We start from the raw sequence: 63,618 nt of genomic DNA on the forward strand, positions 1-63,618 counted from the left end.
TTGAAGTCTGTTAGATAATAGATAGGCAGATTCAAACCAGTGCAGTGCAGTACATTTAACACATACAGCATGTTCTAATTGCTGTAATAAAATATTATGGTCAACAGTATTGGACTCTGCACTGAGGTCTAGCAGAACAAGCACAGAGATGAGAGCACTGTCAGAGGCCATAAAAAGAGCATTTGTGACCTTCACTAAAGCTGTTTCTGTGCTGTAATGAGCACGAGATCAAACCAAAACAGAAACATTCCCAACAGTGTGCTTCACAGTGTGTTTACATGTATATTCCTGATAAATTGATGTACACCCATATTCAATGAAGGGTGACAGGAAGTCGTCAGCGTATTCCAGTGGTTACTGGATGAGAGGCACTTCAACATAAGGTTATCCAAATCACATAATTCTTAAATTCTGGTTTTATGGATTTCCTTTGTATAGTTTATCAGTTCAGCTACAATTTATGATTATCCCAGCAAAATACACTCCTAGACATAGAATACAGAGTTCTTTCATTAGTGAATTCTGAAACAAATCACCTGGCCTTTAACAAGCCTTTTTCTAAGAGATAAAGAAGGGAAGATGGGAGTAAGGGAGTGATCTCTGTGGTATTTTCGACCTTGAGGTACCATCCTGTGATTCTTACACATTAATTCTTGGGTCACAGAGAAAGAGAAAAACAACTAGTAAATGGGCCTTATTGAGTAACAGTTTTCCTGTATAATATCACTACAAAACAATATCCTGTAAATGCTACCATGGTATCAAAATATCACAACATGTAGTATCTGAGAAATGTGGTTTGATAGACTGCTTCCTCTACTTAAAACTTTGCATCACAAGAGCAAAGTTCCACTTGCACTCCTATTTCTTGTTTTTATGCAGTGCCTCTTAGCTGATGTTTGGGTGAACTTTTTGTTTTAATGATTATTTATTTTCAAGTCTGCTTTAAGTCATCAAATGATAAGTAAGGAAAGAGCCATTGATTCCTTACTTCTCATTGTGTCTCTCTGCTTCTCTTTCACCTCACTCCCAACTACTGGTGGCATATGGTTGCTCCTCCCTGAGCCTGGTTCCTGGTTCTCACTATTGCAAAGTGCTTGTTCATAGGAAGGATGTTGTGACCTTGATGATCACTTTGGTACCCCTGATATGGAAATGTCAAAGCCTTTTTATTGGGGTTTTCATGACCAGTTTAGTCAACAGCAGGTTGAGTCATTACTTCTGGGTGATGGAGTCACAGCTGTTAGGTCAGCGTATTGTATCCTTAGTGGATCACAGAATGATACAATCACTGGTCTGATTGACAGTGATTGATTCTGTGATCAGTGCATTTCATGCCACACAGTTGTCCTTTTAATCTATCAGTTAAAGATGTATATGTGTTCCACTGGCAGCTCTGTAAACTGTGTGTTCAAATCGAGAAAAAGTACTGCCATAAGTAGTTTTTTTCCTACAGGAAGAGGAAGGATGTTTGATTACTTAACTGATGCTGTCAGTGATATGAACATGTTGTGAATCAGCACAATTTGTTCTTGGCCCTGACACAATTCTGGCAAAACCTATTTGAAATATTGGTGATGCATCAAAAAAATTTCCGTTGTTCAAAAAGTTACTCACTGCACTGGTTAGCTTGATAAGAGGCTAATATGTGCTACTCTTGGTTTAGTAAGCATACGATGATTCTAGTGGTCAAGACATTCAGACTGAATCTAGTATTGGCTGCAGCTGCTGTTCAGGGTCGTCTCCTCTTACAGAAATATGCCACCAAAGTCCATCCTTGTGAACTTTATCAAAACTGAGATTCTGTGACTTGAAATTGTTTTAAGAAAGAGGACAGCCATATCTAATAAACTGGGAAAGGGGTGAGTGTAGATTTTGTTCATGTTTCCAAAAACGTGTTCTTTCATGTTAGTACTGTAGAAAAACTCCATGGGGAGCAAATTCTGATGAGCATGCTGCATCAGCTGGGGGCTTAAACGTTACAGGATCTTCCACTTAAGACTGTTTGGTGTCTACTCTGACCAGTGCTTTACAGTAAAAGTCACATTTGCTCTTTTGGCATTTACTTATACGGTACACGCACATATAGCCAATTTAGAATAATCAGTTAACCGAACATGAACATATCTTTGTATTGTGGAGTGCCAATTGGAAACGCAAGCAAGCACAGGGACACCATGCAAATTCCACCCAGAAGTGTTCCTCCTCACACTGCACCTTCTCACCTTGTAGCAAGAGTATTAACTGATGCATAACTGTGCCAACACCAAACAATGACTCAGTTTGATATTGATGTTGAAGAAATTACATGAACAATTTCATGTTGTCTGAATAATACTTCCAGACAGCGATCTTTGAGAGTGATGTATTAGACGACAACCTTGAAGTGGTTAGCATCAAGTATTGAATCTTAATAAAGCTGTGACTTTCATGTAATGAAGCATTTTATCATTACAAAATTAATCTCTGGCTTCATTTTAAAGATTTATTGTCTACCACTTACAACTGCTGCTTCTCACTTTTGGGTTAAGTCACCTCAGTCACTGTGAGACAGTCATTCACTTTAGTGGTTTTAGTGTCAGTGAATGGAACTTCATAAATTAATGAGAGTCATAAAAATTACAAAAAAACTTTTTGTTCCTAAGATTTGCATGGGCACAAATCTAGCCAACCCATAGCTACTCCATACACAGACTCTCACCCGATTGGATTATTACTGATTTAAAATTAGGTCTTTTTTTCTGACAGTTTTTGTTGATGTTCACTTAGCTCAGACCTTCCCAAAGTGTGGGGCCCGCCCCCTAGGGGGGGCGCGGTATGAAAGGTAGGGGGGGGGGGGGGGACAAAACGCTTGGACACTGCTAGCACTGGGAAGCCACAGAAATGCAAAGCAGGAGATGAAGCATCGCTGAATATGTTTCCAAACCAACTTCATTCTAAGCCAAAGAATAGAAAATATGGTGAAGCATATCTTCCCTTTGGCTTCACCTGCACAAGTACCAAGGTAGGTCTCCCCTGCAGAATTGGTTTTCCCTGTGTCGGGAGCAGCGCTGGGCTCTTCAAATCACAGACAAACAGTATCCCACATTCTTGATTTTTAGTTCACAAACACTTGTTGTAATGACTAACTACTCCTGACATTTTGGAGATGTTAGCTCTTTATACAGTAAAGTTACAGTGGGATACAAATAATATCAGGCTGATCCTGCCACGATTTGTTCCCTCGGTTCAAATCACGGACAAACAGTATCCCACAGTTGTTTATGTTTTTAAACCCATTTTGCACAGAGAGGCATTTTTTGAAAAATGTATTGATAGCAATGTTGAATATTATTACACAGGGGGGGGGAAAAAACAACTACACATAAAATAATCACACGTGATGCCTCTGCCTTTCTAAATGGAGGGACAGTAACTGCATTTGTAAGCCTGTAAAACCTGAAGATAGAGTTTTCAAAAATACCCGCGTAGGTGTGGCGTAAAAGAGTTAGTAGTTTATTTTCTTATTACCTGTAATTTATTGAAGATTACTCGTATTTGCTTAATTGTTTACTAAATGTGTGAGGTGTGAAATAAACCGCAATGGAGCAAAATATGGGTGTGTGTGGTTGGAGGATGTGTTTGTGCGTGCGTGTGCGCGCGCGCGGGAGGGGGGGCGTGAACATTTTTCTTGTAGAGCTTACAAGACAATATCTATATTTGGAAAAAACTGTGAAACTTTATGATGTTTCTACATAAGTGTGACAAGTGCGACAACGGAAACAGCAAAGCTTAAACCACAACACACAGTGAGTCATACTGCTTATTTATGGCTTTTAAGGAGAGGTATTTTAAGTATCATTCATAAAAAAGGTGGGAGGTTTACAACCTCATTCCATGTACATGTCTAAATGAGTACTGATAAAGCTTAAGGTTTATAGGACGTGAAAATTTGCCACTTAATAATTAAGTAAGAGCATGGAGCATGTTCTACATGTCACAACACAAGCAGTGGCGTGTTTGAGCCAGTTTGTAGAAGTGAATGTTTGTAAGAGGTAGGCGTGGTTAACAGAACAGGAACTCCTAGTTTATAAATTGTCATTACAATGCTGGTCTGCTCTGTCACACTCAGTTTGCACTTGGACAATGACACGAAACCTCCTATTGTGGGTCCTCATCCTATATGCCTCTCTCGAGCTCTCCGGTAAGTCACTGGATACTTTTACATCCACCAGCACACTGGCTACTTAATAACTAAAACCTAGTTTTTTCCTACCTTCTGTTTATTCAAACCTCTACCGGTGGCAGGTTTCTTTTCCTCAAGTAGTCCCCTAAATCTCCTAGCCAAGGACGATGTATTTTGTCCGGAATTAAAGACACTATGCTTTAACTCTGGTCTGTTTCATGTTTCGTGCTCAGATGAATTTGCCTCTCAGCCCTTTGCATTTGTTTACTAGACATGTGATTATAAAGGGAACATTAAAACACAGTGGCTGTGTCTCACGCCTGTTGAAAACACTTTCTGTGCACACTCATTACAGTCAAATAACAGAAAGAGAAAGAATTACTGTAAACACACTGCTAGTTTTGTGACGCTCCCTCAGAGTTAAGTTATGGAAAACAACAAAGCCAACACCCTCTCAGGTGCTACTATGTACCAGGTTATCAGGTAACCGTGACTCAGAGTCACTTAATCATTTATTCCAGGCAGGTTTTGCAGACTGGGAAATACAATCTTGAGTCACAAATGTTCTTGGTGAAGCAAAGGACTTTAATTTTGTAAATGTTTCTCCACAAAGTGAGAAGAGAATTAAGCAAAAGGAAAAAAAGATGAAAATAATGATTAATTATTTAATTAAATATACTGCATCTGGTTCCTGGAGCAAGTTATGGTACAGAATGGTCAGAAATTTACAGAACTGGCTACTGGGTGGGAGTCTTAGTCAAGAAAAATGCTACACTGAGAATGATGATTTTATGAGAAAATCTGGAATGCAGAAATAATTCCCATAAAAAGGAACTAATAACATTTTCTAGCTTAAGTTGAAATCAACTTTTGTCCTACCTTCTGTTTATTCAAACCTCTACCAGTGGCAGATAGAGGTTTTTTTACAAATGTGATTATAATTTGAGAAGTTGCCCTTTGATTTAATCACGCTACTTCTGCAGGCTCTGTAAATCACACCTGGTTTTCACTTTGTTTTACGTCAATACCAGTAATAATTGAGTAAAAATCCCCACCTTGTGAATGTGATGTGGAACATTCTAAATACTGCATGGATTTGTGAGTTAGGGCAAAAAAAAATCATCTGATGTCAATTCTTTTTTTTGAGTTCAAGTGGACGTTTGTGTCAGGCTTCACAGAATTCCCTCCAGGCTCTCAACAAATAAATCTCCATTATGAGAAGCTTATATTCATGGTGCAGGATAACGCAAAGATGGTAGTAAAACCCTAAAACGGCCTCTTGGTAGCCTGGGGGGGGGGGGGGGGGGGATCAAAAAGCAACCTCTGCACCACCCATTACTGCAGGTTAGGTAGTATGTCAATATTTCTATGTGGACGATAAGAAACTATAGCTGTGAGCTTGAAAAAAAAAATGAATTCTGCCAACATTAGTCTCCTGCTAAAACCAGGCAAAGACCCTTTATTTCCCTCAAGCTATCGTCCAATATCCCTTATAAATGTAGACCTCAAAATAATCTGCAAAGCCCTCTCAAAAAGATTAGAGAAAATAACCCCCCTCTTAATTCATCCTGACCAAACTGGTTTCATAAAAGGTAGGCACTCATCAACAAACGCACGTAGATTACTTAATTTAATAGACTACTCATACAGTAAAAACACTGAAACCACAATATTATCTCTAGATGCAGAAAAAGCGTTTGACAGAGCTAACTGGAAATTTTTATTTGCAAATTTACACAAATTTGGTTTTGGAAACTCTTTCATAAACTGGCTAAGAATATTATATAATTCCCCAACAGCTTGTGTCAGAACAAATGACCAGACATCCTCCAGCTTCTGTTTCCTGAGGGGCACCAGACAGGGATGCCCACTTTCCCCTTCACTGTTTGCTCTTTTTATCTAACCATTAGCAGCAGCAATTAGGCTACAACAATTAAGGGCATAAAATGTAAGAAAGTAGAACATAAAATCAGTCTCTATGAGGATAATGTGTTACTTTTTCTCCAAAACTCACAAACCAACCTTTCTGAGGTAATTACTCTAATAAACTGGTTTTCAAGAGTTTCAGATTATTCAATTAACTGGTCAAAATCTACAGTCCTTCCATTAACTGCTCCTTCCATAATTCTTCTCCTGCCCCACTACAATCTGGAAATATTAAATATTTAGGTATTAAATTCAGAAATTTCAGACCTACCATTTATCAGCTCAAACATCAAAAGACATGAATGCTTTAAAAGTATTAACATCAGCTCTTCTCTGACAGCATGGTGGGAGTTTCTAAAAATAACAGAGTCTTCATTAATCCCATGCAGACGTACACCTATCTGGAACAATCCTGACATATTACAAAACAATAATATGATTAATCTTACAACACAAAATACTACATAGAGTGCACTATACAGGTCATCGGATGTTCTAGATGGGGTTTACATCTTCCAACAACTGCTCACACTATCAAGGCAATGCACCAGACAATTACATCCACGCTCTTTGGTTCTGTCCACCAGTGCAGAAGTTTTGGCGCAGGATATGTGAAGACTTATCAAAGTGTCTGAAATGAAAAATTCCAACCTCCCCTTTAGTATGCTTTGGGCATACTAGATGATGTCACTACAGAAACGAATACAGTCCACATGGTTTTTACTGCCCTATGCATCGCCAAGAAAACGGTCCTCATGAACTGGAAAAATAAAAATAATCTTAATTCAAGCCAATATAGAAACCATCTAATAGATCACATTAGTCTCGAGACAGCCTCTGCCACCACATTAGACAGCGGGGGTGGGGGGTCGTGGTTTGGTCCCGCCTTCGCCATTGTGGTTGATGTGGAGGTAGGGACAGGCTTAGGGCGTCTGGAGAATCCCTAGGGACGTTATCCCTGGAGGGCTTAACCCAGGGGTTGTGGTCATAACCTGGTTAGTGGCTCTGGTCGCTCTTAGAGGTTGTTCTCCTTGTGGCCGCGTACAGTAGGGCTGGAGGAGGGTCTGTGCTGGCGGACGTAGGTTACTGGCCTGGTAGCCTGGCTGCCCCTAAGTGGATCCGGGGCAGGCGTGGGGGCTTGGGGTTCGGGGGTGCTTCGCCTCCGTGCTAGGGCTCTGGCTGGGCCTTGGGGGCTTCGGTCCTCCTTGGTGTGTTGCCGAGGTTGTGGGCGGGTGGGTGCACGGGGGCTCAGCCCTGGCGCAGGGGGCCTCTGGCGCATCGGCCTAACTAGGGGGCTCTTCAACTGACAGGGAGTTTGTTCCATCCTTGTAGGAGTCCACTCTGCAGGTGGGGGAGAGTCATAGGAGAGGTGGAGAATAAACTTAACCTGGGTGTCTACTGTCTTGTACAGTCTGGGAGATGATTGAATGTTAGGGTGGGTACAGTTTCCTCTGCGGTGGGGTCGGGTGGGCTGCCCCGGGTCCTGTGGGGCTGGGCGGTCCTGCTGCCGTAGGCCCCGATCTGGATGGGCCTGGGCTCCCAGGCCCTCCAAAGGCCTATCTCCCCTCACCACACTCCCTACCGGTAACTGATGCCCTCAGGGGTCGGTGCGTTGGTGGTTCTTGGTGGTTCTTGGTGTCCGGGGCTGGGCGCTCAGGTATGTACCAGCTCACTCCCGGTGACTACTTGGCAGGGCCTGGTGCCTGTTGCTCGGTCAGGCCTCTTCCGGGGCAAAGGGGGCCCTCGGGCCTCCAGCCTCTGGGCCTGCGGCTCTGGCACAGCTGGCTGCCGGCAGAGCCGGCGGACACGCCACTGCAGTCCCCTCTGGCTTCTGCTCCGTGGCTACTGGGTGACCCCTCATCTGGGGCTCTCCTCAGCTCTTCCCAGGAAGGTGGCACGGATGCCCCTCTGGTGGTCCTCCTTGGGCTCTCGCACTCTGGGGCCTCTGGATGTCTGGAGCCTGGATCTCCTCCATGCCTGCTTCATGCCCTGGGGGACAGGGCTATGGCTCTCTACATCCTCTAGCAGACCATTACATGGGGAAACCTTTTGAATACAAGCGCGCTGATCCACACAGGTGTGCACACGGGTGTTCGCTGTTCATAGACATAAACTACACCTTTATTGGCTGCTATTTCCAAGCACATTGTGCGCTGTCGGTTCTGTTTGCTACACAACAACATTCAATATTTAGTATTTACTGCTGTTTACACTTAGCTAGATTGACGTGATGGTGTTGTGTTTAGTATGTTGCCCTTTTTTTTTTTTCTTGTTTTCTCTTCTTTTTCTCTCAACAGGTGATCCAGGACATTTTTTTTCTCTTCTTTCTCTTTTTAAGTGCCTTTTCTCACTGTCCCTCTCCCCTTCTGTTTTTCTTTTCCTTCATCTTTCTTTCTCCCTTTCCTATCCCTCAGTCATGTCTGTCCCGTCTGTAACAACTGAAAATAAAATAAATAATAACAACAAAGGTTGATCAAATGGACCAATACGGCAAGGCTGTGATGATCCATTTGGCAAAATAAATCCACTGGGTATCCTTGTTGGTCTTCAGACAACAATTCTGACGGCTAAAGAACCAGATGGGACAGGCAAAAAAAGTGGTTCACCTCTTTCTCCAGGGGACAAGATTGCGAAAGCATTCATGTGACTAACTTGGTATAAGGATATAAACTTTCTGTTTACAAAAGGCTTTGTTACCAGGAATGCGCTTAAAAACTCGAGAATGTAACTTTAATCAAATGTTTAAAGTCACGATGCTCACATGTTTGCATCATAAATGACATTTGGAATGGGATATCAAATTATGTAGTCAGGTTAGTTTTTTTGTTGTTGTTTTATTGGTTTGGTTCAAAATAAATAGATACATAAAACTTATAGAAAAGCAGGATGTAATCAGACGAGATTAGGTAGCACAAATATTGAAAGCAATGAGTTAAGCATTCGACTAATTACAAAATAGACCCTGTTGACACTAGCATCCAAAATTAATATCCTTCTTCTAATTACTCATATGTGATTCACTTCCACAGGAAGCCATGGTCCTGAATTTGAGGAGGGAAAGCACTATGAGGTGGTTCGACCGGTCAGACTTCACACAATCAGAAAAAGACACACAGAGGTTTCTTTTCTTTTCTATTTTAAATCCTGTGATGTCAAAAAAATCAGCTGCTGTTTTTCTCCTGATTATGGAAAATGAAAAAATAAAAATGAATGACTCAAAGCAAAATTTCCTGTTTTTTTGCCCACAGTACCACAGACCAGACACTCTTACGTATGCAATGACTGTGGGCGGACAAGACATAGAAATGCAACTTGAAAGAAATAAGTAAGTTTTTACTTCCCTAAACCTGTGTGTCTGTGCAGTGTGAGAAAATAAGTGGACAAATGGATATACAAGTAATGTAAAATAGCCTGTTTCAAAATAAGCAATTTTTTTTTTGAATAAACTGGAATTAGACTCACTCTTCACATCAAATAATGTTATGTTATTCTTTATCTTTCTGTATTTAGTGAATTACTTACCAAAGATTACACTGAGTCTTACTACCAAGAAGATGGGACTCGAGTCACCACAGTACCGAATGACATTGTAAGTGTTTGCATTCGTAGACAAACTTACCTCAAACTTACAGCTGTAAAATTGCACATTTTACTAGATTTAAAATGCTTCAAAGGCTTTTAAGGCTGTTAGTGAACGCTGGAGACATAAGCAGATGAAAAGAAAGTTACATGTTGTCATTTAATAACACAGTCACCATTTTCATGTCCTTGCCAGGATCACTGCTTCTATCATGGGAGGATTGTGAACGACAGTGAGTCATCTGTTAGCATCAGTACCTGTGATGGACTCAGGTGAGCGAATGTCTTTATCTTTGCTTTATTTAAACTGTCATGACATCTTTCCAAAGCGATACCCACCCATGCTGTATGTCATAATAATTCAAATAACCTCACAGTTTCATTCCTTTGTTGTATTAAGCCTTCATATGAGATGAATAGATTTCAGGCCACCTTGGTTCACCAGAAACAAGTTGTGCAAATACTCTCATTACTATTTAGATGTTAACCTTATCCTAACCCTCAACCAAACCTCACCTCACAGCGACTCTAACTTTAATTAAGCCAAAACATTACATTAACATTAACATGTATAATGATTAACATGATGTCAGCATGTTAAAGTTCAGGAAAACAAAAACAAAAGTGCTAAAAGCCACTAAAATCACACTTCAATAATAACAATCTTGAAGTGAAAACAACACAAGAGGAAGTTTGGCCCAATTAAGTCTTTAGATGACAGTGGATAGGTTCCTAAGTTGAGTCAGCCTCAAAGCAACATCTGAAAAATGAATGAACTAACCAGCATGATTTGGTTTAGGGGTTACTTCAGAACATCTGCTCAAAGGTACCTGATTGAGCCACTGTCCAGTGACGATGAGGGGGATCATGCAGTGACGACTTTTAATGAAAAGAACTTCACGCCTGCCGTGTGTGGGGTCACTAACACCAGCTGGAGTGACGACTATGAACCTCCAACAAGCCGCAGCCGCTCTAGATCAGGGGTAACACAATTAGTTTTGTCCTCTTCACCAGAGTTCCTCCAAGTCATGACCTCTGAAACCTTTTAGGTCTTCAAACTATCTAAGTTAAATGTGACAGAGTTTAAGTAGACATGCCCAAAAGTCTTCATTTGTGTTGTTCTTTTTCTCCAGGGTATTTCTATTGTACAGCAGCAGAAATACGTTGAGCTCGTCCTTGTTGCTGATAACCGCGCGGTAAAATTAATCTTCTTTTCTAACTTTTTCATTTTTTCCCCTTGGTTTGCAAAATTTGATTTTTATAAGATAAACTGCTGAGAAGCAGGATGAGAAATTTGTCTTGTGGTGTTTCAGTATGTGAAGATGAACAGGGATCAAAAGAAGATGAGACAGAGAATATTTGAGATTGTCAACTTTGTCAACATGGTGAGTCTGTTTTTTTGCAATTTCTGTAGATTCCATACCAATACAGACACACTGTACTACATACTGTTCTGCAGTAGCTGCTAGCAGTTGGAGTATAATGTTACATCCCCAATGTTGTCTTCTTCAGGTCTACAAACCTCTGAGGACCTTTATTGCTCTGGTGGGGTTGGAGATATGGACGAATGGTGACCTGATCTCTGTGAACCCCCCAGCAGGGGAAAATCTGGATGCTTTCATGAAGTGGAGAAACTCTGAGCTGGTGACAAGGATAAAACATGACAATGCACATCTTATAAGGTATGGATAGATTCTATAAGTAGAATCAGTCAGACTCAAATCATGTGGAGCAAAATGTCTCCTACTTTCAACAGTAACCGAGCAGGAAAGAGAAAACTCATTTCAGAAATCTGAGTTGTGAGTATCCATATTTTTTTCTCCCAGGTTAAACCGGCCTGACACATCAGCTTAAGAGGTTTTAAGCTTCCACATAACGCTTGTGTAACTTGTGTTTTATACACAAGATACAACCACAAGCAGATCCATTATTGAATCTTAAATAAGAATGTGCTTGAATGTTCACACCTCAACATTCAGGAAAATTCACAGTAGCTAATCTAATCTAATCTAATCTAGTAGTAGCTAGATTAGTGAGTAGATGGATGATATGAATCCTGTATATGAATTTAAGACTTTCTGATCTTCTCTTTCAGTGGTATCAACTTTGAAGGACCAACTGTGGGTCTTGCTTTCATCGGGACTCTCTGTTCTGGTCACTCTGTCGGCGTAGTACAGGTGAGGTGTTCATGCTTCCCAGATGATGTATCTCACTGACTTCATAACTTCTGCCCTTGCTTCATGCTGTGGTAAATGTGGATTTTGGAAACATGTTCCTAAATCCATTTAGTTCAGTCATTCCTTTGCCCCTCAAAAATCAACTTAATTGTTTATCTGATACTTTGATTAATGACCAAATACCAGAGAAAATAAATGACAGTTCCAACACTTTATCACTAACATGTAGTGACCACTTCCTGCTAAAAGAGAAAAACTAAGTTAAATTATGATCTAGAACTAGACTCGGTCTACAAAGTCTTCTTTGCACATTTGAGATGCACATATCTCCATAAGTGCAACGTGGAAAACTCATTCTTTGACTAATCATGAATTTTTCACAAAATCCTTTAAAACATTTTCCTCCTTTTTGCACTGCACTTGTAGACCACTACACTAACTCTGTCAATAGATCCATGCAGTCTGAAAGTCCCGACTGAATAGACTGAGAAAATGTTAAAACTGAGACAAACATGTGACATTATTGTGTTGCTCTCTCTTGCTGTTAGTAAATTTTTGCTGCTTTCTTGTGCTTCATTTTTTTCTTAGGATCACAGTGATGCAGCCATAGCAGTGGGAGCAACACTGGCTCATGAGATGGGCCACAACCTGGGCATGAACCACGATGACTCCAGTGGTTGTTTATGTTCTGACGATAGCTGCATCATGGCAGCAGCCCTCAGGTAAGAAAAGCTGACTTGAGACATCCTTCAAGTTGAATGCAGATTCTTTCTGTTAGCAAATAAATTCAGGCTATAACAAGTGACCGTAAATAAACATTTACAAGCCTTACAAACCTCACTAAATGTTTTGATCTTCATAACATGTTTCATTTGGTACAACAACATAATAACTGTGTGTATTGGGAGCAAAAAGGAGGTCAGCTGGTGCAGCTCTTAATCTCACATGGCTATAAGACTGAAGAACGTGTGTGAGCATGTTTGGTGCGTACGTGCTGTATATGTACCACCATACAGCTATTGTGCAGCCATGTCTCCCTAGTGTCAGACACTGATAAAGATAACACAAAAAAAGATAATAATACTAATAATGTGTTTGTTCCTCTTCAGCTGGAAAACTCCTCGAAGCTTCAGTAGCTGCAGCAGCAGCAACTATGAAAAGTACCTAACAAGCCGCAGCCCCAGCTGTCTGCTGGACAAACCAGACTACAAGAGTGTCGTGGCTCCCGCGGTCTGTGGAAACGGCTTCAGAGAGGAAGGAGAGCAGTGCGACTGTGGTTCGGTGCAGGTAAGTAAGCACATCAGCTGCTTAAAAGTTTTATTGTGTAGCAAGTTGATGATTGCATCTGGTGAATCTGGTGAGTTTTATTCATTCAAAAGCAAATCACAACAACAACTGTCTGAAGGGACTATATTTTGTAAGATAGAGGTCTTATAACAACACAGCGAAAACCCCAACAATCAAATAACTGCCTATGAGCAAACATTTGGCAACAGTGGGAGTGAAAACCCCTTTTTAACAGGAGGAAAGCCCTCAGCAGCCTAGGCCTATTGTAGCTCCACAAACTTCTATTTCTTTATGTCTTGCTGGCCTCTCACTTACAAAGACTAGTTTGATAAACAGTGTAGCAGTACAAATGTATTTATTACTATTATGCTATGATTCTGATCTGTGTCTGTGCATGCTCAGGTCTGAAATGGCTTCTGCCTTACAGCTATTGATTTCTCAGAATGGAATTCAGCTCCATGTTTCCTTTGTCTGATCTTGACTCTTTAATGAGGTGCTTGCTCTGAGACAAAAAAAACTTTCTGATGCACACCAGATATGTACCTTCTTCGAATGGGCCTGAGCCTGTGCATTCAGGCAGATATTTATTTTTTCAAGGCCCAGTATTCAACTGACTTCTACCAGAAGCTGAAGAACTGCTGATTTTTTTCTTTTTTGCAGTATTACTTGGAGTATGTGCTTATGTGTTGTCTTAACACTTTTATGTAGTGTTAAGACAATATCTATAGAATGACAGTGATAGTGTAGCTGAACAGAAATGATTGTTTTAAGTGAACTTCCGTGTTATGCAAACACTTTTTCCAGTGTGTCTGAGAACAGTTTTTTGTTCGCTTGCGATGTGTAACAGCTGAACAGCTTGTGGTTTTCAGTGAGACAAACATTCCAGTCAGAGTGATGTTTAGACCTGTTTTCACCTCTGCTGGAATTCAACAAGGAAAGATCATTAGGAGGAACTGAACATGATTTATTGATGTACAAAACAGTATTCAGTGGTGTTTATAGATTCGACTCTTGATGGCCCATCACAGCAGAACGGAATCCAAGCTATGATGCTAATTAGTGCAACAGCACAAACTACCATCATCAAAGCAGCATGGTGAGTGAGAAAATTGTAAGATGATTCCAGATAGTGAAGAGAAAGTGCGAAGCAGACTAAACACTGAAACTGTGATAAGGCTCAAGGGAGATGAGGCATGAGTGTGGACTGGGGTAAAGAGAGAGAAGCAGAGCCTGTAGGCTCAAGGCTGCTGTAGGCCAGAAGAGCAAGCATAGATCCTGCGACAAAGCTGAGAGCTGTCAAAGGACAGAAGAGAGCGAAAACAGGCAATGGTACATTAATGCCAACCCCAACCGGTCGCAGCAGATGGCCGCCCCTCCCTGAGCCTGGTTCTGCCAGAGGTTTCTTCCTGTTAAAAGGGAGTTTTTCCTTCCCACTGTCGCCAAAGTGCTTGCTCAGAGGGGGTCATATGATTGTTGGGTTTTTCTCTGTATCTATGAAGCGCCTTGAGGTGACTTTTGTTGTGATTTGGCGCTATATAAATAAAATTGAATTGAATTGAATAGATCACTTTAATTATTTGTAGAGAGTAGCTCAGTACTTCCGCAGTACTTGAGCATCTTGGTAACCAACATGACTGGGGGAGGGGCAGATTCTGGCCTAAGCAGGTCAGACTCTGGGAAGTATGCCTCATGTCTCTGAAACTAAAAACAGGTCATTCGTCAGCTTGCAGATTTCAGCTAGTTTTACGCATGACCCTGCTGAAAACTGTAAAACCAACAAAAATGTGGTGATGATTCTATGAGTGTGATGAGTTCACTGATCCACTTCTGCACTTAGAGAAAATGTCTCTCCTGTTTGTTTCCTATTTTGCTTCTGGAATCTAAGATATATTTTTCTTTTTATCCTCAAATCTCATCCTGGGAACGGCAGCAAGAAGCAAATTAAATTGGACTTTACCTTTCAGTATTCCTGAATTCTTGTGCATAGAAGAAACACTGAAAGCTGGGAAATTAAAGATGGCCCAGGGAAGAAACAATGTTGCAGAGGCCAGTGATAACAGAAACCAACATGTGGAGACTCAAGCAGCACTCCCAGGGTGGAATGTTGGCTGATTAAGACATCTGTATGCTGTTTATGCTTCCCATACAGACGATGGTGATGCCTGATATGGAAAGGATTGTAAAAGCAGTTTGTTGGGGAGAGTGACAGAGTATGCATTTTAACATCCCCATAGACTACCAATGCAACGGAGATTAACTCACTTGGGGACCATAGACAGTATGAATGGTAAACATAGTTTTAGGTGTTGTGTGAAGTCAAAGCCGCATTCTTTTACTGGCCCTGTTGAGTCCATAGGAGAACAGCCCTGACTTCTTTGAACACTTCCTGATGAGTTAACGGACTCAGTCACTCATTCCACGTCATACTGAACAAAACATGGTATCCTTTTTGCAAACTTTGTTTCTTTTATGGAGCGCAACCTCAGACGTGCTCACTGGATATTAACTGATTGAAAAGCCCAAACGGGCACGTGACTTCACAAGCACATCGAGTCCTTACTCGCCCCAGCTGGTTTCAAAACACCAGGATGTGCAAATGCGGATGATGTTGGCGCTTTCGACCACAGGGGTGCTGCAATAAGCAAAAACAGCTCGTTGTGTCTTACATGTTTTTTGATTACCAAAGTCTTTCTGTTGTTAGGTGGTACTTTGAGATGAAATCCATTAAATATGGCAGCTGTGTCGCACAGAAGTTTGGGGTTTTTTTTATTCCTTGACTGTGGTTATATTGAAAAAAAAGATTTTAAATTATAAGTTTGTGGTATTTTGTTTACAACACTTTCTTACATGTTTGTACTTCAGACTCTATAATGGTCTTATACCACAAAAGTTCCTGAAAATCAAGAAATAAGGAAGTAGAAAGTAGAAACTGAGAACAGTGATTATAGACTATATTGGTGACACTCGACATTGCTTTTAGTAGTTTGAACATCGTGATTTGTGATCATGAGGCCAGCAGACACCCACAGTGGAAATCATTCATCAGGTTCTTTTCTATGTGTCAATAAACCATCAAACCTAGCGATAAAGATTCCTCACGGGAACAGAGCAAACAGATGTTTAATAATGCATCCCAGCAGTAAGACCTAACAGCAGCCTGATGAGTTCTAATATGTCTTGTCCCCGTAGGAGTGCACCAATCCCTGCTGCAACGCCACCACCTGCACCCTGAAAGAGGGTTCACAGTGTGCTGAAGGCGAGTGCTGTGAGAACTGTAAGGTGAGTCAGTAAGAAGACAGATCAGTGTAACTGGTGTCACTTATTTTCATCCCTGAAAGTCTCTCCTCTGGCTGTAGTGATCCAGTTGTTTGCTCAGCTACAGTCCTCAAGTAATTAGAGAATCTTGCAAATGCTTGAACCAACACCACAGTATTGCATTTTGATATTTTGTTTACAGTGCTCACGCAGTCAGAGTGTTTGACATAGCGCTGGAATTTTTAATCATATAACACTTTAAGAAAAACAATGTTTCAGATAACTTACACGTTGATGGAATATGCTCGGCACAGATCTTGCCTACCTCCAGACAGTGCCGTGCAAAGCAGGATGACTGTGATTTGGCAGAGTACTGTGATGGGAAGAGCACGACCTGTTCGGAGGATGTGTTTGCTGTGAATGGGCTCCCATGTGATGGAGGCCAAGGGTACTGCTACAACGGTCAGTGTCCACAGAGACCTAAGCAGTGTGTCAAGATGTATGGATCAGGTGAGTATCCTGTCAATACGCATATGGATGTATGTGAAAGTCATATGGAGAGTTAGGTTTTTATGCAATCTCCTGCTGCTATCAGGTGCTAAGGAGGCCAAACAAGGATGCTATAACTACAACACCAGAGGAGTCTACTATGGCTTCTGCAAACGCCCCTCAAATAATCAGTTCATCCCCTGTCAGCAAGAGTGAGTCCCAGTAGAACATACAGGGCAACAGTTGCTCTGCAGCCGACCCTTATTTTAATTCTTCGTTCTTCATATCAACCAAACATGATCAGAAACAAACACTGTCTTTCTTTTGCAGAGATGTTTTTTGTGGAAAGCTCTTCTGTGAAGGCGGTAATGACAACCCAAACTATGGCCAGATGGTCGCCATCGGCACATGCAAGGCAGCGTTCTTCTCAGACACCACCGGTGACCAAGGCCTGGTGGAAACGGGGACTAAATGTGGAGATGGAAAGGTAGCAGGCTTCCTGAATCCACTTTTTGCTTACTGCATCTACAGTGTAGAACAAAATAAAGTTAAATATATGTCTGACTTGTCTTTTCCAAGGTGTGCAGCCAGAATCAGTGTGTGGATCTGCAGACGGCATACAGAAACACCAACTGTTCAGCAAAATGCCCAGGCCATGCTGTGAGTATATGATGACACCAAAAACTCATCCATTGAGGTGGAACTGATTTATAATAGTTTTGTGCTGGACTGTACATTCTGGTATTTTCATTATTAGTTCATCTGTTTTCAAAAAGTTATTAAGAGGAGAAGCTGCGTACCCTCATAGTTGTGAACAGGGTTCTAAAGCTTTTAAAGACTTTAATGCCGCTAAGAGTGAAATTTAAGATCAACTTTACAAAATCAAAGGGTTAAAAGTAGTTTTTGTGTGATTTCTCGCTGCAAAGTTTAACTAAATCCTTTGTTAGCCGAGGGGCAGCTAATCTAACATATCCATGTTTAAAATATAGCTTATGTGTAAAAGGTGGATGGAGTCACTGTCATAGCCTGCATTGAGTTTTGGACTTAATGTTTTATAACTTCAATCTTAATGGGGTCATATTGGTCATGGCATGTTTGCATTTTGGAGCCAAAAGTAAAGTTGTAAGCTAATACTAGCATTTTGGTAAATGACCTGGATCCATGAGAGGTCTCACTCACTGACTCAAACTAATGGAAGTTTGGCCTAGCAGACAGATTCTGAGGTTAACTTTATTTTCAAGGCTATATGCACACATTTTAACACTGTTAAATTGGTCAGTTTAGCACTGTGGTCTACTCACATTTGATAGCCAGCTTCAATCAGCCATTCAGCTGCAGCTTTTGGGATTTATCACTGCTGACTTTATTGTTCAGTCTCAGAGGTAACGACTTCGTAGAAATAAGGGGAAAAAATGCATCATTTTGGAATTTTGTTAATATTCTGTGTATTTTGCAAATTTTAAACCCAGGATTTTACAGGATTTCCCCCCTCTGCCAAAAAATCAGTTTGATCTGTAGCAAACTACAATACAATAACACCATAAAATAATGATAAAATAAATAAAAAATTGTGAAACATAACCTAAATATTTGAAGTGGATGTGATAACCACACCAATGGTGGCCATGCAGCTCCAGTTGTTTTAAAAGGTTTAGGCCCTGTAAAGACAAAGACACCCTTCTAAGGCATCCCTGAAATGCTGATGTGAGATATACAAGACATGCCCAAACTTACTCGTGTAGGCTTTTTTAGAACCACGTGTAAACATTTACAACTGCAGTGTGATTGCAAATATGCACTGAATAAGTGTCCAATTTAAAAAGAAAAAAATATTTAAAAAAAAAACAGATATAACAAATTCTTTTTTCACTTTTTGAAATGTGAATGAAATGAGAAAAACTTGAAAACCTCTAAATATTTTTAATTTAACTTTATTTTATAAAATGGCTCAAGCAAGCAACAACTCTCAGTTAATCATAATAATATAATTTAGCCTAGCATCTTATTCAAATTTTACTTATAGTCTATGCAAAATGAAATAAAACTAACTAGAGTCAATTTGTCAGAAGCTAAAGCGATAATATAATATACACTATAACTATATACTGGGTAAATCTAGTTAATTACATGGCACCAGTTATACTGGGGCTGAGTGTTTTATATTACTTAAATTCTACTTAAAGTCTAATAATGGCAACATCTTCTTTGTGCTTTCCAGGTGTGCAACCACAAAAGTGAGTGCCAGTGCGAGCCTGGGTGGACGCTTCCTAACTGTGACTCAGTGGACACAGCTTTTAGTGGTACTGGTAAGAGTCATCTACTTCAGTCTACAGATTAAGTTCAATTTACCGTGTCATGTTGCACAACTACAACCCAAGCAAACCGGGTTTTTTTCTGTCTCTGTAGGAAAAACTATTGTCATTGCAGTCACGGTTACACTACTAGTCCTAGGCATCATTGCTGCCATCGCAGGAATCATCTGGAAAAAGCAACAAAGTCCCATCCTGCCAATGTGAGTAATCATGACACTACTGGAGGCCATTGTATGCCTCTGTTTCTGCAAACTCGCCTCCATGAGGGTCATCACCTGTTGATTCAATCTGTGTTTGCAGTGCAACAAATCAGAGGAAGCAGATAGCCGTGCAGAACCCGGCTTACCACAGCAAACAGCCTCCACCCAGTTACCCTGCATCAGGCCAACAGGTGATGTTCTGAATGGAGCTGGAATTTGATCTAAAAACTGTTCCGACACGTTTCTAATGATACCTGAAATTTGTAGGCTGGCAGACCAAAGCGTGAAGGACCTCCACCTCCACCACCTGCAGCTGGGACCAAACCCAAACCAGTCATTCAGATCCACAGAACTGCACCAGCTCCACCAGGGAACAAACCCACACCACCCATTTCAAACTACACAGCTGCACGGCAGGTACCAGAGCTCACCAGCCTTTAACCAGTTTTCTTTACTATTTCAGCTGGAAAAAAAACCTTCCCCATAGATTAACCAGCAACTCTTTAATTTGATTGGATAACAAAAAAGCACATATAATTGGTTGGTTGTCTCCTTTGTTGGCTAGCTTTCCCAAAAAAATAAGTGAGTTAAAAGATGCTAAACCATTTCATAAAGTCAATGGTCACTTTACTAATTCTGTTCTCAGTGCTGTAAGTGATTCATTTTATATTACACACAGTCATCTGAAGATAAAAATAAACATAAAAATTAGCACAATGTCACTTTAACATTTTTGGACATATCCATCTCTCTTTTGTCCTCCAGGCTCTGAGGCCAGTTCCTCCACCAAAGGTCTGATGTCTGCGTGGTGCCATCTCTTAGCAGCTCTTATTGCTCTCAGTAGGAGGCTGCCGTCACCGCTTTCTCAGTGCTGAAGCAACATTTCTACAATGACTCACAGATTGCACGAGGAGCAGGCCAGACTCTGATTGTTACTAGCATGCCATCCGCTGATGTCGTCATCGCTTTATATTTTCTAAGGCACTTTTTCATACTGCAGGGTTAGAGATACAGACAAGTATCTCTACTAGTGTTAGTATCTCTAACAAGGCAAGCGCAAGTACAGGCATCCCTGACTCTGAATGTGACTTACAACTCTTTTTATCACAGTAATGGCACAGAATATGAGTGTGTGTGCATGACCTAATGAAAATGTTATAACAGTTTTCAGAATTTGTTACAGTTTCATATTTCATTTGTGTTTTTAAAATCCTTATAAATTTCGCTGACTTTGATGTGACAGTCAAAAATCGGAGTGCGATGCTCTGTTGCACCCTACAGTGCTCTGCTTTAAAGTAAAGTGAATGCACTCAGAGAACTCAAAGACTGCACTTACCCCACCAGCTGAACATTATGAAGCACCTTAAGAGTTTTTTTTTTTAATATTTTAAACCATGCTTTCTCTCATGACACTGTAAAAGTTTGAGTTGTATTTATATTTTTATCTAAATGTACATATTTATCTACTTTGTTTACAAAATCAGACTTCTGCATGAGTAGAGAAAGAACAAAAGCATGATACCAAATGAGCTTCTTATTGGTGCCTTTTTAGAAGCAGGACCACTAAATGTGTATACAAGATTAGGTCTCACATGCAAGTGGTAAGACACATATCATTTGCCACACCATTAAAATGAACGACTGTGATGTTTTTTAATGTTGATGTTGTATAATTCTTCTTAATTCTTATATTGAAACATTTTGTTTTACATTTATTTGCATTATGGTTGTTTCCCAATATATTTTACTATATTATTGTCCTGCTGTATACTTTGTCCTATGCACTTACTTTGTAAAGCGGGACCATGCTGTACAATGATTAAATAAAAGTGATTAAGTGACTAACAGATGAAGAACCTTATCCTGTTACACGGTGGCACATAATAAGGGCTGAGATCAATTAAATAGCAAGTGAATGGGCAGTTCTTAAAGCTGATGTGTTGGAAGCAGAACAATGGAACAACAATGGAATGGAGCCTATCCCAGCTGTCAAAGGGTGTTAGGTGGGATACACCCAGTGTAGGGTTTACACATTAAGAGAGAACTATTCACACTTCGAGCCAATTTAGAATCACCAGTGAACCTAAACGTGCTGTCTTTGCACTCTTGGAGGGTCCAAGTTGGCCATAAAGCGAGCAGGTTTCATCCGGCCATAAAAATACTTCAATCAGATTCTGAGAATGTGGGAAAGTGAATGAAACGAGCTTTAATTCTTAAACAGTTTAGTGCAAAGCTTCTTTAAACCCCTTGAATTCAAACTGGAGCTTTATATAAGTCAGAAGAAGTCTGTTTGGAGCAAAGATGCAGCCCAGATATGTTTTATTAGGATGTTTGCAAACTACGTTTTCTTCCCTTTACTCCCAATGCATCACAGCAGTTGGCTGTCCCTCCCTGAGCCTGGTTCTGCTGGAGGCTTCTTCCTGTTAAAAGGGAGTTTTTCCTTCCCTCTTAGGTGGTCGTCTGACTGTTGGGGTTTTTTCTGTATTATTATGGGGGGGGGTTTACATTATAAAGCACCTTGAGGAAACTGCTGATGTGATTATATAAATAAAATTTAACTGAATATGGTAAATGGCCTGTATTTGTATAGCGCTTTACTAGTCCCTAAGGACCCCAAAGCGCTTTACACGTCCAGTCATCCACCCATTCACACACACATTCACACACTGGTGATGGCAAGCTACATTGTAGCCAAAGCCACCCTGGGGCGCACTGACAGAGGCGAGGCTGCCAGACACTGGCGCCACCAGGCCCTCTGACCACCACCAGTAGGCAACGGATGAATACATCAGAAGCACCAAAACATCACCTGTTGCCCACATAGAATAAGTCCTCAGATGATAGCTGATGGTTTGTGAGACTGATTCAGCCTCAAAGCAGCAAAAGTAGCATCTGAAAAATTAAATTTAATCTTTAACCAGTCTGGTTAAAAAAATATAAGAAGTAATAATATACGGGTTTTGAAAAAGCTGCGATAAAACTGATGTGTTTTTAAGGGAGAACTTCAAATAACTTTAATATTTAGTTTGTATTTAAGTCAGCCTTTTAAATCAATTACATATTTATAAGAACTCTTTAACATTTGTATAATTTTAAATTTCTCCAATTTAATAGAAACTTGAAGAGTTATTAGCTTTTCATGTTTCGAGGTTGAGTTTTGTTTACATTTGTGTATAAATACATACAGTGGGGCAAAAAAGTATTTAGTCAGCCACCGATTGTGCAAGTTCCCCCACTTAAAATGATGACAGAGGTCAGTAATTTGCACCAGAGGTACACTTCAACTGTGAGAGACAGAATGTGAAAACAAAATCCATGAATTCACATGGTAGGATTTGTAAAGAATTTATTCGTAAATTAGGGTGGAAAATAAGTATTTGGTCACCTCAAACAAGGAAAATCTCTGGCTCTCACAGACCTGTAACGTCTTCTGTAAGAAGCTTTTCTGTCCCCCACTCGTTACCTGTATGAATGGCACCTGTTTGAACTCATCATCTGTATAAAAGACACCTGTCCACAGCCTCAAACAGTCAGACTCCAAACTCCGCCATGACCAAGACCAAAGAGCTGTCGAAGGACACCAGGAAAAGTATTGTAGACCTGCACCAGACTGGGAAGAGTGAATCTACAATAGGCAAGCAGCTTGGTGTGAAAAAATCAACTGTGGGAGCAATCATCAGAAAATGGAAGACATACAAGACCACTGATAATCTCCCTCGATCTGGGGCTCCACGCAAGATCTCATCCCGTGGGGTCAAAATGATCATGAGAACGGTGAGCAAAGATCCCAGAACCACACGGGGGGACCTGGTGAATGACCTGCAGAGAGCTGGGACCAAAGTAACAAAGGTCACCATCAGTAACACACTACAACGGCAGGGAATCAAATCCCGCAGTGCCAGATGTGTTCCGCTGCTGAAGCCAGTGCATGTCCAGGCCTGTCTGAAGTTTGCCAGAGAGCACATGGATGATACAGCAGAGGATTGGGAGAATGTCATGTGGTCAGATGAAACCAAAGTAGAACTTTTTGGTATAAACTCAACTCGTCGTGTTTGGAGGAAGAAGAATACTGAGTTGCATCCCAAGAACACCATACCTACTGTGAAGCATGGGGGTGGAAACATCATGCTATGGGGCTGTTTTTCTGCCAAGGGGACAGGACGACTGATCCGTGTAAGGACAGAATGAATGGGGCCATTTATCGTGAGATTTTGAGCCAAAACCTCCTTCCATCAGTGAGAACTTTGAAGATGAAACGAGGCTGGGTCTTCCAACATGACAATGATCCAAAACACACCGCCCGGGCAACAAAGGAGTGGCTCCGTAAGAAGCATTTGAAAGTCCTGGAGTGGCCTAGCCAGTCTCCAGACCTCAACCCCATAGAAAATCTGTGGCGGGAGTTGAAAGTCCGTGTTGCTCGGCGACAGCCCCCAAAACATCACTGCTCTCGAGAAGATCTGCATGGAGGAATGGGCCAAAATACCTGCTACTGTGTGTGCAAACCTGGTAAAGACCTATAGTAAACGTTTGACCTCTGTTATTGCCAACAAAGGTTATGTTACAAAGTATTGACAGTTGAAGTGTACCTCTGGTGCAAATTACTGACCTCTGTCATCATTTTAGGTGGGGGAACTTGCACAATCGGTGGCTGACTAAATACTTTTTTGCCCCACTGTATAAGGTCCAGTTTGTATTTACACAAAATGCCAAGAAAAGGTCAAAGGTCACAGTCCCAGAACCTTAGATGGCAAAAGGAGAAGGAACAGGTAAATGTTTCCCAGTGCGGTGAGCAGGTAAATGTGTCTGTTACTCCCAGTCCAGAAGTGCAGAGCAGTGTTCAGACAGCTGCAGTGTCTTATGCAGACATGGTAAAGAGAGGTGTTCGCTCAGTGTCTACGGCAAAGGCTGAAGTACAGCAGCTAATCCAGACTGAAACCCAGGTAACTGTGCAAATGCAGCATGATGGAGAAGCTCCAGGACCATCTCATGTACAAGTTGCAAACAGTGAAAGTCGTCCACGCGTGAGTAGCATCTGTGCGTCCCAAAGCCAGGCCTCTGCTAAGTATGGAAAGTACAGGAATCAGCAATGTATGGCGAACAGTTTGGTTTTCCTGTCATTCTTACACGAGGATGAATTCATTACCAGAGCAGATCTTAACTGTGTGTTGGACAAAGGCCATGTCGTGTATTCAGATCCCAGAAAGAGGTTCATGAACAGCGTGTTTCTAGCCTGCCATTAGCTTCCCACAGTGGTCACCAGCCGCAGACACGAGTATCAAGTGGACATGTCTCAGTTTGCTCGTTATGGCAAATTTGATGGTGCAGATCACCTTCCGAGCCCCCGTGGCTCAGGGGGTTGGGAAGTGCACCTGTAACCGGAAGGTCGCCGGTTCGATCTCCGGGCTCTCTGTCCTGGTCGTTGTGTCCTTGGGCAAGACACTTTACCCTACTGGTGTTGGCCAGAGGGGCCGATGGCGCGATATGGCAGCCTCGCTTCTGTCAGTCTGCCCCAGGGCAACACTGGTGGAGGCAAGCTATGCTTGCGAGAGTGAATGAATAGTGGCATTGTAAAGCGCTTTGGGTGCCTTGAAAAGTGTTATATAAATCCAATCCATTATTATTATTACTACAGTGTTTGACTTCAGATGTTTGCTATGCTTTGCTAGTCATGGGAGGAACAGTCATCGCAGTTTGCAGGCTGACTTCAGGTGAATACGCATATTTTGACCCTCAACAGGAATGCCATTGTCAGTAGGTGTAAGTGGTGGAACTGCAGTTATGTTAAAATTCACACGTCTTAACGACATGATTGACAGGCTCAAATGCTTATATGGAATGTTTAGCATCGCCCCAGCCTGCACTTACGAGCTACAGCCTGTCGAGTTTCAGAGTGAAAACGCAGCTGACCAAAGAGATGCTAATCAAACCACCGAATACAGACAAACAGCTACAAGTGTTACAGCACTAGCTTTAAATGAACGTGTTCATGAATTAAACTCCGAAACATCCACTGAGCAGACACGGAAACCTGTGACGGAAACTTTAACCACTGAAGTCACGTCATTCAGCACGGATTTAAATGAGACAGCAGCTGCATCTCTGCTGCATCAAACCACTGCATCTTCCGTGAGTGAAACTCAGGTAACATCAAATTCTGTTCCTCAGAATGATTCACACACTGCATCCTGTTCAACCACTACAACAGAGGAACTCTCACATAAACTTCGAAAATGTAATAAACAGGAAAGGAGAAAAATGAGGAGAAGATTATTGGCCGAACAGAAACTACCACAAAGAAAGGAAAATCAGAAAAAGAAAGAAAGACAGATGTACACTTTTGATGAAAGCTTTAAGACAAAGAAAAAAAATTCCAGTACAAAGTCTAATGATCCCGATCACAGACAGAAGAAGAGAGTGTACAAAAAAAATCTATATAAACTAAATGCTACATATAGAGAGAAACAGAGAGAACATTTGAAAAAGATCTATAGAGAAAGGAATGATTTTAAGGAAAAACAGAAGGAGAGAATGAGAAGGTCCTATAGAGATGGATTCAAGGAAAAACAGAAGGAACGAATGAGAATAATTTATAGAGGAAGTGCTAAAATTAGAGAGAGAAAAAAAGAATGTGCCATAAGGACGTATAAAAACAATCCTATGTTCAGAGAAAAGCACAAAGAGCGTATAAGAACAATATACAGAACTTGTGCTGAATTCAGAGAGAAACATAAAGCTTACATGAGGTCATATAATTCTAACCTATATAAAGAAAGTGAAGAATTCAGACAGAAAAAACAGTTTTACATCATTAAACGTTATGGACAAAAGAGACAATTTCAGCAGCATCACAAGGACAATATGAGAGAACGAATGAGAGTAAAATATTGGAATAGTTTTTCTTTTAGACAGATGCATAATATCAGATGTGCAGTGAACATAAAAAGAAAGATGCATCGACCAGCTGAAAGTTTACAGTGTCATCCTGATAACACTTTAATGAATGAGGCCATATCTCGTTTCAGATCAAACATTAAGTCAGCACCATCTTATGTTTGTACTGTTTGTCTAAAAGCTTCTTTTCCTAATCAGGTGAAAATCTGCAAAAGAAACAATTACTCAAAACACCAAACTGTAGCTCAGCAGTGTCTAACTGGTAAATTTGCTCATATGTGTGATGAAGCATGTAATGATCCCTGCAGCTTTCCTGTTGAGAGAAAAAAGGAGTATATCTGTCACATGTGTCACAGTTCCCTCAAAAGTGGACCATCTGAGGTCCATCTGAGGTTCTTCTATGTCAACGGTGGTGCAGGAACTGGAAAGTCACATCTGATTAAATGTATTCACTCTGAAGCATCAAAGATCCTGAGCAGACTGCCTACTAATGCAGAAGAAGCTGACATATCAAATCCAACTGTTTTACTGACTTCATTTACCGGTACAGCAGCTTTTTCTATCAATGGCTCTACATTACATTCCCTGCTCAAACTACCCAGGAGTCTGAAACCACCCATTCAAGGACTTGGTAATCGACTGGATGAAGTCAGATCTGAGCTTATGAATGCTGAAATTATTGTTATTGATGAGACACGTAGAAAAACATTTAGTATACACATCCAGAAATGCATATACTATTATATATTGTACATATATTTATTAGTTTCAGATTTAGCCATTCTTGTATTTTGCTTGTTTACGTTATTGTATTTTGCACAACTCTGTTGCTTGTGAAGCTCGCACACAAGAATTTCACTCACATGTACTGTACCAATGTACCTGCACATGTGATGTGACAATAAAAGTGATTTGATTTGATTTGATTTCAATGGTTTCAAAACCCCTTTTTGCTTATGTGGATGCAAGAGTGAAACAAATCAAAGGCACTCAGAGACCTTTTGGTGGAATGTCCGTTTTAGCTGTACATTACAAGTCATATATCTTTAATAATTCATATTTTAATGATCAATGGTCAACACTTGAAGATTCCCCCATCTCTTCTGAACAAAACGGTCTAACGGTGTGTTCACACCGAATGTGATAGACGCGACCAGAGCGTCAGGTTTACATGTAAAGTCAATGGAAAAGCCTCACCACCATGGGAAGCAGAGCTTTCAGCTGCTCTGCTCCCAGGCTGTGGAACTCTCTGCCCCCAGAAATAAGAAACATTGGTTCTCTCCCCCAGTTTAAATCCCAACTCAAAACTCATCTGTTCAAATCTGCATATTCACTGTGAATCCACTGTTTGTTAATTTTATCTTGTGCTTTTGTTTTATTGTTCTTATTCTGCCATTATTTTACTAAGTGTTTTATCCTATTGTAAAGTGTCCTTGGGTGACTTGAAAGGCGCTCATAAATAAAATTTATTATTATTATTATTATTATTATTATAATTGTCAGTATATTTCATTTCCTTTGTGTGTATATTAAACCATTTAAAAAAAACTTTGCATTAATTCATTTTTAATTTGCCTATATGAGTTCATTTGTATCACATTTGCTACATTCAGCTTTTTTGTTTTGTTTGTTTCTTAAAAATGTGTTGTGCAATTTTATTTCTGTTTTTTCGGGGTGTGGGAGGATCAATCGAACTTGATACTAACATGATGGCATAACAGGGTAACTGGTCTAACCTGGTTAACTGCTCTAATATCTGCACAGAGGCCTGAGCGTCTGAGCCACTGTGCTGTATATGTATTATTTCTATTGCTCAGCAACAGAAATAACATGCGTTGTTTCTTGTTTCTGATAAGTAGGTAAAATTCGTTTTTTTTTTTCTATAGTCTATTCGTTTCAACTTCATTTTAACTTTGTCAGCACAGTGTTTTTGCTATTTGTGGGTAAATCCCACGCCAGCTGTAGCAGCTAGAGGGCAGAAGGGCAGTGTCATCTAAGCTGATGCTTACAAAGCTCTGAGGACCTTTACTGAGGTACTAATACTTTTGTGTTTCTCAACTGCGTATTCAGGTGACTTTGACTTTTGAAGAGCACCTTGTCTACCAATCAGAAGGCTGGTGGAATGATCCCTGAGCCCTTTAGTCTGCATGAAGTGATCCTGGGAAACATGGAAGCCTTCATTTTCTAACATCCACGTCTTTTATCCTGTGCAAGGCGCACATGCAACATTACAGTCAAATTTATTAAATGTGTGCACTGGGCTATTATGTATACCATCAGTATACTGCCTTTCCCCATATCTGTGTACAAGGATATATACTGACCACCAGCTGAACTAGAGAAACTGGCGAGGAAGGCACAGCTTTCTAAAGTGTGAGGGAAAAAACACATTTGGACATGAAAACTGTTATGAAAAAATACCAACAGCCTGCAAGAGACAGAAGAAAGCGAGTGGAGGACTAGGAGCACGGTCCTCCACTTGCTTGCTGGGTATGAGAAACTCACTGCAATGAGAAAAAAAAGAACAAAATGCAAATACTCCATCATCCACGGGACAGTGCCAAGAAACTGGACTGTAAGTGGTGACACCCAGCAGTGATAGAAGTCACCGTTAATGAAAGATACAGTGACATAACGAATATTGGAATATGTTTAAATTAACAAGCTATGGCCTACATTTTCCCATTTTAATGTTTTCTTGACATTTAATTTATTTATCTGTTCATTTTATTTTTTAATTGTGATTATGAGCATTTTGCAGCCTATGGTAGTCTGGAAAACTGTAAATAATGACCTTCGGTTTAAAGATTTGTGCTTGCTCAACTACAGCCATCTAGTGGCTACTTGAGATAGTGTAAATATTTGAACCCAGACTGCCATATTTCATTTTGAAAGCCCTCATCCTTTCAAAACTGTGCTTTCATTTAGACTCTTGAGATTCACTGTGCACAGTGATCACCACAGTCAGTCTACAGACTTTGTGAAATGGCTTTAAAGTGAAGCATAACACATTTTCTGTCCAGTTTTTAGCCTATATTTTTTAATGAGTGGAACAACCTTAAATAAGATTAGACAAGATATATCTTATTTAAGATATTATCTAAGATTGTATATTTTACAGTTCTTTACAAACTTCTATGTGGGAGAATAAATATTTAACAACTGTTAAAAGGAAGGTGGTTGTAGTGAATTGGGGTTTGCAGAAGCTCTTTTCACCATTACAAAACAATGCAATACAACTGTGAGGCAACAGTTGTTGTGAACCGTCATCATATAAACTGAACTGAACTGCTGGCCATCGTCTTCAACGCAACAGTAGTTTTTATCACCACTTAGCTACCTTTCAAAAACAGCCCAGCAAGCTTTAAACACAACACTGCTGTTGATTCTGTTCTTCTGGACGTAGCGTTTTCAGTGGGAGAAACGTTTCATCACTCATCTAAGGGGCTTCTTCAGTCACAGCTGACTGCAGGCTTCCCCAACCTTACAAGCAGTACATTTGCACAATGACTGAAACCAGCCCACTGAAGGAACAATGGGCTGTGGGGTCAGTTTTATAATCATTAATATGCAAATTCTCATGACCACTGATCAACAACCACTGATCAAAGCTCATTAATTACTGACATGCAATGAGCAATGTCAGTATTTATAATCTCTTCTTTGCTTGTTAGCTTGCTTTTAACTTCGCTAAACAGCTACCCGATGATTCAAAAGAGTTTTTAAAAATCAAAACTGAGTTATTAAGTGTATGGTCATTCTGTGCTCTTTCTTCTGTCCGTACCTCCACCAGGGGTCTGATACCTGACACAGAGCCCAATCCTAACAGCTCTTATAGTTGTCAGTATGAGGCTGCTGTCACCAGTTTCCTCTGTGGTTTGTTTTTATGCAGTGTTGAAGCATCTAACTGGTTGCAGGAGGGACAAAATGGGCTCTGATTGTTACTGGCCTGCCGTCCACTGAGGGCTTCATCACAGGGACTCTCTTTTTGCATTCTAAGGCACTGTTTGGTCTGCTTTGTTAGAAATAAGCACAACCATTTCCGCCCCTGAATGTGACTCATGATTTTTATTTTGTCCAGGTAAAGGCACAGAGTATGACTGTGCATGACCAAATGAAGTCTGTTTTCACAATCTGGAGGCAGTTCTTTCTCAGAATCATATAAATATTTCAAACTGTTTTTATTGATGTGACTGTCTGAGTTTGATGCTGTGTGGTGCATTCGAGTGCAGTGTTAACAGAATATATATTTATATATTAAGATATGTGTATCATGTTAATAAACATTTACACAATTTACATTTTTATCTATGTTATTTACAAAATCAGACTGAGTAAAGAATGGCCAGCAGCACAATTCTGTACTTTTCTTTTTTGCCAAGTGAGCGTCTTATTGATGCTTTATTAGGAGCAGGACCACCAGGTTTGTACACAATGTTAAAACAGGTATCACAAGCAAGTTTTCAATTGTTAAGGGGTGAGATATACACATTAGACAGCAAATGAATGTTCAGTTCTTAAAGATGATGTGTTGAAAACAGAAAAAATGAGCCGATCTGTGAGGGCTACATGAGCGATTCAGAGCACAGCAGAGGCGGAGCCAGACATTTGAAACACCCGGTGCTTAGCCCAAAAGGATGCTGGTTTTCCCCGTGGGGGGGGGTAAATGACTGTGGCTCTGTTGAGTTGTTCAAAAAGAAGCATATGAAAAATATATCACATGTGCAGGAACACCTGAAACTAGTTTTTTTAATTAAGCAGCAAGGCAGAACAAAATCAGGCCTGTATCAAGACACGAGGACTAAACCCCAATTCAACCAGACCCAGAACTGATCCAGAATTAAAACAGGATTACAACAGTTCAAAATCAGGACTACTGAGGACTTAACCAAGACAGAACCAGAATCAGAACTAGATGATAGTAGCACTAAAAATCATCATAGACCTGCACTACACTTATTTTTTAATTCTACCAAAGTACAATATTTAGATTGAGAAAAGTTTATATAATTATTCAGCCTTGTTGTGCAAACAAGCTGCAGAACTTAATAAATGTAGAATTTGAAAAATAACAAACCTAAAAAGAAACACTAGGTACGAGATACATGAGTACCTATGATACGGTGATACTTTTGGCAAACGACCATTTGACTAACATGTGTGTCTCACCTGCTCTTGTTCATCTCTGTTCTGTCCTCATTCTCCTCTCTCTCCCTCTCTGTTCCTCTCTCTCTCTTTGTGCTGACAATCATCAAATATACAGATATTTACAAACTCTTCAGATAAAAACACTTTTTTAATTGTAACATCAAATCAGACTAAATGTTTATTTTTTTTAGATTGATAAATATAAAAAACATATTTGTTAACTTTAAGAGTAAAGAGAGAAACTATCTGTATTTCTTAATTGCAAATGGCACCAAATTGTATTCAAATTGAGCCACACTTATGGAGCTCCACAGTTCTTTTCCTGGTGTTTTGGTTAATATCTCTTGATTTTCCCATGTCACAGAAACAGGCTGTGTTTTGCCTTATATGCATCCACAGCTGTGCCACCAGTTTACTCACATGGACTCTACTAACCTATCAGAAGCTTCTTCAGCTCAGAATGGAATCGTCTGGAGTTTCTTATTAATTAACAATAAACTTAGTGTATATGTGCTCCTACATTTGATGAAAGTGATAAAAATAGACAGATCTCTCTCTCTTTATTCTGACATTTAACTAATTCAAAAGATATTTCAATATTTATCTAAAACAAAAGTTTACTCTAAATTGATGTTGTACAGTAAAAATGTTTCATGTTTTCTCCCTAAAGTGTAAATATCTGGTTACAAATGTGAATATCCTGCTGTGTACTGAAATCCCTCTTGTTTTGCATAGAAATATACTGAACAACATACAAAGCATAATATATAAAATAACATTTACCTGAGTTTTTTCTTTGAAAGAACCCTCGAATGTCCATTCTTATATTTCAGTACATAACTGAAACCGATTTAGTCGGGGAGGGTAAGAACTGAAAATATGAAATAAACACACGTAAGCTAAGACTCTCCAAAAAAAAAAATAGCATTTGTTCGGCTTTTCATTTCGCCATTTGTTGATTCACTTGAAGAGCAAGTAACGTAATATTGGTCAAGTGATCAGTTTGATATCAATCTTTCGTGATGCACCGTCATATTTACATTATTTGTACGGTACGAATGATTTGCTTTGGTACCTGGTCAAACTTAAGCTCTCCTTAGTATGGCTGGCTCCGTCTCTCCAACAGAAGCTGGGACTGCTGAGCTCATCATACCAATTCGGGGGATTCGACAGTCTAAATTCCCACAGTGACATTGCGAATATGTGTACTTTTTTGTTTACAGTTGTTGACATCCAGAAAAAATACATCTCTTCTGAGCACAGCAGCTTTTACATTACATGTGGTGTGTGTGTGTGTGTGTTGTGGGGGGGGGGGGGGGGGGGGGGTATAATTAAAGGACAGAGTACAAATAAAAATTTGTAATGTATGGATGTATACAACACCTAGAACACACAAATTCAAAAATACACAGATACAAAAATCATATCTTATTGTGGTGTGTATGTGTGAGAGAGAGAAACAAAAAGAGTGTGAGTGTGTGTCTTTGTAATGAAATGCACTTGAAAATGTCGGGAGACAGACACTAAGATTAGGCTTAAAACTTTCCTTTTTGCTAAAGCACATAGTTAGGGCTGGATCAGGTGACCCTGAATCCTCCCTTAGTTTTGCTGCAATAGCTGTAGACTGCTGGGAATTCCCATGATGCATTGAGTATTTGTTCTTCAGTCACCTTTCTCACTCACTATGTGTTAATAGACCTCTGCACTGAATCATATTTGTTATTAATCTCTGTCTCTCTTCCACAGCATGTCTTTATCCTGTCTTCCTTCTCTTCCCTGCAGATGGCCCCGCCCCTCCCTGAGCCTGGTTCTGCTGGAGGTTTCTTCCTGTTAAAAGGGAATTTTTCCTTCCCACTGTCGCCAAAGTGCTTGCTCATAGAGGGTCATATGATTATTGGGTTTTTCCTCTGTATGTGTTATTGTAGGGTCTACCTTACAATATAAAGCGACTTGAGGTGACTATTGTTGTGTTTGGTGGTGTATAAATAAAACTGAAGTGAATTGAACCTGCAGAGGCATAAAAGGACCCCAGCAGATTCAGACCACCAACCTTATAGCTATAATGTGACAGTGCTAACCGGTGCTGTTCACCTCATCTGTGGAAATGCTCTAGACAACAGTTCCTTTCATTCAACACAATATCAGGCACGAGCAGTATTTCTTGTTGCTGATCAGTATATGCTTTGGGAGTAAGAACATGTTGGTGATTCAGAATGAATGTTTGAGCTTTTTTTAAAAAAAAAAAAAAAAAAAAAAAAAAAAAAGGTTTTTCAATACAACAGAGAAGTCACATAAATCACTGTATTTGATTTTCATTTTATTTTTTTTCCCAAGTGATACATCTACATAAAAGATTTCATGGCCTCGCATGACAAATACGGTACAGCTTTTTTAATCCCCCCCCCCTTTTTTTTTTTTTGTTTTTTTTACAGCTATTATAAGATCTGATATGATGAACAACATTTTTTTTTTTAACATTCTGCAAGATATGTATAGGACCTAACAGGAGGTCAGTATACTGTATGCCTCACCCAATAAAGCCTTACCTTTAAAATAAATGTCAACATCACAGTTCTGAATGTAAACCAATAAAACAAAACAAAAAAACAAACACTTTCGGAAGCCTTCCCAGAAACTACAGAACATAATGGCAAACAACAATATTTTGGAAAATTTAAGGATATAAAGAAACGTCATCTTTAATCACGTGAGACTCAAAAGCCTCCTGACTGGACTCTGTTCACCATCCACACAAGCACACTCACACAGATCAGAGTTTGACATGTGTGGCCAAGGTGGCATGGCACATGAACGCAAATGGCTCGTGCTTTTTTTTTTTCTTTCCAAAAAATAAAAGCAAAAAGCGGTGTGTGGGGGGGTTAAACTCGCGACAGAATAGCAAATCTTAAAGCTTATGTCCCCGTTCCATGAGTGACAGAAAGACAACTGAATTACAGTCAGGTGTGTCGAAGCACCAGTAGAGTCAGATCAGCGTGTCCTAGAAAAAGCAGGTCTTAAAGGGTTGGGAGTGCCGGCGAGGAGTGGAGATGTTCAGACTGCTGAACACTTCAGAGAGGGGGGGGAAGAGAGAGAGAGAGAGAGAGAGCGAGAGAGAGAGAGAGAGAGAGAGAGAGCAACAGCAGCAATCTCAGCAGGTGTTAATGGTTCACCACCTTTGTGTGACCATAGGTTGTAAAAATAAGATACTGGGTATGTGAGTCAGCCAAGCTTGAGATGATTACAGTACTGTTAGGCCTTGACAGACAGCTGTCCCTGCCGGGGGGAATGACTCAGTCCATCGTATTTAAGTACGGCAACGTCAAAGTGCTGTTGCTTCACTGCAAGTCAAATGTTTCCCTTATTCGATATGCACAGTTATCACAATTTAAAAGAATACTGCCTAATCAACAGTAGATGGAGACACTAATACAGACTGAGAAACAAAGGTAAACCCCCAAAAGCATGCCCCGCCCCCTTTTTTTTTTAGTGTTTTACAATAAAAGATCACATCAAACTGCCATATTTCAGTTAAATACACTGAAGTTTCCTATGTAATAATGAACATCAGTCTGCTTTGAAGAGAGTACGACATGCAGGTCCTCTTCTGGCCAATAACCGGAGAGAAATCTGGTCCTTTTAGTATAATCTTGATGTGCGGAGCTCAAACCCAGAGAGGAGTATTAATGGGTCTGGTTGCTGTGTAGAATAAGACATGCTTTGTACTTTTCTTTTTTTGAGGGGGGTCGGGGGTTAAGGGCAGCAAGAACTTCCTAGCTGCCATCAAGTGAACACAAGTCGTAACCAGCACAAGACAGCCAGAAATACAAACTATCATTGCACATAAAGAGTTAATCCTTCACTTTAACCGTGTCATTTACAAACCATAATACAGGAAAACGTTTCCTCTGGAAGTGAACAAAATACTTTACAAAAAACAACCACCTTTAGGGCTTCAAATTGTATAAATAAGACAAAGTCTTAAAGACATAAGTCTTCACATAGAAATTTTTTACTTTTTTTAAAATTATTAATATTAGATAAGATAGAATTTAATATTTTTTCCCATCATATTTTTTTAAATACATATGCAATTTATCTTTTGACTGATGTACATATAGGCATACTGTATGTAGAACCTCAAGTGTCCAAAATGTCTCGGGAAGAATCTCGCAAGACCCAGACGAGGCTACAGTATTTGTACTTTCCCTTATCAAGCACACGAAGAACAACAGTTCAAAAAAAACAAACTTAACATGACTAAAAACTCATCTTCATCTACTGGTACCAACTTCAATTTATAAAATCCTGTTTTTTGTTTTGTTTTGGTTTTTTTTAATCGTTTCGACATGTATAGCCTCAGTGGACAGAATACATTTCGACTGTAAAATGTCTTCATTCAGTAATTTCTTGCTATAACACAATATATCTAATAGGTTTTATCTTTAATAAATAAAAGAGTCAAATGTTTGTCTTTTCTTGAGCAGCTGGGTAGTGCTTTCCCAGCACTGCGGCTCCTTTTGTTTTTATCCACTGATGTGTCTGCTTCCATTCACTGCCCGGCTGTGGGCGAGCAGATGATGGACAGGCAGCTTCAGCAGAGGAGACAGATGAAGACAGCGAGAGAGAGACAGCGAGAGAGAGCAGTTGGGGGCTATGACTCAGGTGGTGTGGGTTGTGTAAAGATGGCAGGGTAGTGTTTCAGTTGCCTATCCATCAGTGCCATTCTTGTTGGGGGTGTTGGTGTTGATTGTGGTTCCATCTGGCTGCTGGCCATCTTTGCGCGGAGGCATCCTCTCGTTTATCCTGTCTAGGCCACGCGCCTCCTCAAAGTTGCGAATTTTCCTCGAGGGAGAGAAGCCTTGAATTGCTAAAAAGCAGAAAAGAGACCAAAGAGAAAATTAAAAGAAGGTAGAAACAGCTTAGTAATAGCAGTGCGTCACAGCAAGTATTTGCTGTAAACCGCCATTTTTAGCTTTCTCTTTTTTTATTTTCTTTGCCACCCTCAATCAAAATGCATTCCTTGTGGGATTTCATTTGCTGAGCAATAAACACAGTATTTGCTAATCACAGAACGGATGATCTGTAAATACAACACATGCACAACTAAATAATGACTCCTAACGTTCAAGCACCAGTGGGACAAACTACACCAATTAAACACCTCACACGTTATAGACTTACGTTAATGTCCCGAAACGGCCAAGGAAACCAGAAAGAAAACAAGTGCAAATAGAAAAGCAAACTTGTAAGAGACAGTTCATATATTTCACTCATTTTATCAAAGTAAACAGACAGTAAAAACTCAGTGGTTAACACTTTATATGGGAATTATATATTAAAAAAAAAAAAAAAAACCAAACAAAAAAAAAAAAAAACACCCTCAAGGCCACTCTTGCACAATCAGATATCTGTGATTTAAAAAAAATAAAATTGTTCCTTGAATAAAATAATTGAATTTATCAACTTTGAGTTTTGCGATTTCCAACCAGCGGTACTTGGACCTGCATCGGTCACACGGTTGTATAAAAAGATTCCAATTTGAAAACATTTTTGATTTGATATAATGAATATGGTACAATGACATATTAGTCCTTGTGATAAACAATGTCCAAAATAATCTTATCCCAGTGATAAAACAGTTAACACTCAAAATGATCTGATAAAATACATTTGTGCACCGATGTAGTTAGCTAACTGTTGATAAAACAGCTCAGAAGAACATACATCGCTTAATTAGCTAAAAGTAATTGATGCATAATATAAAAAATTAGCAAAACATACAGGTTACATAGGGCGATAATTATCTGAGATGAATGGTTATGTGTTAGTAAAGTTGGTAATAGTTACATAAGTGAAATGATTAGGCGAACGCAAACACCATGTAGTTAAATTAATTGTCTAAAATTAAAACAGTCAATATGTAAAATAATTAACATATTAATTAATTAAATATAGATTAATTTATATTTTAATTTAGTCAAAAAGCAGCTTAAAATACAGGAAACGTGGTTGAAATTAATAGATAAGTAATCTTAGACTGATAAAAATTGTAAAATGATATTGTTTCTATTAAATATCAAAATAATAAGCTAAACGCAAAGGACAAGTAGCTGACATATTTACAGAAGTAAATAACAGTTACACAAAATAATTAATTAGAATATTTCCCTAAAAGTACAGGATGCATTCCTGAAATATTTATCTAAAAAGGTGTGAATGAACAGATACTAAAATTTGTAGACTGATGGTAAATGTAACTCTGAGTGGTAACAGTCTAACGTACGCTTTCATGGCCTAAAAGGTTTACTTAAAAAAAAAAAATCAATTGAAATGAATACATTTGAAACATAACTGAGTTATTTGAGCTCTTCTGTTTGATAAACAAGACATAAAAGGTTGATGACTATTTGTAAGCAATAATTTGTAAGTAACGCTCCTGCTTTACCTCATCTACAAGGTTAACTGTTAATGTCTTCTACAATAGAATATTTTATGGATTTGATGAGATAACTGAGACCTGTTGATCCGCCAGCCATCACTGTTGACCAGAAGAGACGAGCGGTGTAGCAACAGCCAAACGGAGCAACAGGATTAGATTCTGAAAATATCCCAGGCAGGGATGTCCCCGGTCTTATCTCAACCAGGTCTTAGCAGGCTTTTCTCTGTGTGGGGAGCCACACTTGGCAAGAAAAGCTTATGTGACCACAGCCAGGGACTTCTTATCAACAAAGGACAAATCATGTCCTAAACCTGATCGACAAAACAAAATACATAACCTCTTTATAACAGTCTTTTATTTTTCAGACATCCAGAGACGAGCTTGATTTAGCTAATGCTGACCTGAATCCTCCAAAGCTTTAAACTATACAGTGGTAGTTGACACTTTTTGAATCTCCTTTTAGCAACACAGTCTAAGTCTTAATTAGTGCCTGTGCAAATTTGCTTTTTGCCTGTATTAAAATGTTTTAGAAAAAAAGATTTCTGTATTTACAAAGAGAACACAGCAATTACAAAACGGCGATTACTTATGTTCACTTCTTTCTCATTCAAGCATTTTGTTTCAATTCATGTTCTGTTGCTGTTTCCACCTCATTCTGTCTGTCAAAGAAAACACTAGTGCTGATTTTCACAATGACAGAACCAGTGTTATCAACAGATTCTGATGATGCAAGAGCAACCAGCAATAACGGGATTCACTATAACAGGATAATCAATAGAAATAAACATTAGGGACACTACAGAAAGGGGGGAAAAAATACATATTTGAGGAGTGGGTCTGTGTTAAAGGGTGAACAACACACACAAAACACAGACAGGGGGATTTGAGCCAAACAGCCAATGCATACCTTTTGCTTTAGCTGCCTCAACGGTAGCTATGTTAATGGGAGTTGAGGAAGGAGGGGGAAAAAGGAAGTCATCAAAGTAGCCAGAGACAGCAAATACAACAGTGTTTAAAAAAATAAATAAAATACAACTTAAAAAATAAATCTGAACACCCCTGTCGGATAATCTGAAGAAACAGATGGCAGAATATAGGCCAACACCCATGGCTCATTCAAAGGGAGGCAAAAATTCATAGCAGCTGTGAAGCGTCACCAAAACACTTAGGCGATTGGGTGGAAAGGTTAGAGTGAAGAAGTCTGCTGGAGTTTTAAGCCAGTGTTTGTGTTAAAGGGTCACGAGGACTTAGGTGTGGAGAGCCAGGGGGGATTTGGTTAAACACTAAGAGGGAGGCGAGATGCACAACCATGACCAGGCAGTCCAGCTCAACACACATGCAGTCAGATGTTCCCTTTAGACACACACTCATTTACGCATGTACAATCAGCTTCATGTCAAAGTGAACTAAAATAATTTTTACAGCTTTTGGAAACACGACGAATATTTCTCCTTTAAATTTGATGCAAACTGGATTTAATTAGTGCAGCAATGATGTTATGTGTTCATAAAATGCACAGGTATATTATCATCAAGATTGAAACAAACAAGAATCGGAGAATCAAGGAGGACTGGATAAAAATACACACAGCCCCCTGCTCCCCTTGTTTGAACTAGCCTAGCTGATCTGAAAGCTGTGATTGGGGGAAGAGACATGGACAATGACATTCTCAGAAAGGTCACAACATGTGGTTTTCCCTTTGATTGCTCTGCAACTTCTGTGAGCCTCCAGCATGGCAGAGCATGGCTCCCAGCACGTCCTGTGGCAGGTGAGGCCTGGTGCTGACCTTTAGATCAAAGGGTCAGCAGCCACTTCCAGGTGACAGGCTGACCTCCTCGACCAGCCGGCCCACGGCTCAGCCCCAAAGCTTTCTGCCGCATGGAGGCAGGGGGCAGTCAAAGTCCTGACACTGCTTCCTGTGGCGGGAATACCACCATTGATCTCGAACCCTTCAAAGAGACTATAACCGAATGGTGAAGCTGCTGTATCAGATATTCACAGACAAAGCTGAAAACAATCCTTGGATGCTTCTTTTTAACATACTGAAGTTGTTCTAGAAAAAGTCTCCCACATGGCAGCAGGTTCATCCCATCTCAAATCATCGTTGGCCGTTTTAATTTTACTGAATTATAAAACACATCCAGGACAGAAGGTCTCAAAAATCAAAAATCTGTAATTTAACAAATTTATTTTCTCAGTTATAATTAGAAGACCATCTAGAAGCTATCTACTGATATTTTTAATGATACAACTTGTCGTACTTGCTCAATCCTGCATGAACGTTTCTGTGACTAAAAACTTCACGTTAAACATTATTGTACATTAAACATGGTCATTTTTGCATTATTGTGAAATACAATTCTATGGTATTCAGAAATTGTCAAACATTTTCATTTGCAATGTGTAAGTTTTTGGGGGGTTAGTGTGTGCTCAAATATGGGACTTTCAAAGACTTCAATTTTCTTTTAAGTCCTATTTTAACTCAGACATGTTGTGATTTATCGTCCCTAAATTAAAGACTCTCACTCATTTTTATGGCAGGGAAAGCTCAGAAAACTGTATGCACTTTTATCTTTAATAGTTTTTGAAATATTAATGTTCAAAAATGGCCTCAGATTTTAAAGTGTTAAAAAAAACGCAAGTGACAGGTCGATGGACCATTTTCAAAATATATCCAAATATATCCAAACGTTGGAGTGTGACATTTTTATGGATATTGGAGAAAATGTTCTTAAAATTGTTTGATTTGAGATGGAATGGCCTGGCAGTTTTAAAATGTCACTGGGTACTTCTTTGGGCATTTATATTAGGATATGTTGTGACATATGTTTGCATGTATAGGGCTGTATCATAATGTATCTGAACACTTGTCTCTTCAGCGTCACTGAGATGCACAGATATGTCCGTATTTTCCACATTGCCTCTTTTGAAACCCAAACAGAAGGAAATTACCAGGTTTATTCTTCAGTAACAGGAAACCCCCAACACAGAAGCTGTGGCTTCTTTAGTTTAGTTGCAACACAACCAAAGGAATTTATTTTTTGTGAATGTTAACTCTACAGCTAAGCCCATTAGGATGACTCAATTATAAAAAAAACAATAATTAGAGCAAACATATTGAAATATGTCAGTTTTTATGACTTCACACTCAAAATGTTGCATCAGAGTTTGAAGCCAATATAACAGAGGAGCAAAGACATGAAAGTCATCCAACTAATCAGGTGAAATGAAAACAACATTGCTACAGAATAAACATAATCAGCTGCAGAAAAAAAATGGCAATAATATCATTTAGTTGCAAAAATTATTACACATACCCACAGACATCAGGGTATCAGAGGGCGGAGTCAGGAGTCCTGACAGTAATACTTCAACCACCATTCTTCTGACTTGCTTCACATGCCAGCAAGTGTATAATGTATATATTAGCATGGATAAGCAGGCTAGGATAACTGGATAACTGCCACAAGAAAATAAGGGCAATCTTTAAACTTAAATCTTAGCAAGAAAAGCTAAGTGTGTAATAAAAGCAAAAACAGGGGGGAAACAGGTGTGCTTAAATAAACAGACTCTGTGACACAGGGTGAAGAAATGAGCCTGTCTAATTAGAGCTAAGTGGTAAATGGACACAGTGGAAAAGTTACACAGTATAAGAAACACTTACCGCTCTGTAAGGTCTGCTTTCCCCCAGACAACACTCCCACTGGAAGAGTTCCAGTTGGGGTCAGGCCTTTGAGTGTTAACACACTCTCACTTTCCTCCCTAGTCCAAAAACAACACACAAGAGCATGAAGAGCACACACAGTTTACGTCTCAACAAGCGCAGCGACCCACACCTTGTGGTTTATAAGCGGTTTTCAAACCACGAGGTCATGAGGTCACTGGATGTTTCACCTTCTCCGTCTCATCCAGTCTTTGTTTGGTTCGATGGACTATCATCACTAATCGTCTCCAGCCAACCTGCTAGCATGTGCCCTGCTTCTGTAATTGGGTCACTGACAACTTGTGTCAATTTTAGCAGCTGAACCAATATTTTTAAGACTCTGTTCTTACATAATAAACAGATTTGTGTTAGCACACTTTTATGTTAACATGTTGCCTTTAATGGGTCCTCTGCTTTTTATTCTATAGAAACTTTGAGACACTTCAAAGGCAAACTTCACCTTTTCTTATCCTACAGAGACATCTGCGCCTTTAAAAAGTGTCATTAGCCTTCTTTTACCCCTCCTCTCCCTTTCAGTATTCGACATACAGAGGCGTTTGACAAATAGGCTGCTTGTCCACTTGCAGCAGTGTGACGAGCTAGCAGCAGCACCATTAATCTGGAATAATGTCTAATGTCATTACAGAGTCTAGGTGCATCGTGACTCATCTCGTGCCCGCTCATTAATCCCAGCAGGCCAACGCTGTGTTTTCAAACTCAGCTTCACCAATCCTGCTGCATACTGGCCCTGTGGTGCCCTGCAAATTATTTCTGGTATTGTGATGACCCAGTGCACTGAGCTCATTGAAATCCCTTTAGCATATATACATGAACACAAGCATTTCCAACTGGGATTATATTTAAAAAAAAAAAAAAAAAAGAAGGGAAAAAAAGAGAATGTCAAAGTCAAGGCAGACCTGAGAACTGCGAAGACTCGGGCCATTTTTCCCACAGCACGAATCTTGTTCCGAATAACCTCCTTGCGCATCGCTGAGGTGCCGCCTGGAGACAGTGCGTAGTAGGAGTTAAGACAAAGCACACCGCACTTTCCATCCCGTGGGAGTGATATTCTTCGCCCTCTTTGGTCACGCGTTCGTTTCAGAGCAGAGTGCGTGTACTTCAGGGACCAGAACTCCCTATTCAGCATCAGCCATGTGTGACAGAGGCTGAATTATGATTAAGCGCTACACATAAATCACCTCCCAGCATTCCATGTCAGTTAAGTGAGTGCCGGGACTCATTATCACTTCATCCAATTTAAAAGCCAAATTAAAATCGTCATTCACTGAAGAAGCAGAAATGAATCTGTATAAAGTCTACAACCTAAGCAGATGTGCACAGGTGAGCAGGCCACCTATATTTATGGATTTTTAGACAAAAACACGCCTTAAACTAGGTTTAGCTTTGATACATGTTAAAAATGTGTTAACCTTCTCAGGTCTGACTCATCATAGATAATAATCCTAACTATGCCCTTACCCCATTATTTGTGAAAAATAATTTTTGATGCGTGTCAGTGAGAAAGATTATTTCCTTTGTTTCCTGATTGCCACAATTCTAGAGAACAATGTACTAAAAACAGAGTCTACAATGTGACTAGTAGCTCATCCAGCTCACGATCCATCACAATTCACAGGTTACTGTAATGTGTGAAGAACAGAAAGAAAGTGAGAAGTTTTCTTGTCATTGTTTGGATGTATTTGTCCAAACTAAGAAAAATTCAAACCCACTGAGTAGTTTGTGTCCAGGACACATTATCCTGGTTCATCACCAAGTAAAAGTGTTTGATTTTAGGAGCACTATGAGTATGTGGTCACCGGTAAATACAAAGACAATCCCAAAAGTAAGGTCTCCTATTGTTTTAGAAATACAAACAACCGTTTATTTTTTCACAATATTTACATCACGGGTGACGTGTGGACATGCGGTGTTGTGGCGAATGCTTACGTCCTTCCTCAGCATTCCTCTTCTCCGGTTCTGAAATGGCCTTCTGAGTTTTTCCTGTGATTCACAGTACCTGTCAACATTTACTGTGGTCCCAACAGGCAGAAAGTCAACCAATACTACCCCCTTTTGGTCCCAAAACACAGTTGCGCACTGTGTGTAAGCATTCTCCACGATACCGCGCATCCACACGTCACCGTCAAACTATCGCTCTCCTGCCAAACTTTAGTTGGAACTTCACCCCCCACCCGCCCTACAGTCTGGGCTACGCACCCAGTGACTACCACCTGCTCCCAAAGTTGAAAGAACATTTGTCCTGAAGGCGAATCTGTGGCGGTGGCGAGCGGATATGACATAGGCATTGTAAAACTGCCACAGCATCTACAAAAATGCATCGACCAAAATGGCGGTTATGTAGAAAAATAAGTCTTCAAGCTTTAAAATGATGTAAATATTATGGAAAATTAACTGTTGTTTGTATTTCTAAAACAATAGCAGACCTGACCTTTGGGATTGCCCTCGTATAAAAAAAGTCTGAAAAGACATCACATCGGCTTGTCGTAGCTGTGATCGTATTGCTGATGTTAGTAGAATGGTGACCAGGAGGTATCGTGTTAGGAAGAGAGGTGGACTGCCAAAGATTGCTAAATAAACAGTTTGCCTGCATGACAATACTTTCATTTCAGCTTCTTCTCAATTTAGTGAGATTACCACTGTGGAAAAACACACTGGCAGTTCTCACTAATGACCCTCCCCAACTTGGTGTTTTTTTTTCTTGTTTTTTTTTTTTTTTGTACTGGTCCCAGTCCATTGGTTATATTTATGAGTAAAGTATTCATCAGAAACATTTCGAGATGAATGTTTTCGAGTGGATGCTTCTTCAGTAATAATAGACATGCATTTTTTTTTACCTACCTTCATAAAGGTCGTCTCCCTCTGACATGAGCTCATCGTCGGAGCAAATGTTGAGTACATTCACCAGCATCTCCGTCACTGTAAATGAATCATAGAAAGCTCAATACAAGAATCGTTGTCGGCCTCCAATCCACTTCCAAACTCGGCAGCAGACGTACCCTTCTCTCCAACAAAAGGCAGAGACCACGTGAAGACATCCATAAAGTTGGGCAACCAGTAAGGGTGCGGGGAGCAGTTGAACTGTCGGATGTTCATCACGTTGTTCTCGTATTTTAATACAGCAGCTAGGATAGAAAGAGAGGAGGAGATGGGAGGAGACATTGAAGGACTGAAGACAGGTAAATGGCAAGAAAAATACAATAATGAGAGAGGTATGAGAAAAAAGAAAAGACAGAGACCTTTGTTGTTGTAGACATCTAGGTAATTTGGAGCTGAAAAGATTGTGATTAATGAAGGGAAACCTGTGGTCTGGCTTTTTCTGTACATCCGATACCTATGCAGCCGCAAATAAGAGTGACCCATTAAACATGTTCCATATCATCAAAAGCTGGAAATGTGTTTTCAAAATACCACTTACCCTGCATCCTGTGCTTCATGGGCTCTTATTACCGACAGCAAGTTATTATTTACCAAAAAGTCACAGACTGCTGAGTAACTGCAAAGAGAGAAAGAGACAGAAGGCGGACCAGTTAAAACCACTAACAGAGGGGTCAAAGCGTAGTTCAAATTTAAACCATTAGACGGAGCAGCGTGAGGCCTCTTAAGATCAGTTACTAATTGACTGTTGGCCTGAGGAGATGCCTTCACGTTTATTTTCAGCATGTTGTGCCCTCTGGCCTCTTGAGCTCAGAGTTTAAAGATGCACAGTATCCAGTGGTTGCTCTGGTGTATTTATGGGATTCAGCAGCACTGGCTGGCCTCTCCAAAAAGTTTAGACCAAGCAGAGGCTAGATGAGGACAACTACTTTACTTTAGAGTACAACTAATCCATTAGCTCTGGAAATTATTGGGAATAAACAAAGCAACATCAAACCAGCCCCAGTGGTTTCTGATATTGGCAATATGAACAGACTTTAGACATGCAGACTTTAATGTTTTGACCAGTATTAATATTCGACTACGGCAAAATCATAGTCACAATTATTTGTTCCATTTACTCAGCAACTCCAGAACCACCAAAGGAGGGGATGTTGGAGGAACACTAGTGAGTGCTGCTCAAAGAAGACCAGGTGAGAGATCCTCAGTGATGCAGAGATAAATGAGAGCATGCTGCAAGCAGCTGTTAAATAATCATTCAGCAGGTTCATCAAAGGAAACCTTGTTTTACTTTCAAGTTCTTTTGATGGAAATCTTGATGACTAAAACCTCTCCTTCCACGGTCTTGGCTCTAGCTCAACTCATCAGTAAGTAAATCTGGGCTCTAAGGGACTTGCAACACAAGACAAAACAAGAGTGTTTTATCACTATTACTTTGGTTTAACACTTGATAAACTGGTCAGTTCTTACACTATTTCATCTGAACTAGCGATCAGCTAAACAAAATCACTTCACCTTAAGATATGCATGAAAGGAGGAAATGTCTATAGCACTGCCAATCAAAAGTTATCAACTCAAGGACTACACACTTTCACAAAACCTCCAGCAAATCACGTCTATATTCAGTATCAATGTGTTCTTATTTCCCGAAACTTTATCAAGGTATCTATGTTTTATTTATTTTCTTGCACAGCTCTGCATTTCAGAGTTAGCAGCAACCCCAAAGTTTGTGCTAACAATCTTTTAGCCAATCAGTTAAGATATTTTGTATTTCACAAAAATAAAAACTAACATAAAAAAATAAATCTAATTAGTGGTTTATGACAGCATTTTAACAAAAATGTAAATGTAAAATTATGCTAGCACCTGTTATACTTTTACAATAATTGAGATGCTGCTTTATCAATCTAATGTTAGCTTTATGAGGCATCAGTCACACGGGCCTACAGGCCGCAACACACTGGCAACTTTGAGAAACCAAAACAAAGGTGAAATTGTCTGCAAACAGAATGCTGCTGCACCAAAAACATCATTGTGATTGCTTTGGTTGCTAGCAGATCTCTGCAGTCACCTGTAGTTTGCATTGCAAACCAGAGTAACAACCTTTAGTCTGAAGGTGAACATTCCTCATTTCTGGTTTGCCTCACACTTTTCATGTTTCACTACTGCTTAGTGAGCAGTGTGTAAGTGTTTGCAGACAAGTTGGCGTCTTCCATGCAAACGTTTGGCAAACACAGCAACCTGTTGACAACCAAAGCAGTCGGAAGGAGGGTTTTCCATACAGGCTGGTCGTGACCAAAGTGGTTGCCAGATGGTCGCTGACTGGTCTCTAGGCCTTTGTGACTGAGGCCTTAGTTAGCTCAGATTTACACTGGCTGCATCACAAGCAGGCATCACTGCTCTTTGCCTGTGTGTCATCACCTTGTTTATACAAACAGACAGCAGTATACACCAGTGGAAAAAAGCAATCCTTTCAATGTTGTTGGAGTAGAAGGTCATCATACTGTTCCCTGGATTTATCAAACAAGGCAGGTTGACAGTCGGCATAACAACTACAGTGTTTTACATTTAGGTTAGGTGTAGAGTCGCTGACATCGCTGAATGCAGGTCGTCTATTGTATTTGGCTAACTTTTGTGTCAGTCTCAAAGACTGTTGAAAACTGACCACATTCTAAACAGGAAGAAACCTTTATTTAGACATTCTGACATTGTGAGTTATGCGTGTGTAATGTGTGAAACACTGCAAACCGCTGTGACAAAAGTCTTTCCCAAATATGAGCTAAATAGTTTCTTAAAAGTACTTACTTTGTCACGTGGAGACCACAAAATGAAAGCTATGATAAGTCCATCCAAAGTGGCTGACCAACTCCCCTAAGCTGCCATCTCTTGGTAAGGTCTGGTGCAATCTCTTAATTCACTGATGCATTTATCTTCACTTAATACAGACTTACTGAGGAAGCTGGTTACATCTCAAGTTGCACACAGCTGATGTAACTAGCTCCAATCTAACTGATTTAGCTTATCTCAGCCTAACATTTTCTGTCATAAAGGACTGTGATAGGCATTGTTCAATTTTTCCTCTCTAATCTTATTACACGTAATCACCTGGCTGTTGTTTCCTATTCTGAATAAGCGTTTTGTATCTTTAAACCCACAGATTTCTAAACAAGCCATTTAAATGTGTAAATCTCTAACATGTTTGTCTGCTCTTGACCATTGCTGGACCCATTTCCACAGAATATTGTGAAGGAGCTCTTTGAATCTGTTGACCTATTTTGTAGAGGCACACTGAATGTGTTGACCCATTTTGAACATGCTGTTTTTATCTGCTAACCTGTTTTGAGAAGGCCATTTTTGAAAGTGCCTCAATAAGCTGATTGACCTATAAAACAATGAATCCACAACCTGTGACCTGCGCGATGCAGCTCGTTTTCAATTCGATTCCTCATTATTATTATTAAAGTGGTCTACAAGGGCAGTGCTTGTGCAGAGCGCAACAGTGACGTTAAAAGCGGCAGTTTTACCTGAAAAAGTAAGAGCAGCCTCTGACGGAGTTGTGGTTGAAGTGTTCTGATGTTTTTTCACTGCCGTAGTCCTCACCAGGGTCTGCCCAAATCAGGTCGCACATTGGCCCGAATGCTGGAGGCTCTTTAAATCTGTCTAACTGCAGAGCACAAAATACAAACATGCTTAGCAGAGGAACTGTTTGGTTGTGACAAAGTGGCTAAAGCCACAAAGTCAAGGAAATGGACTCTCTCACATGAAAGCATTCCATTCAACTGCCTCGATGGAAATGACATGGAAGGAACTGAAAAAATGCATTTTTAACCGAACTCGCTTTGTTACACTAGTTCTGTCAGCAGGGACAGAACTAGTGTAACAAGCTGAGAAGCTTGTGAAAGGCTACAACCCATGTTAAACAATAAAAACCGATAAACAATTTCTGGCCTTTTTATTTTGACTAAAGCCCCAAGACCAAGACAGCAATATGCCAACACATCTCCTAATACTTTTTTCTATCAGACACACAAAACAGAAAACACGTCTCTAACATTTGCGATGTGGTGTTATTTATTTACGTTGGACTTCGTTCTGTTCACCTGGTTGTGTTTGTGGCACTCCAAAAATGTATGTTGCCAACAGGGAAGTTGCAGGGTGCCCTCTGCCAGACAAACTATGTAACGTCAACACTCAAAACACGACTGAAGAGTGTTTATCCAATCTCCACTTGTCAAATTTTCATTTATTGCCTGTTATAAATGCTGATACCAGTGAATCAGCAAATATCTAGTACAGGCCGATAATATCGCAGACTAATCGCTTGGGCTCTAATTTATCAAACTTCATAAACTTAATAGCTACATCAGCCAAATATTTTTATTGACCGACATCAGCACTGCTGACTGATATCGGCTAACATGACATACCATCAAATAAGGAGTTGAGTGATGTCTGGTCATTTGTTGATTCACATTAATATTAAGCTGACTAAAAATTTAAAAATACTGTCATGAAGAGTTTTTAAACAGGTCATTTCTTGTAACAATTTCTCTGTGTCCAAGCCAAACTAACAGTATTAGATTCAGCTATCAGCCAATTTTGTTATTTGTAATATTGTATCAACACAGAATTTCACAATAAGTCTATCCTTCATTCTTCATTCTTCAAGTATTGATCCTAACTAGTCAAACACAGGGAACATGTTCCAGGAAATAAAATTTTAAGAAATGTGAGAAACAGAGTCCAAAAGTATTTGCCCGATGAGTATTTATAGCTTTTAACTGTCCATCTCTAACAGACTGTAAATAAGAGATCAACGTAGCTCCAAAGCTAAAAAGTGAAGCCAGTTTAAGCCTGCCTTCGTTCTATCCATCCATCCATCCATTCGCTTCCGCTTATCCTTTTCAGGGTCGCAGGAGCCTATCCCAGCTGTCATAGGGCGAGAGGCGGGGTACACCCTGGACAGGTCGCCAGTCTGTCGCAGGGCCAACACACACAGGGACAGACAACCATTCGCACACACATTCACTCGCACATTCACATCTAGTGGCAATTTATCCAATTATCTAATTAACCTATCCCCAAGCTGCATGTCTTTGGACGGTGGGAGGAAGCCGGAGTACCCGGAGGAAACCCACGCAAACACAGGGAGAACATGCAAACTCCACACAGAAAGATCCCGGCCTGATGGTGGAATTGAACTCAGGACCTTCTTGCTGTGCGGCAACAGTGCTAACCACCGTGCCACCTGCCTTCGTTCTAAATATAGTAAACTAAGTTGATGACTTAATTTAGATGTTACTGTGTTTTCATGTCACCCTCTGGTGCTGTTAAATGTGCACTTTATTGTAAAACTTTTGTTTTCAATAACAGCCATATTGGTTGTCCTGCCTCAGTTTGACCAGGGCATCCATGGCACAGACAGGAAATGCCCATTCTGGATTTCAACCTGCCAACAGTGGAACAGGCTGTACATCAAAGCTAGAATCCCGTGTAATGAGGCATGACGGAGTGAATGATCTGCGATTAGAGCTGACACTTTAACACATATTCTTGGAACATATAAGAGATTAACTTGAAAGGCAGATCTTGATAATGTCACAAGCCAGCGGTCGATCACTTACTTTTCTTATGTCATCTAGGCAGTTGATTTCTGGTGAGAGTCCGCCATGTACACACAGGAACTGCTGGTTGAGTAGGGCAGCGAGGGGCAGGCAGTCAAAGGCCTCCATACAGGCGTCATACACCCGTTCAGAGTATTTAATTTTACCTGCAGTAAAAATAAAGATTGGGATTCAGTCTGAGGTCATAATTACTGCCAAAAATGGCAAAAAGTCTGTTGAATTTGCTCACTACAGCAAAGGTTTGGTAGATGTGTTATGAGCGGCTAGCAGAGCTGCCCTGCCAACTGTGCCAGTGGTGATTGTTTCCAGACAGCTTCTACAGCGCCACTTGCAGAAGAATGAAAGGGTCAGATTAGGTCAGGAGGAAGTCCATGCCTTATAGAGGAGAAGCAGCCAGGACAGTACAATGCGAGTGCCAGTTTGAAGACAGTGCTACTTTAAGGTCATAAAGGGGAGTGTGGAGCTTTGAGCTTGGAAATTTAAGTTCTTTACTCTGTGAAAATGTTTTAGTAAATGAACATCTTTAATGCTTAGTTGGAATAACAATGAAACACTACTCATGGGATGAGAAACAGGAAAATGCTATTTCTGCAGTTAGCTAAAGTAAAGAGTTAACCTAGATTCATAAGACGGCATTAACTCTGGACTCCGCACACTAACCCATGTCTTCCCAGAAACGACGTCATGGGGCTGTAGACCATAACAGATAAGATGAGTGTGCTTGGTGATAATAAACTATGCTAAAACTGTTTATTGATGAGAACAAAGATAATGCATTCATTAAATAAAACAGGTCGTCATTGTATCGCGCTTGCTCATGAGGCTATGAGCTGCATTATATCTACCGCACAACAAAGTTGCCGTCAAATCCATTGTAGCAAGCCGCTGTTTCTGCCGCTTGTGCAAGTCTCTATGTCTGTTACTTGTCTTATTGTGTAAAAGATTACACAGAGGGAGGTTTCGACCCCTTTTTTGTGAGTGCTGATGTGGAGGTATAGTGGCGACGCCTATCATTCATGAGAATAGCTGTGGGATGTGGAGGAATCGCAGGAATAGATGCAAGGATAACAACATGGTCAACAGAGCCTTAATGCAGTAGCCAATATTCTGCCCACGTCATAACTCCGAGTTGTACACTGTGAGGATCAATCATAAAATAAGTTGTAAAATAATCCCCACTCTTGACTGTTTAATCTGAAAAAACAAAACGTTCTAATATCATTAATGCACCACTTAAAACAGTAAGGCAACATGGGTTAAAACATCGTGTGAGGCCACACTGACTTGGATTGCCACATTTTACTACTTCTACAAACCTTTCCTGTGTGTACTACAAGACAAGGCTACGAGAGAAGTGTGATCGCAGCTGCAATCAATTACTACAACAATCCCTAATCTCTCTGATTAAATTTGTTAGTGTTGAACTGATTATCGATCAACAAGCTTTTCCGATCAATAAGCTTGCCCCAACCGAACAGGTGGCAAACTGTGTGTGTGTGTTTGTGTGTACAGATGAGGTGGCATGTGGGTGGGTGTGAGCAGGGATGTAGTGAGTGAAATCTATTTGCAACTGGCAAGACATTCTTTGCCGACTGCTTTCTGAGTTTGCATGCTAATACCTCCACACCTGCTCTGCGCACACACACACACACACACACACACACACACACACGCGCGCGTGCAGCTGTCACTGACTGAAATCAAAGTGTGAGTGTAACTGTCTAAATAGCATCAACAGCATGCCTCGCTGCTCTCCATGCTTCGGCAGTTTGCTGTCGGCAAGACAAACGGGACAAAGGCTTCATCTCCTCGCTGGAGACTCGCAGATGAACTGTTGCATGTTGTGATGGGACTTCCCAATTCAACGTGTTTGTGACAAATGTGTCCTACTTACGGGGCGCTAGTCATTTTACTAAAGGGGAATAGAGAAAACACTCCACTTCTCTGGCATGAAGTCTGACTTAACATAGCTATGTTTCCCAGCACTGTGTTTTCAATTCCTCATTTGTGTCTGCGGTACTTGAAAGTGAAAAGAACTATCAATGGGACTAAGGAAATACCTGCGACAGCAATCCTGCACTCACACTATTAGCACCAGACTGCACCATTATATCTGGGCTATGTGTGAAATCTGAGAGCTGACTGATACAGGTCAATTTAAAGTGGTACAGAGAGCATATGAGCCCCCTGGGCTGGTCTTCATACGGCTGAGAAAAGCAGCACACTTACATTCCTGTTTGAAGGTGAAATACTCGGTGAGGTGCCGGCACTCGTGGTTCCCACGCAGCAGGAAGAGTGTGGTGGGGTGGTTGATCTTGAGAGACCAGAGGTAGAGAACGCACTGAGAGGAGAGACGGCAAGAGAGAAATGTGAGAAAGGTCAGAGACGTGTGCTCATAATTCTATTCAAATATATTCAGTGTTCTCCACACACAGGCTTCCCTCACCACTGTCATCAAGAGCTGTTCGAGGGGGAACTGTTGAGCTGCTCTTTCAAAGGTTTTAAGGTATGGACCTTACTATGTAAAGTCCCAGGAACTGATTTTTGGTTTAATTTCACACTATATAAAAAGCAAAAACAATATTTATGTTAATTAAATGTCTCTCTCTACATGTGAACTAGATTTAATCATCTCTTGAATATGTTGACATTTTTACAACAAGCGTATTAGCATCCCAGATGACCCTCTCAAAGGCAGCAAAAGGCCCCGCTTTCCAACACAATTCACATTGTGTGAGTATTGAAACATTGTTACTATTGAAAAACAGTGTTCCAAAATGTTGCTACTATTAACATTTTCATATTTTAGAGCCACCGGAGATACAAAGGAGACATTACCGGTACTTATCGCACACAGACTTTATTTTGGCTGGCCACCCGGCCTTAATCAATTATCCAGTTCAGGATCATGGGAAGGGAGTATCCCAGGTGACATAAGGTGAGAGGCGGGGTACATCCTGGAAAGATCTATCATAGTATTAACACTAAGTAATAGACAACCATTCAGACTCACAGTTACACCTATGACTAATTTAGAATTACCAATTAACCTGACCTGTGTGCCTTTGCACGGTGGGAGGAAACCAGAGTACCCAGAGGGAATTCACACAGCCAAAGGGAGAACATGCATACAAGCCCCAACTAGCCAATGGACTCATGTCCCATGGAAGGACTTCAACGCCACTGCCTTGGACTGCAGCTGGCAATGGTACTCCTTCTGCTCTGGAGATCTGCTGCAAGATGCAGGCTGACTCTAAGCAGAAACAGCGGGTAGCTGAAGAGAGCTGGTTCATGTCCTAAGCCAACCTCACTTACAGATTGGTTACAGAACAGAACAAGGACTACTTTGCCAGCTGCAGTCCAAGACGATGGAAGGCCTCCAGGTGGACTCAGGGTGAGAGATGCCCTTATTATGTTCTTGCAGCAAGATACATCATATTTTTAGTTCCCTTAGACCCTTAGAATGTGTGCATCTCCTTTAATGATAGACAACCCGTATACCCCTCCATACTGAACAATAATGTTTAGTGAAGCATACTCATATTAGAAACGCTAGAAACAGCAAATGTTGGAATAATTACTCAGGCAATTATCTATCACTCCATCCATCCCTGCTCTTAAAATGAATGTGCACTCTCAACCTTTGATCACTTTTGATCACAAGGTAGTTGCACAGGCCGCATGGTGGGAGACAACCTGTCTGCAAACAATCACAGACTAACTACAAACACTCTCAGACAGATTGGTGAAGGTTTCCAAATAACTGCTGCTTAATTTATAAACATGATGTGTCTCACTGCAACGTGAGGCTCAAACAGACTGGTTGCCATCTGGTTATATTCCTATATAAAAGTAAGGTATGAGTGCTTATGTCATTTTGCAGTTAAATTCCTGTCCTGTAGCAACTGCTACAACTGCTATTTGCTTTCTGCCACATGAAGCTCCAAACACACATTAACCATCATACGCCAAACAACAGTTTGTTTTTCCCTTTGCTAACCAAATATTATATGTAGTGGGATGGGTTTCGTGTGACTACATTACTGGTTCTAATTTTAAAAGAACAGAACAGCATTTACAATCCAAATCCAAACATGCTTTCTCTTCAGTTCATGCACTGTTCAATAGCTGCCACTTGACACTCTCAACATGCTTTTTTAACATGTGCAAACCATGGCCCGCTATTAAGTCGATGCAACGAGATGCCAAGGTAACCAGAGCCTGCAGGTGTGTGTTCACGCAATGTCAAAATAAGGTGGTGGTGGTGGTGGGTGTACCCATCTCATCTTATACACATTGATCACTGAGAGGAATATCAGACTGTGAAGTGCAGGTAAATGTGTTGAGGGGGCTGTCGGTGTGACTTGCTCTCTCTTATGTGCGGAGGCGTAGGAAAGGACATGGCTCTGAGTGGCTTGAAGCTGACATGGGTTTTAATGAGAGCTCTCTGCACTCTTTCAGCCAGCTACTCACGAGTGTGGGAAAGAAGACAAAGAAAGGGGCATGGAGCTTTGTGTGGCAGACATGAACACTGGCTACCTTCACCTCATCTCCCACAAACACACACACACACACACACACTCTCTTCAGCCTGTGCCTGGTTTATGTAGGGGTGGAGCTGGGGCTTGGACGGTTTGTCCAAAGAAACACTTGCTTGGATCAAAGAGAATTCACTAAGTGAATAAAGAAATACACAGAATAAAACAGGTTGTGCACACACACTGAATTTAGACTTTGGCAAATTGCTGGCCTGCAGTGGTAACGCACTGCTTCAAGAGGCTGCAGTGACTCTTTATGTTACCTAGGTAACCACATCCTGATATCCATTTTCCTATATCTGCCTTATGCATTACTGAAGTGGCCTAAAAAAAACACTAGCCCTGCTAGTGAGATCAAATGGCTGCAAATCTATAGATTTTACACTTCAGTGCCGTTTCATGGTGACTTTAGGCTGCTGCCTCTCATGTGTAGAAACAATGACACATTTCAGAGATCTTAATCACTATTTTAACAAATCAATAGCTGCCAATTAATGATTATTTTATATTTGTAATAATCTACCTCAATCAAAAGTCTTTAAGAGAAAAAAAAAACCAGACCATCTAATCTCAAATTTTTGAGAAAAATCATCAGAATTTAGAAGGTGAAATTGGAAGTTCTTTTTTTTTTTTTTAAATTCACTTAAATTATTAATTTATTAAAAAAGAAAAAAAACTGTTTTACCTTAGAATGACTGACTGATCCACTGTTTTAGCTCTAGACGAATTAAGAAAAATGCAATTACGAAGTTGCTCAACTCAATTTTTTCTAACAAAAGGGACAACTTCTGGGATTAAAAAAAAAAAATGAACCCATCAACTAACAGAAACTGCAATTTCTCTACTGACCCTTTGAGGCTGTCTGTAAAAATCAAGTGAATTTTCATAGACTTAATATACATAAACAGACAATTTAAAAGCATATTTTCAGTCTTGTATATAAGAAAAAATGGTTTTGGCAACTGTCTTATTTGGACCATATGGATCAGAGTCCAAACTGGTGAGTTCACAGCAACTGTGTCCATCTTTTATCTTTGAATTCAACTCGATGCAAAGCTTCTACTACTAGCTTTGTATGATTCCCAGTCTAAAATAACACTTGTTTATCTCATCCTTGGTGAAGCCCCCTAGTTCTTCCGCTGTCCCTCTTCTTCTAACTTTAACCCAGCTTTCTTTGATTGGCTGTCACTTATAAACAGAAAGCTTGAACAGCAGATGGGTGGCGCTTCCGAGTTGTGTGCCTGGGATGACCATAATAGTGATAGTGTCCCTCATGGACATAGAGCCAAGATTACAAACACTGCCTGAAACTGAGCATTCAGAGCAGTCTGAAGCCTGAGTTTTCAGCTCACACAGATTACTTGTACATACACTGACTACATTAATCTTTTGCTCATGTGCTCATGAGCATCATCATCGAAACAGTATATAAAAATACAGCAAACAATAACAAAAACCAAATTGTGCTATTCCTGTATGTGTGCTCCAAAGCTAATCCAGTGTCTGGTACTGTTAAAAAAAAAAAAAAAAAAAAAAAAAAACTATCCTGGCAGTTTATTGGATTGGTTTCCCCTCAGCAGCATTTTTAATTATATCCTAATAATTGCCTGGCTGCATATTATGTGTGTATCCCATTACTTTTGTTGCTGCATGTTAGTTGTGGACTACTTTGTGACCCCAGCCAGCCACAGTAGGTTGTGGAGTTTTAGAACCACAAGAAGCGTACCCAAACAAATCAAGCTGATTCTTAAGAGATGCCACTGTTTCTAGAAAAGTATGTGGTGAAAAAAAATATAAGCGTCTTTAGTAAAAACAAATCTATCTTCATCATCAAGAGCCTTTCATTCCCTTTGCTACTTCTCTGCCCTTTTTCATCTGTGACATTTCACCCACCTCAGGCAATAACCCAGGGCCATCAAAAGACCCAGAGGAGGCTCAAAATGTTAGCATACGTCCTAGTTGACTCTTACATAGCTTTCATTTTCTGCTTTTTCTCCACAAATATTCAAAATACTTGAAGACATGAATCAGGACTGCACACGCCCTTTAGAAAAAACAAAAAAACCCCACTCATATCCTTCATGTATCTACTATCAAAAGGTGCAGCGATGTCTGAAAGGCTCCCTTCAAGCACTTATGGACCAGCTTTGGGCCCCAAACAGTCACTATTTCTAGGCTCTTTTCTGTTATATAACATAACTTTTACAATTACTATGTTCTTAAGTTGTCAAATATACAAGACGCCGGGAAGAAGGAGGAAACTTAGACTCCAAAAGCCGGTCCTAGCAGGTCTGGGGCTAAGGATAGAAGTCGTCAACAACTGAAATGTCAAATGTTATTTATATTTAAAAACATCAATACTTTAGATGCTCTACGAGGACTCGTGCTCCACAGGGTGCTTAATTCAGACCAAGAAAAGTACTTACAGGAACAATCTGAAATGTGTGCTACAAGGAACCCACTGTTATACACTAACTCATACTGAGTCTGAGTAAGTAACAGTGAAGCTTGAAAGTCACACTACTCCCACAAGGTATCCATTTTTTATTTATTTGTTTTTTGTTTTTTTTACAAATCTGGCTCTCAAGGCTATTTCACTGCCATCTGGCATAATTTCTCCCTAGTTTTTGTTACCAGCATGAGTGCTGACATACAATATTGTGCAAAAGTCTTGAGTCACCCCTCGTTTCTTAATAATGTGCTAGGAAAATGGCAAACAGCAATACAATTCACAGAAATATGTGCAAACATACATGGAAATATAGCATATAAGACAAATGGAATATGTACAAAAAGACATTCAAAGCTCTTCTTTGGACGCTGTCCTGCCTTTTGTTTTGTTTTCTGTCAAATTTTCACGCTGTTTTAATAATGTCAAGGTCTGGGAGGCCAATCCATGACTGACAGTGTGGTTTTATGCTTTTACAGCAAGGACAGTGCTGTAAAAGGATCACTGGGATCACTGACATGCTCAAAGAAAGAAGCCGTTTCCGTCAATTCTGACAAGATTAATTCAGTTCTTGTGGCATACCTCAGCCTTTTCTCCACATTTTCCTTAAGAATTTCTTCCTCACATACATTCTTCCACTGAGACCATTTCTAATGAGGCTTCAGTAAACAGTAGATGGACCAATCTGAAGGGCCACATGCATCTCTCAGATCAGCTGTTCATTCTGCTATAGATAGTTTTAGGTCTGCCCCTTCTTATTTCATTCTCCATGTTAGGCAGGGCAATATGGCCAAAAATATGTATCAAATCTATATAAAAAATTTATGATAACGATATAACTGACGATAATTTGATGTGAGACAAAATACTTTTAAAACTCCGCAACTTTATTAGTGCAAAAAAAACCCATCAATGTATTTTCACTTAAACAAGCAGCTGTTTTTTTATGGTTCGAGGTCAGTAAGCACAACCAGAATTCATACATAAGGCGCACCGGATTATAAGGGGCACTGTCAATTTTTCAGAAAATCAAAGGATTTTAAGAGCGACTTATTTTCCGAAAAACACTGTAATAACAACGTGCATGCTCTACCAAAAGTTGTGCCAAACCAGTTCCACACCACTGACATTGCACCATTTTTACAAACCAATTCTGATTAATCTGTTTCATTCAACGATCCGCCTTCACCCTTCTCATTCTCCGTCGCCCCCATGCTTTTTCTGCCATGTGCGTATGAAAACAAAGGCACTGCGCATGCACGTTTTACCCATATTCTATTGCGATATTTTCTTTTCTTATAGTTGCCTAACATTATACCAGTATTACCGTGAACAGTATGATATGGCCCAGCCCTACTCCATGTGTCTAGTTCCCTCAAATGCACACCACGATGACACCTGCCAGGTTTCAGGCTCTTTTGGAATCACCTTTTGGTGTAAAAATGCTATTCTCGCCTGCCAAAGTGGAATCAATTTGCAGTTTTTTAAAATATATATTAAACTTAAGACCTAGTAGCTTTATGCAAATTGCTTGCTCACCAGGTTCCACCAGAACAACCTTAATACTCTTTAGCTTCTTATATTCAGCTGTACAAAATATGGGGAAACAAAATGAGATTTTGTGACAGGCTGCTACAACAAATGCCTAAAAAACACAGCTTAAAACTGGTTCAGTGATAAATTGTCTCTTATGTGTAGACATAACACTGAGTCATCCCTCAGTTGATGCTTTTCTTATGCGTGATTCATATGCCACTGTGTTAGTGGCTTCAAAAACAAAAAAAAAAAGAAACCCTCACACTTTCTCCCCTGAGAATGGTCAGATGCAACAACTGGACTGAAAAATAAGCGAAAAATCAGCCACTGTCTTAAAAAAAACACTTTGAAAGACCATTCAGAGAGACCTGGAGAACGATTGCTCATGACAAATTTAAAGGCTAACAAGAAAGTCGGGCTCCTTGGGACCAACACATAAATAAATGCTTGTTTTTTTGGTAATGTACACAAACCATTCCAAATGTGTGATTTATGTTTTACTTTAAACCAGCCTCACCATTATAACTGCAATTAAATTCAAACGCACTACAGGCACAGCCCTCCAGCCAGGATCTTGAGAGTCGCACTGCAGCTTTCTGCTCCACTCCTCTGTCTTATTTTTTAACTGTTCTAATCAGCATGTAGAAAGTGTGCCCTTTGGAGGTGTCACTGAAATAAAAGTTAGGGCACAAAACCCATTGGTCAAGGAGCACTGCAGTAGTACTCACATTTTAGCAGCCTTTCTCACCATGAGCAAACCATCTGAATCAAAGTGGGACTGAAACACGCTCAAGTCCAAATGGCTTTTCATTACATCAGCTCCAGCCCTTTCAATGTGACTTGCAGCCAGTGGTCTTACTACAACATCATATACACTTAGAATACAAGCAGCAGTATAAGAAGCCACCAAAACATAACTAAACTAGATTTGACTTTCTGACAGTAACACTTGTATCCAAATTGGATATAAAGACAGCTTTTTTTCTTAAACATACAAGACATACAGTTAGAATACATCAAAACATATCACACTGTTAGATAAACAATAGTGACTGATTACATTAGCATTTTTTCCCAATCCAGTTATTTCCTACAAAAGAATGAGCCTGCCTAGCATTTATTAACAGCCCAGCTGAAATGCTTTACTCAAAGTCGCCAGATCTGAAATCAGTCAGAAAAATGAGGAATAACCCTTCTAAAACTACAAAAAAAAAAAACAAAAAAAAAAAAAAAACATTGTTATAAGTCTGATTATTTCTTTAAATTCATAAATTAAATCTCAAAGTGCTACTTAAGCTAAATGCTTTCAAATTGCTATTTTTTGTTATTGCAAAGGACTTCTTAATCCTTAAAACTGAAACATTTAAATGCAAAAAAACATGAAAATATAAAAATTTGGAAGATAAAGAAATACCCTTTTAACACTGACACACTCCAAGATAACTGCAGATAATTTTAAAGCGTTATCTGTGAACCAAATCTATACAGCATGTTCATACAGTGTTTACTGATACCAGAGTGAAAAATATTCAAAAGAGGAAATAAATGTTTCATTATTATTAAAGTAAAAATAAAAATGACTCAAATATACTAACACAACTACTCACCTCAATACTGAAGTACCCTCGATCTACGTAGTCACCAAGGAAAAGATAGCGCGTGTTACTCGGTGAACCTCCGACTTCAAACAACTTCATAAGGTCAAAGAACTGTCCGTGTACATCTCCACATACTGCCAAAGACAGACAAACACGTTGCTCTTAATTTCTCAGTTACATATTATAGCCATATTACTTATTCTGGATATAGATGCTGCTCTTATGCAAGTAATGGCCATAAATACAAATAGTTCAAATAGTTCTCCTAAAAGATTTTATCCTACTTGTTGTTTTGATGATGATGGTGGACAGAAAAGTCAAAAATGACCTTTACGTGTTTGGGACCAGACGATGTGGCCCACATCTACTTTAAACCATTTACTGACTCCTTGTGGCTTTTCACCAGTATACTTCTGGCAGGCTGCCACTGCTGCACCCACCAGGCTTAACAACTCTTCTGATGAAAACTCTGCTATGATCAGTGATAGTATATCTGTGACCTGTAATCCTGGAAAACATGCATTCCATAGAAATAGAATCACAGGGAGAAGGCGATCACTCAGATAAAGTAGGTATTGCTTCACTCTGAAGCTGAGAAGGGTCACTGCACTCTCCTTTTATGACACCAGCCAATGGGTTTTCTTGTTATTCCTTATCTAGTGTGACTATAGGATGCATGCTTGGTAGTCTGTGTTGTCACAGGTGTGAAAGCATGTAGATATCCACGTGGAACCTGGAACCAGGTCAACTTAGGTCAATAGCGGACGGTGAAAACTAAGGTTACCAGTGGGCTCAAACCAGGCTAATGTGACATCACGACTTCTGACGTGCAGGATGGTTTAATGTTGTTTCAAATATGCATGCCCGCAAGCAGGTCGGTCTTTCCATCTATTTCATATTATTGTAGGACTATAAATAATCCAGACGGCACAGGGGCGAGAAGCTGGAAAAATAAAAACCTACGTTCGCTTCATTTCCAGTTACTAAAGCTGTGCTTTTCCCTGAGTACAGACACGCACCTTTTAGATGAGGTGAGTGCATACTTAAGCATACAGATAGATGGTTACTCAGCTGTGCTGCTCTCACAGTTTCAGAGCAGTGACCAGTGCGTAAGCTATACTGTGACTTGACAAAGCCGTAGAATCCCCTCAATGAATGGAAATATACATAGAAGGGTTATAGACACTGCAACAGATTGTGGAGCTTTGCGCTTGGAAATTTAAGTTCTTTACTCTGTATGGGGATCAAAAACCAAAAATGTTTTAGTAATGACCCCTTTAAGCTTAGTTGGAATAACCATGAAACACTACTCATGGGATGCGAAACAGGAAAAATGCTATTCTGTCAGTTAGCTAAAGTAAAGAGTTAACCTAGATTCATAAGACGGCTTATACTTCTGGACTCCGCACACAACCCCGTTCTTCCCCAGAAACGCCGTTCCTGGGGCTGTAGACCATAACAGATAATAGAGTTGCTTGGTGATATATAAACTATGCTAAACGTTTATGATGAGCACAAAGATAATGCATTCATTACATAAAAACAGTCGTCATTGTACGCGCTTGCTCCTGAGGCTATGAGCCTGCATTATATCTACCCGCACACTCAAGTTTGACGTCAAAATCCATTGTAGCAAGCGCTTTTTTCTGTCCGCTTGTTGCAAGTCTCCTACCCCCCCCGTCTGTACTTGTCTTATTGTGTAAAGATTACACCGAGGGAGGTTCGACCCTTTTTTGTGAGTGCTGATGTGGAGGTATAGTGGCGACGCCTCTAATTAATGAGAATAGCTGTGGGATGTGCGAGGAATCGCAGGAAATCGATGCAAGGATAACAAACATGGTTCAACACGAGCCTTAATGCAGTAGCCAATATTCTGCCCCACGTCCTAATCCGCGTTGTACCCGTGCGGCTCCATCCTACATACGTGTTTAAAATAATCCCCCACTTTGACTTGTTTATCTGAAAAAACAAACCGTTCTCATATCATTAATGCACCACTTAACACCGAAGGCACATTGGGTTAAAACCTCGTGTGAGGCCACACTGACTTGGTTGCCACATTTTACTACTTCTATACAAACCTTTCCTGTGTGTACTACAAGACAAGGGCTACGAGAGAAAGGTGATCGCAGCTGCAATCAATTACTCCAACCATCCCTAATCTCCTGATCTCAATTTGTTAGTGTTGAATGATTACTCATCAACAGCTTTCCGCTCAATAGCTGGCCCCACCGAACAGGTGGCAAACTTGTGTGTGTGTTTGTGTGTACAGATGAGGTGGCATGTGGGTGGGTGTGAGCCGGGCTGTAGTGAGTTGAACATCTATTTGCGCAACTGGCAAGACATCTTTGCCGACCTGCTTTCTGAGTTTCATTGTAATACCTCACACCTGCTCTGCACACATCACACACAACACACCACACACACACACACGCGCGCGTGCAGCTGTCACTGACTGCATCACAGTGTGAGTGTAACTGTCTAAATCGCCATCAACAAGCATGCCTCGCTGCTCTCCATGCTTCGGCAGTCTTGCTGTCGGCCACGACAAACGGGACAAAGGCTTCATCTCCTCGCTGGAGACTCGCAGATGACCACTCGTCTGCATGTTGTGATGGGACTTCCCAATTCACGTGGGTTGTGGACAAACGTGTCCTACTACGGTCGTAGTCATTTTTACTAAAGTGGAATAGACGAAACACTCCTCACTTCTCTGCATGAAGTCTGCTAACATACTATTTTTCCAGCACTGTGTTTTCAATTCCTCATTTGTGTCTGCCGGTACTTGAAAAGTGAAAAGAAACTATCAATGGGACTAAGGAAATACTGCGACAGCAATCCTGCACTCACACTTATTCGGCACCAGACTGCAACCTTATATCTGGGCTATGTTGAAATCTGAGAGCTGACTACTTACAGGTCAATTTAAAAAGTGTACAGAGAGCATATGAGCCCCCTGGTGCGGTCTTCATCTTTTTTTTTATGCTGAGAAAAGCAGCACACTTACATTCCTGTTTGAAGGATGAAAATACTCGCGTGAGGGCCGGCACTCGTGGTTCCCACGCTAGCAGGAAGATTGTGGTGGGGTGTGGGTGATCTTGAGAGACCAGAGGTAGAGAACGCACTGAGCGGACGAGACGCCAGAGATAAATGTGAGAACGGGTCAGAGACAGTGTGCTCATATTTATTCAACATATATTCATGTGTCTCACAACCATGCTTCCCTCACCATGTCATCAAGAGCTGTTCGAGGGCTGGAAGTTTGAGGCTGCTCTTTCAAGGTTTACGGTATGGCACTTTACATGTAAAGTCCCAGGAACTTATTTTGCGTTAATTTCACACTATCTTATAAAAGCACAAAACCCTATTTCTGTTTACTTAAATGTCTCCTCTCTCATATGACACAT

At 40.2% G+C, this 63,618-nt stretch overlaps 2 protein-coding genes across 4 annotated transcripts; one reads left to right on the forward strand and one right to left on the reverse strand.

Moving 5' to 3' along the window:
* Positions 1-4,111: 4,111 nt before the first annotated feature.
* LOC120745350 (zinc metalloproteinase-disintegrin-like crotastatin) lies at positions 4,112-21,237 on the forward strand. Its single transcript, XM_040050134.1, has 22 exons — positions 4,112-4,183; positions 9,121-9,209; positions 9,340-9,416; positions 9,602-9,680; positions 9,867-9,943; positions 10,470-10,653; positions 10,804-10,866; positions 10,984-11,055; positions 11,183-11,352; positions 11,766-11,847; positions 12,436-12,569; positions 12,957-13,134; positions 16,324-16,413; positions 16,704-16,899; positions 16,985-17,090; positions 17,209-17,365; positions 17,458-17,538; positions 19,097-19,184; positions 19,285-19,390; positions 19,491-19,581; positions 19,658-19,807; positions 20,156-21,237. Exons 1-22 carry the CDS (start codon positions 4,126-4,128, stop codon positions 20,186-20,188), a joined length of 2,361 nt encoding a protein of 786 aa, XP_039906068.1. The 5' UTR covers positions 4,112-4,125; the 3' UTR covers positions 20,189-21,237.
* Positions 21,238-33,758: 12,521 nt separating this feature from the next.
* Positions 33,759-60,649, reverse strand: LOC120745327 (serine/threonine-protein phosphatase 2B catalytic subunit alpha isoform-like). Of its 3 annotated transcripts, XM_040050081.1 has the most exons (12): positions 60,221-60,649; positions 52,320-52,431; positions 50,091-50,236; positions 47,991-48,130; positions 45,008-45,085; positions 44,829-44,923; positions 44,589-44,714; positions 44,431-44,508; positions 42,489-42,573; positions 41,533-41,630; positions 38,776-38,802; positions 33,759-36,287 (listed from the first exon to the last, which is right to left on the reverse strand). In XM_040050081.1, exons 1-12 carry the CDS (start codon positions 60,308-60,310, stop codon positions 36,136-36,138), a joined length of 1,227 nt encoding a protein of 408 aa, XP_039906015.1. In that variant the 5' UTR covers positions 60,311-60,649; the 3' UTR covers positions 33,759-36,135. The 3 variants fall into 3 exon arrangements, with proteins under 3 accessions (XP_039906015.1, XP_039906016.1, XP_039906017.1); XM_040050082.1 differs by lacking the exon at positions 38,776-38,802 and having other exon boundaries at positions 33,759-36,296; XM_040050083.1 differs by lacking the exons at positions 33,759-36,287; positions 38,776-38,802 and adding an exon at positions 38,809-41,328.
* Between the last annotated feature and the right edge of the window lie 2,969 nt (positions 60,650-63,618).

The sequence above is a fragment of the Simochromis diagramma genome, unplaced genomic scaffold (assembly GCF_900408965.1).
Source record: "Simochromis diagramma unplaced genomic scaffold, fSimDia1.1 OVJJ01000159.1, whole genome shotgun sequence".
In the NCBI taxonomy this organism is placed as follows: Eukaryota; Metazoa; Chordata; class Actinopteri; order Cichliformes; family Cichlidae; genus Simochromis; species Simochromis diagramma.

Bases quoted from the DNA above. Each gene is read 5' to 3' on its own strand.
- LOC120745327 (XM_040050081.1), bottom strand. From the start codon at position 60,310: ATGAAGTTGTTTGAAGTCGGAGGTTCACCGAGTAACACGCGCTATCTT. The intron at 48,131-50,090 runs GTAAGTGATCGA...TGTGCTCTGCAG, and splicing joins GCCTAGATGACATAAGAAAA to TTAGACAGATTTAAAGAGCC. The intron at 42,574-44,430 runs GTAGGTAAAAAA...CACTGTCTCCAG, and splicing joins GGGAGACGACCTTTATGAAG to GCGGCACCTCAGCGATGCGC.
- LOC120745350 (XM_040050134.1), top strand. From the start codon at position 4,126: ATGACACGAAACCTCCTATTGTGGGTCCTCATCCTATATGCCTCTCTC. The intron at 9,417-9,601 runs GTAAGTTTTTAC...TTCTGTATTTAG, and splicing joins ATGCAACTTGAAAGAAATAA to TGAATTACTTACCAAAGATT. The intron at 11,056-11,182 runs GTGAGTCTGTTT...TGTCTTCTTCAG, and splicing joins TTGTCAACTTTGTCAACATG to GTCTACAAACCTCTGAGGAC.